Here is a 72,089-nt window from a genome sequence, read left to right as displayed (position 1 = left end):
TAATAAAACTTAAAAGCAGATTGGTTACTATGCACAGCCTCACCAGATTCTGTGTGCACCAATTTTAATATTTCCCCCTAATGACAGGTAAAAAATAAATAAATAAAGCGGGTCATAATAGGATATATGTTGTAGGGCTCATTTGCAGGGGCACTCAGCCCCTTTTCAACAAACAGAGCTGTAATTTTATTTTTTCAACACTGAGCGGTAGGCAGGCAGCTCGTAGAAAGTGAATGGAAGCACATCGCCTGCATGGCCTCACAGATGAGTTTGACAGGCACAAAGGGACAGGTGCAATGAACCCCCACGCAGAGCCTGTGCATCCAGGGCTGTGCACCCATCCTTGGTCAGTGACATAGGCTTGCGCACAAGTCACACCCTAATTACCCAGTGTGGTATAGATACCCCCTATTTAGACCCCTGATTTTTCACATTCGGCCAACAATGAACATTATGCGGTGTTCGTGACAAATTCGAAAACCGTGGAACCCCGTTAAAGGCTATGGGACACTAACATGAAAAACCAAAAGTGTTCATTTTAAAGGCTTATATGCAAGTTATTGTCATAAAAAGTGTTTGGGGACCCAGTTCCTGCCCCAGGGGACATGTATCAATGCAAATTTTTTACTTAAAACTGCCTTTTTTTCGGGAGCAGTGGTTTTATTAATGCTTAAAGTGAAACAATAAAAATTAAATATTCCTTTAAATATCATGCTTGGGGGCTGTCTATAGTATGCCTGTAAAATGGTTCATTTTTCCCATTTTTAGAACAGTACCACCACAAAATTACATTTCTAGGAAAGGAAAAAAAGTAATTTAAAACTGACTGGCGGCTGTAATGAATTGTTGGGTCTCGGCAATCTAGATAAAACTCATTGAAAAAAATGGCATGCCCCCCCCCCCCAGTCCATTACCAGGCCCTTTGGGTCTAGTATGAATATTAAGGGGAACCGCAAAACAAGAATTTAAAAAAAGTGCGGGTCCCCCCAAAATGCACCACATTTAAAAAAAAAATGGCGTAGGGGTCCCCCCAAAATCCATACCAGACCCTTTTCTGAGCATGCAACCTGTCAGGCCGTAGAAAGAGTGGGGGGTATGAGAGAGCGCACCCATCCTGAACTGTACCAGGCCACATCATGAGAGGGTGCTTTGGAGTAGCCCCTCCCAAAGCACCTTGTGCCCATGTTGATGGGGACAAGGGCCTCATCTCCAAAACCCTTGCCCAGTGGTTGTGGGGGTCTTCAGGTGGGGGGTTTATCGGAATCTGGAAGCCCCCTTTAACAAGAGGAACCCCAGATCCCGGCCTCCCCCCCATGTGAATTGGTAACGGGTACAGTACAGTAGGTGCCGCCGATATTGTGTTTCCAGCGTGATCCCGTTGCGCTGGTTCCCGGCGACAGGCTTCCCTAACCAGCGTGATCCTGTCATGCTGGTTCTCACGCTGGCTGCAATAGGAAAATGTCACATTTTCCTATTGTAACGAGCGAGACAGAAAAACGACAATGTCGCCTCTCTAATGAGACCTGCATGGCTTCAGGGGCATTCCAGGCAATTAGGTCTGGTAGGGATTTTAAGGGGAACCCCCTACACCGAAAAAACGGTGTGGGGGTCCCCCCAAAATCCATACCAGACCACTATCCAAACACGCAAGCATGCAGCCCAGCCGGTCAGGAAAGGGGGTGAGGAAGGGCAAGCGTTCCCCCCTCCTGAGCCGTACCAGGCCGCATGCCCTCAACATGTGGGGGTGGGTGCTTTGGGGGAAGGAGGGTGCCCTGCGCCCCCCCCACCCCAAAACACCTTGTCTCCATGTTGATGAGGACAAGGGCCTCTTCCCGACAACCCTGGCCGTTGGTTGTCGGGGTCTGCGGGCGGGGGGCTTATCAGAATCCGGGAGTCACCCTATGTGAATGAGTATGGGGGAAAAAAGTGTACATAAAAAAAAAAACACAGGTTTTTAAAGTACTTTATTAGCCCTTGTACACACGGTCGGACATTCCGACAACCAAATCCATCGGATTTTGTCCGAAACTGTTGCATACACACAGTCGGACAAAGTTGTCAGAAAATCCAATCGTACTTAACGTGATGACGTTATTTCATTAGGACGGGACTACGTTCAGGCTAGTAGCCAATAGCTTTGGTCTAGGAATTTGATCTGAGCATGCGTGGCACTTTGTCCGATTGGAATTCTCTACACATGATCGGACAAAGTCCGATCGGATCATGTTGTCTGAAAATTTTATAGCCCAGCTGGAAACTACGACGGAAACAGTCCGATAGAACCCACACACTGTCGGATTATCCGACATCACGGTCCTATCGGACATTGTCCATCGGAATGTCCGACCGTGTGTACAAGGGCTTAGACAGCTCCGGGGGTCTTGTTCCGTCTTCGGGGGTCTTATCGCCAGGCTCCTCCGCTATCTTCTGCTCTTTTGCTAGCTCTTTTACTAGTGGAGGAGCCCGGCTTTCTTCTTCGTCGTCGCCGTCGTCCGGGGGTCTTTTTCCGAATTCGGGGTCTTGTCCCACTCTTCAGTTCTTCTTGCCGGCCTCCGCTATCTTCTTATAGCTATTTTACTAGCGTTGGCCTGGTCTTGTCGCTGTCGCCTTCTTCTCCTTCCCCAAAGCACCCACCCCCCATGTTGAGGGCACGCGACCTGGTACGGCTCAGTAGGGGGGGCGCTCACTTGTCCCCACCCCCTTTCCTGACCAGCCAGGCTGCGTGCTCAGATAGGGGTCTGGTATGGATTTTAGGGGGACCCCAATGCGTTTTTTTCGGTGTAGGGGGGTTCCCCTTAAAATGCCTACCAGACCTAAGGGCCTGGTATGCCTCCGGAGGGGGAACCCATGCCGGTTTTTTATTTAAAATTTGGCGTGGAGTTCTCCCTTAAGATTCATACCAAATACAGTGCCTGGTATTGGCAGGAATCCAATTTGGATCCCCACACCAGTGTGAACCAGGCCTCAATGTCAGCGATGCTTGTCGCTTATCGGGAAAGGAAAAAAAAACATTTTTCCTTTACCGATGTGAGCCGGCTCAGCACGGGTTCCCGTGAGGGGGTTTGCAGGGTGTCAATCTCGCCGATAAAAGTGCAGAGATTGACACAATATCGCAGGCACCTACTGTACAATGTACTCCTACCATTTCACAAAAAACGTGTCAAAAATAGTAAAAAAGACAGGAGACACTTTGGAACAAGTCCTTTGTTAAAAAAATTACAAAAATCTAAATGTCCCGCAAGGTAGATCCATCTCACACCGCCCGATGAGCCGAAAAAGCCGTAACAGCTCCGCCTCGATGACAGCTGTTATATAGCTGAGGGTGGGGCCACTCAGTGACGTAAACGGATGACCCCGGCTTCCTTTGTCACATGGCACCTGAAGGGTCTGGTATGAATTTTGGGGGGGGGCCCACACTATTTTTTTTTATTCGGGGGTTCCCCTTATTATTCATACCAGACCCAAAGGGCCTGGTAATGGACTGGGGATCTGGGATTTTTTAAATGAGTTTTATCTATATTGCTGAGACCCAACAATTCATTACAGCTGCAAGCACTTTTAAATTACTTTTTTTCCTTTAGAATTGTAATTTTGGTGTGGTACTGTTCTAAACACAGGAAAACTGCACCACTTTACAGGCATATTATAGACACCCCCCAGGCACGATATTTAAAGGAATATTAAACTTTTAATTGTTTCACATTAAGCATTATTAAAGCCACTGCTCCCAAAAAAACATCAGTTTTTAAAACTTTTTTTTGCATTGATACATGTCCCTTGAAACAGGACCCAGGTCCCCAAACACTTTTTATGACAATAACATGCATATAAGCCTTTAAAATTAGCACTTTTGCTTTTTCACGTTCATGTCCCATAGACTTACTAACGGTGTTCGTTTCTTAGTTTCATTCAGTCATTGAATGTGGTGCTGCAATTGTTTTCTTTTTTCAGACTTGTTTCTCTTTATTTCCCCTGATACTTCTGCCATTAACACAGTTCCTACTAAGGGGGCACTGCTTTGTTTACTTTATCAGGACAATAGAAACAGGAAAGGGCTACAGAAACCTTCTCCCTCTTCTCTTCTCTATAACTTAAGTCAGCCATAGAAGGTTCAAATTTCGGGTTGGCAGGAGGGATTCCCCCATCAATACTTTGGCTGCAGAAAGGAAATGTGCTCCATCTATGGCCAACCGTAGAGACATGTAGTCCTCATAGAGAGCTGGGAACTGTAGTAAATAATAAAAGCAACAGCTGTATCGTGGTGTAATATGGATTAAGTACTTAACCCCTAGAGGCACAGCACATCACTTATATTGGCCATACATTATACAATTTTCTTGTTCAATTTCCTTTAGATTTACTTTCAACTGTGTAATGTAATGGCCTGCCTGATTGCATACAAATTGAATGTGTTTAGGCTTGACTTCATGATATATGGTTTTGGTAAAGCTAAAGGAAAATGTCTTCTTGTTTAGGTCAATCAGAGATCTGCCTCCTGAGCACCTGGCTCTCTTCCACATTCAGGCTTATGAGAGGTGTTCAAACAACCATTCCTCATGTAGTGGCTTCACAGTGATCCCTACTGGGGCTCCCAAAGTTCCCAACACAACCAGAGGGTGTTAGGATCATCAGAAGGTTTATATCATTAAGCCATTTTTTAACCCAGGCAGAATTTAGTCTGGCAGAGCCAGATTGCCTGCGCCATTACAGAGTCCTTTTTTTCTTCACCTCACTCCTTCTTCCAGGTTTCAATCAACAAGTGTCCAGGCAAGGTTTCTTTTTTTATAAAAAGGTACATTCTTTACTTGAACATGTTCAACACATAGAAATCAAACTTCGGCAGAGGCAGCTGTTACGTTCATGGTTACTTCCATCATTCAACATTTTATATTTGGTTACGCTAATGTTTCTCCAAATACCAACCTGTTACCAACCAAAGAGTAAAAATTCCGGTTCCCTCCCTGCTCCACTAGGAAGTAGTCCCAAATTTCCTCCAAAGGGAGCACACACCCCAGTGCTAAGAGTAATCACAGGTGTCCTCAATATGAGAAGAGTCTTTATTAACTGCTCTGCTGTTCTAAGAAGACAGCAACTCCACCCACAGCTGCTTATAAACGACTGTGTAAACAAATTAAGCCCTGTTTACATCGGAGTGATTTGACACATCAAATCGCATGCCAAATCGGTGGCAATTTCCGGCAATGGCACCATCCGAATCCCAAAAGTAATTTCTGTACTACTTTTGGTGACTTTGGGGTGTGATCTCCATTGACATCTGTGCAGCAATCCACACAGATGTCTCTGAAATCGGGACCGACATACGGGAATGAAATTGTGTGAGTTCAGCTGAACTTGCACGATTTCATTCCCTCTGTCAGTGTGAACCAGGGCTAAAGAAGCAAATAAGGATTGCCATGCAACATTTCCATGGGACTCCAATTTTAAAGGTTCCTACACTCTGGCTATTCCATAATCCTAACATGTATGTGGACCGTGAGAATTACAGTTTTAAATTCCTAGTCCACCAACTAGGAATGTTTAACTACTTCAGCTCTGGAAGGTTTTCCCCTCTTCACAACCAGGCCATTTTTTGATATTTAGCACTGCACTACTTTAACTGGCAATTGCGTGGTCATGCAATGAGTATATATTGACTGGTTTGCGTGAAAGTTGTAGCATCTACAAAATATGGGATACTGTATATACTGGAATTTGTATTTATTTTGCTTTTTTATACTAGTAATGGTGGCAATCAGCAACTTATAGTGGGACAGTGGGAAATCTGACACTAACTGACACTTTGAGGGAACTTACTGCCAACTGACATCACCAGTGACATTATTACAGTGATCAGTGCTAATAATATGAACTGTCACTGTACTAATGACACTGAGCAGGGAGGGGTTAAAATCTAGGGCAATAATGGGGTTAAATATGTGTTTAACAGGGAATGAAAAAACAACTAGATTCCCTGTCAATGAACACAGCTCGGGGTCAGCAGTCAACCATTGATCGGAACCCAGTGATCGGCATGTGCTGTGATGAATCACAGCACAGTCAGGTGGGTGGGCACACTCAAAATATATATATAGGATTCTGTACAGCCGACCCGCACTGTCCCAGTATATGTTCAGTGTGCTGTCGGCAAGTGGTTAACCTGACAGAAAGTGTATTTCCAGAGGTTTATACTAAGGGTTTGAGGGTGCTTAGAGCTAATTGGATCACTTAGCTATATTAACTTAATAGGTGGATACCTTAAAAAAAAAACTGTAGGGCCCCTTGCACACTCAGCTTTTTAGCCTGTGTGCATCCCATCTCAGGCAATTTAGTGTGCCTTATGCTGCGTACACATGTAGCGGACTATCCGACGGACTTAGTCTGGCGGACTTACCGCCAGACTGTCCGTCCGACTTTCCGAATGGGCTACTTGCCCACACACGGCCCTTTTTCAGCGGACTAATACGGCGTACTAAGTCCGCCGTACTATCCGCCCTTTTGAAATGAATGGACTCGCCCCCAAACACACGCGGAGGAAAGTCCGCTCATTTCGAGCGGGTCTCCAGGTAGGCGGTCCCGCGAAGGAGATGTCGCTGGCCCCGCCACCTGGTATGGACTTAAAGGGGAACCCCAACGCCGAAAAAATTGGCATGGGGGTTCCCCCATGTCCACATCAGACCCTTGTCTGAGCACGCTACCCGGCCGGCCAGGAAAGGGGGGGACGAGCGAGTGCCCCTCCCCCCCTCCTGAGCCGTACCAGGCCCTCAACATGGGGGGTGCCTTGGGGAAGGGGGGCCCCCCACCCCAAAGCACCTTGTCGCCATGTTGATGAGGACAAGGGCCCTTTCCCGACAACCCTGGCCGTTGGTTGTCAGGGTCTGCGGGCGGGGGGGTTATCGGAATCCGGGAGCCCCCTTTAATAAGGGGGCCCCCGGATACCGGCCCCCCACCCTATGTGAATGAGTATGGGGTACAATGTACCCCTACCCATTCACCTGTGAAAAAAAGTACAAAAAAAAACACAACACAGGGTAAAAATAATTTATTGCACAGCTTCCGTCTTCGGGGTCTTCTTGCCGGACTTCTCCGCTATCTTCTGCTAGCTCTTTTGCTAGCGGAGGAGCCCGGCTTTCTTCCTCGCCGTCGACCTCTTCGGGGGTCTTGTCCCCCTCTTCGGGGGTCTTGTCCCCCTCTTCGGTTCTTCTGCCGGGCCACCGCACCTTCTTATAGCTCTTTTACAGGTGGTGGCCCGGTCTTCTGTCGCCGCCGCCGCCGCCGCCTTCTGGCCTTCTGTTCTTCTCTTCTTCTCTTCAGATGTTGACTCATCGCATGCTTCGCTCACAATGGCTCCGACGCGATGCGCGGCGACTTATATAGGGACATCACCGGATGATGTCCCGCCCATTATGGTGTCACAGTCCCAGAGGATGATGGGACTGTGACATCATAATAGGCGGGGACATCATCCGGTGATGTCCCTATATAAGTCGCCGCGCGCCCGGTCCCCATCATTGTGAGGGGAGGGAACGACAAGTCAACATCTGAAGAGAAGAACAGAAGGCAGCGGCGACAGAAGACTGGGCCACCGCCTGTAAAAGAGCTATAAGAAGGCGCGGTGGCCCGGCAGAAGAACCGAAGAGGGGGACAAGACCCCCGAAGTCGGAAGAAGAGGTCGACGGCGAGGAAGAAAGCCAGAAGCTGGAAGAAAGCAAAAGAGCTAGCAGAAGATAGCGGAGGAGTCCGGCGAGAAGACCCCCGAAGACCCTCTCCTTCGCTGGCCCCGCCTACCTGGAGACCTGGAAAAGTCCGTTCATTTCAAAAGTACGGCGGACTGGCATACCCACGGCCGGATTGTCCGCAGAAATGCGAGTCCGGCGGGAAGATTGGAGTGCAAAACTACTTTCTAAGTTCGCTGTACTTTCGGGTCAAAAAAGTATGCCGGAGGCTACACACGGGGGGATTGTCCGGCGGACTTGAGTTTTCCGGACTTTTCCACCCGATTGTTTGATCGTGTGTACGCGGCATTGGAGGTACAGATATAGTTCTACCCTCTGTGCCTGCAGCATGTCCAAGTCTTTGGCAAGCTAAAATACACCACGGCTTGACGAGGTTCAATGCTGCATCAAGAGGTACATGAATTTAGGACCTTTGGGACATATTCCCTTAACGCAGATATTCTGAATGCATAGGGCCTCACAGCATTCAGCCCCATCCAGCCATAGACTTTGACATGCTGCAGGCTGGATGCTGCACCTGTGCCTCCAGGGTGCATGGAAATGCCATGGTTGAACACACATGGGCTTCACTTATTACCCTTCCCTCCCTTCTGCAGATATTTACCTTCCTTTGCTCTCTTGCCACCCTTTTGAATTTTCAGGTATGGGGGAATATGTGACTCTCTGAAATGTATTCCACCATGCCGAGCTCCTCATCTGAGCAGCCAGTCAAAAAGTCTACACAACTTTTTCTCAGGTCTTGAGCAAGCAAAATGGGCAAGGAGGGAGAACAGGAATAGATATCAGTAGCAGAGGGACCTGTTGGACCTGTTATATTTTTCTCTGAATGTGAAAAGTATCCCGAAGAGACAATCGTAGTCAGAGAGTGTGCTCCATTATGTTTTGCACTAAACTTGGAGTATGCCAATGCTCAATCCATACCCTATCCAAGTTCTTCAAACAATAAATCTAAAAAGGCATGTCCTGTCTGGTTCATATGTAGAAAGGTTGGGAAGCTACTCTATGCCTGGCTGCTCACACCCACTCGAGAATAGATGTAAAAATTCTAAAATGTTAAAGAATCCATTTATTAATAATTGTATAATTAACATAAATCAGTTTTGTTTAGGGGATTTTTTTTTAAATAAACTACTCAATACCTATTCAGCTTGTATGTGCAATTATTACACTGCTTCTCTGTTATTATAGGAAATTTGGAATAAATAAGTAAACACTCATAGTCAGAGACTAGAAGACAGAAAGCTAAACAGCATTATTATCAAAAGCAGACTTTCATACAAGAGTTAATATGATGCATACAATAGCAAGTGTAGCTATGAGAGAAAACAATGTGCACATTCAAAGGATGAGTTTTTGGCAAAAACGACAGAAGCCATCAACAGATGGCATTAGAGAATGACTTCAGTAACCAGAACAGAATTGTTGTAAGGCTAGGCACCTGTATTGTTATTAGAGGCATACATTGTCTGCTTCTTGTCACAGTACATAGCTGCAGCTGCTGCTAGAGTGTATCCTGGCTTTTCTTCTGAAGCTATTTCTGGTCATTTTGATGAGAACTGCCTAACAAATATGCCATGAATTCAGCATACCAAACAAATGCTTGCAGTGAGTGCCCAGGATTCCTTTAGCTTCCGTTGCCTTCGGGGATTAAAAAAATGACAAGTATACATATGCAATATCTGCTTGTGTGCATCATCTGTTTCTTTTGGTTATTGTGAGTAGTAATGAGCTCTGATGTGTTCAGGTCCTTGTCTGAATGCACCTGAGCGATCCTGCCAGGAAGCTGTCTCCTGTACTGGGCCTGGCCAGGGCATTCTCCACTTCACAGTTTACAGGTATACAAGAGCTGCTTATGATTGGCCAAGTGCAGTCACTCATCTAGATCACTTAGGTGGGCTTGGACTAGGAAACAAACATGTCCACGCTCACCCCTAATTGTGAGCTATTGAGTATCTGAAGGGTACACAAATTACTTACTAGCAGGTGACAAATTCTATGTGGATGGGAGAATTGGCTGATGTGTGTAGTTGTTATAAAGTACAAGCATTGGTTGAAACTATAAAGAGGAACTTCACTCTGGTTTAAAAAAAAATGAAAGTCCACTGCTACAGTATTTGTAGTATGTGTAACAGATACTTACTGGCCCATGGAGTGAGTCTAGCACTGTCTTCCCCATAGCCGGTTCTTCTTAGGGCTACATATATCCAGAAACGGGTGTGGCTTCCTGATAGTTGGTAACCGACTCTCCATTGTGCTTGCAATGCAGACAGAGTTGTCCTACAGCCTTCTAGGATGTGTGAAGTTATCTCTGGAGGTTGCGAGTGGATGGGGCTGCAACTGGAGGTAGCATCATCTTTGCTTCGTAAAAAGACAACCCTTCGTAGACATGTGCAAAAGGAAAAAATTTGTTTAGTTTTGTTTCGTTTTAATTTGTTAATTCATTAATTTCGTTTAGTTATATTCGTTAACTTCCTTAAATTCGTTTTCGGATTTCGTTTCGTTTTCTACCGAATTCGAAAAATCGGCCACATTCGAAAATATTTCAACCAAATGCGAAAATATTTCTACCGGATTCTAAATGATTTCAACATGATTCGACATTATTTCAACCACATTCGAAAATATTTTGTGACCCGAATTTAGGGCCATGTATCTCAGGGTCACTTGGTGCTAGACACTCCAAATTTGGATATGTTGTAGTGCTAGTACTATTGTGTTTGCATACTAAATTTGGGGGTTCTAGCTATAAGTGACCCCGAGATATGTGGCCCCAAAATCGGGTCGCAAAATGTCATTCTCTGCTCTAATAACTAATAACATTTTGCGACCCGATTTTGGGGCCACAAATCTTGGGGTCACTTATAGCTAGAAACCTCAAATTTGGTATGCAAACACAATAATACTAGCACTACAACATATCCAAATTTGAAGTGTCTAGCACCAAGTGACACTGAGATACATGGCCCTAAAGTCGGGTCACAAAATATTTTCGAATGCGGTTGAAATAATGTCGAATCATGTTGAAATCATTTCGAATGCAGTTGAAATAATGTCGAATCATGTTGAAATAATTTCGAATGCGGTTGAAATTATTTCGAATCATGTCGAATTCATTCGAATTCATTCGTTATATTTCTTTCGTATTCGTTGTAATTTGTTATTTTTTTATTCGGACATTCGGATGCATCCGAATGTCCGAAAGATGCAAAATTCGGCCAAATTTCAATTCGTTAAGAAACGAATTGCACAAGCCTAACCCTTCGTAAAAAGACCCCATGGAGGATCGGGGATACTAGTGTGTGGTACTTTCTCTTTTGAGCGAAGATCTTCTTCAACTGCTGCCACACCACTTTTCACATATAGTAACTGAGGCTGCTTGTTCTCATAGTAATTACTGCTAGGAACGTATGTACTATTGAACCTGTTTGGGATTTTGCTTGCTAGTAGGGGGTTTGGAGGTCCAGTAACTATATAGGACGTCAATGCTAAGCTAGAATGATCATAGAGGGTAGTAGATAAACTAGTAGGAATTATAACCATGTGTTTTTCTTAGCTTTGAATTGGGTACAGGTTCTCTGGCCTTTTTGTATTTGGGCTAATTTGAATCATACAAGTAATTGTGGTACCCTATTTAGTAAGAAACTAAAAGCAAGTACTGAATTAACTTGTTTCACCCTTCCCCTCCCTCTGGAGTAGAAGACCCATTGCAAATATATTGTTTGATGACTACACGACAATGCTTCTGTGTTATACCCCTGGGCAATTATTATTTTTTATTTGCTTTGGATGTGCTATTTTCCTTGGACTGTCCATGGCTGTAATGCTGCGCTATTATTTAGGTAGGTATGTTTGTATTCTGTTGGAAAATTTTCAACAAAAACATTGAGGCTGGGTTCACATATCCTTGCAGAGTGGCTCACAGCAGGGGTCTGGTGCATCCCTAATTACCATTTCAGGTCCAATTTCGGTCCAAATTCTGGGCTGAATTAGAACCTGAAGTGGACCAGAAGACACACAGGACTCCTGTGCAATCGGCTCTGCAGCTGTCCATTGAGAGCTGGTCACAGTCTCTTGTCATGCAAATTGAATGCGGAGAGCCCAGGTTCTTCTTAAAATAAGTCTGTTGCCGGAAAAGTATTTACTAATTCTGCTAAAGTTTGGCTTGAGTTCCACTTGAAGTAATTCAAGTACTTTTCTTAGCAACATGGCTCACCCTGCTACCCCTTCCCAGAACCCCTGTTTTGTATCAGAGATTAGGAGACTGAATGGCTGCTGAATCACTACTGGGAGGGTAGGAGGGTAGGAGAAGAGTGAGCTGAACTGCTAAAATATATAAAGAAGGACTCCACTTTATATAGTATATACAATTGCTACACAGGGCACTTTTCAATTTAATGTTATTTAAAAATTACCTTTCCACTTTTATTTGAAGTTTCTGTAATTTTCTAAAAACGCTAAAAAAAATTCAATGCAATATGAGAGCATGCCACTGTTGTAGGGAACGCCCTAGACATGTAATTTCCTGCTTATGTGACTTGCTGACTAATTTTCCCAGACTGCTGCACTTTGTGTCCCAATGAAAATGTTGACATAAATAAGAAAAAGTCTCCAACAGTAATACACACAACAATAATAAAGATAGTTAAATAGCTAGAGCTGCGGTAAGGGTTTTTTTTTTGCTGCCTCACTGCAGATTTTCCCTCACTTCTGTTATACTTTATTGAGGTGACTATCCCCATCAAAGCTTCAGACAGTAATATAAACATAACAGAGGTTCTATCTTATTTATAAATAAAAGTGTGGGCTGTGTTTAAACTTTAATCCCATCCATGTGGCAACTTAATCATTAAAAACAAAGTGGTTAAAGGCTAAGTTCACCTTTTATATATTTTTTCTAAATTCCATTTGTACCAATATAGCATTATTGCACTTCTGCCTTACTTCCTGGACAGACTTTAGCTCATGACACAGGAAGGAGTTGACCAGCTGATCTAATTAGCACACACCCTGCATCATCTACCTTCAGCTTGTCAACTCATTTCTGTTGCATGACCTAAAGTCTGACCAGGTAGTAAGGCAGAAGTAATCGAGCAGTGTTTTTAAACAGCTATGAAGAGAGTGAGGCAAACTAAATGTGTTTAAGTTTTGTTGAAATCCTGCTGAAATACTGAATTTTAAGGGACAAAAGTGTTTAGTTAAATATATTGAATCTATATAATAAAAACTCTTGCTGAGAAAATGTTTTACATTTCTGCATGCTTTACTTATGTTTGAGCAATACTCTTTAATACCTCCAATGGTTAAGGCCTGAATTGATCAGGTAGATTCTGTGATTATTCATGTTGGAGGAGGAGTATCCGCCCCAGCCAGCCAGCCCACCCCATTCATATCGTACACCTCATTCATACTCTGCCCTATACCCTATCTGGGTGAAGAGATGACTACGGCTTTTACATGGAAATCTTTGTTGTTCATCTTTGTTGTTCAAATACCATGGGAGGTGCCGAGATGAGTAAAGGCAGCCTCCTTCTGGAAAATGTTCCTGGGAATGACACCTTGTGGGTTAGCCAATGACGTACACCCAAGGTCTGCGGAATTCCAGTGAGCCTCACAAGGGAGAGATCCAGATACGCCAGCCCAAAGACCCAAGTCTAGCCCAATGCATCAGTTCCAGTCTGTCTGTGGATATTGCATTCTATCCTTACAAAGAGAAGCAGGGTTTTTGAGGTAAAGGATCTCTGTAAAATATGGGTAAGCACAGAATCGAGCCAATGAGAATTAGGATGTGGACATTTCCTTTCCCTTCCTTTTTATGACTTTAATGGACATTCAGAAGCCAAACAAGTGACTTTTTTTGTGCCTTTCTTTGGGACTATTTTTATTTGGCCTATAGGGCTGTCATGCCCCCCTCACTTCCTTTTATGGACTGTCACGCCTCTTCCCCCTTTATATTTCATGTACAATTGCTATGCAGCTGAGATTATGTGTTTATTGTTTTCTATTTTTACATGCTTAGTGTGGTGGTAAATTTGGGGGAAAGTAGTCCAGGTGAATGTCGGGGGCATTTTGGGTCTGTGATTGTCACATTCTTGACAAAAGACAAAAGAGAAAATTGGAGTAATATGCCTAAAACATGCTCGGCCATTTCAGTATAACAGATGGCTTAAATCTGTAACTATCAAATAATGTTTGTAAAGATGTTGGCATAATCACTGTACTATATATATCATTGTGGGTTTGTTTGTCTGGGACAACATGATAATTCATAACCAGATGGCCTGTTGACCCATGTTAACTCATGATGATGTATCTTAGAGAGGCACTGACTTGCATAAACCATATATCGCTGACTTGTTTCATTATATTCATGATATTAATGATATTACTGTATCCTTTTACTAACCACGCCCCCCTCCTCTATTGTGATTGGTAAAGCTGAACCAAATATAAGCTGTGTACATGCCCAATAAAGTAGGCATTTTCTTTGAACTTATTCCGTGTATCTTCTGTTCATTGAAGTGCCTCACGGGGCGGGGGTCCTTCTGTAGTCTGCAGTATTAACCCTTGGCTGGTCTGTCATGTACCTTTAAGCCCTTCAGCCAGTGTAGAATTAATGGAAAGCTGTTTTATTTTTGCAAAATAAGTACATTAATGCTATATTGGAACATAGGGGAGCTGGAAATTTGAAAAAAAAAAAGTGAACAACGGTGATCTTAAACTTTAAGCATGTGTATTATAATGAAATAGAGAGTAATCACTCAATGGAATTGAAAGCAGTATTAAACCCTCATAAAATAAACATTCACCAGTAAACTGTTAAAATTCTTATACCTGCACGTGCAGTTTACAACGTTCAATGCTGCTAGTACCTGCTTTCTCAGTGCTGCTTATCTGAATTTCTAGTCTTCGCAGGAAAAAGTTAACAGTGGACAGTGCCGTCTCCAGTCAGTCTGTTAGCTCGCAGAATGGAGAGAAGAGAAGGAGGGAAGAGTAGGGAAGTGCTTTGCCATCCTAGGCAACAGGTCTGTGTGTTTCTATAGATGCACACACTGTAGTGAGACACAACTCTAGGCCCTGCATGCAAGGGTGGCTCCACAGGATGCTGCAAGAGAAAGGCACCACCCTGAGGCAGCAGTCATGGCACCAGCTTAAACTGGAACAAGGATTAAAAGATGAAGAAGCTAAATACTTTTAATACTATTTTAAAGCTGATCTTCGCTGCATCTGAACACCAAAAACACTAATTCATTTTTAATATTCAAAGCAAACTCCCCCATCCAACCATGCCTCTATGCTTTAGTTTGTTGAGATATCACTTTGAAAAACACCTCCTAGCATTTATGGCCTTGGCCATCTTGAGTAAGGGTAAGTAATTCATGTAGCATTTACTCCCTGGAATCCATCTGTACTTAATTAAAGCATGATTGCAGGAGAATGCGCTTGGCTACGAAAACCCCTCCTCCTCTCCTCCCCTCTGACGACTCCTGGGATGTATGACATAATTTGCCTAGTCCTGGAAACTAGGAAGTAACTGAAGAAATGTAGAGAATTTTTTTTTTAAAAGTAAATATAATATACATTTATATCTATTTACTAATGCTAGCAGCATGAGTATTAAAAATATGCAATGTTGATTGGGAGAGTGAAGTTCCACTTGAAGGTTATTTCTAAATAAATTTGCATTATATGTGATATATCAATATTTGTAATTATATTTTTTAAGCTAAGCTCCAAGGAAGAAATAAAAGGACTAACTGCAGCCTGGAGTTCAGCTTTAAATAAAATATAACCTTGCACTTATGTAAAGGACATCAGCAATTCTACAAAAAAATTGAAAATTACAAGTTAGCCAAGACGACGGCATCCTTGGTACACAAACATATTTTCAAGTGAAGAGCACTGTGAGAATGGGAAATACGAGTTTTCAAAATCTTCTATTTAGTCCACTGGTTGGTCAATGTAGAATTTCTTTCAAAAAGCAATGCAATTCACTCAAGCTTGAAATACCTTAAGAGGCCAACATAGAATGTCAAGTGTTTGTTCATTATGTTCATAGAAAGACATCTATGACCCAATGCATTCCTTTTTCTTTACACATTCCTCACAAAATGCCATAATCTCATAAGCCTTCTGCACAATAGCCTTGCTTTACCCAAATACAATCTTCTCGATTATTTAAAGTACTATCACTTTAATAAAGGTAAGAATGCCTTCTTCCCAAGCCAAGCCTAGTTTGAAGTTTGAGAAATTTCAGCATAAAACGTATGTTTTTCTTTGTAGTTACATTTAACACATCTTTCAATCTGTGTGCATGATCTGTTTAATCATCACCACTGAGATCATTTTCCCAGCATACTGTTCATCTCACAAATGGTACAGTGCCGCGTAAAAGGTATAGACCCACTCAAAAGCAAAACTGGATACTTACAAATAGTATCAGTCTATAATACACTGGGACAATTCAAATTATATAAAATGTCTCACAATCCAAACAATTTATTTTACAAAATATTTTCAACTATAGATATGCAAAGATTTCATTTTTTTATTATATTGAAGTCCAATTTCAGGCACCTTAATTTTTACTCTTTTCCACCGCTTCATAATTTTTACAGCTGAGTCACTGTGGCGGGGAGGATTATGCACTTAAGCAAGCACTTTGTCAATCAGCAGCAGATGGTAAAAATGTGAAGGGGTTTAATATTAAGGTGCCCAGAGTTGGCCCTTAAAATAACAAAATGCACAAACAGTTTTGAAGTTTTGATGTCTTTAACTTACCATATTACAGGCCAGCAATTACGGTCAAAGCCCAGATGGATCTTGGGTAGGTCTATTAGGCAAGCGGACATGGCTTCAACAGGTACTCAATTACATTCTTAATGTAATTAACACATTTCCACAAAGAAATAGTTTATATGGTAAATACATCCAGTGAAGACAAGCTCTGTCTTAAAGTAGTACTAAAGGCTCAGTTTTTTTTAACTTTAAAGTGATTGTAAAGACTTATTTTTAAAATAATAAATATGCTATACTTACACGCTCTGTGCAATAGTATTGCACAGAGCAGCCATACCTCCTATTCTGGGGTCCCCTGTCAGTGTTCTTGGAGCCTCCGATTCTTTGTGTGCCCCCATAGCAAGGCGTTTGCTATAGGGACACACTTGTGGGCGCACTCTCAAGCTGGGTTGTGTGTCCGTAGGCACACATAACATTATATGGCCCCACCCCCTGCTCTCTGTTTAACCACTTGCTTACTGGGCACTTAAACCCCCCTCAGTCCCAGACCAATTTTCAGCTTTCAGCGCTGATGCACTTTGAATGACAATTGCGCGGGCATACAACACTGTACCCAAATGACATTTTTATCATTTTTTTCCCACAAATAGAGCTTTCTTTTGGTGGTATTTAATCACAGCTGGGAGTTTTATTTTTTGCTAAACAAACAAAAAAAGATGCAAAAAAAAAAAAATCATGTTTAATAGTTTGTTATAAAATTTTGCAAACAGGTCATTTTTCTCCTTCATTGAAGTGCGCTGATGAGGCGGCACTGATAGGCTGCACTGGAGGGCACTGATAGGCTGCACTGGTGGGCACTGAGAGGATGCATTGGTGGGCACTGATAGGCTGCACTGGTGGGCACTGATAGGCATAGTTAAGGCGGCACTAATAGGCACAGATAAGGCGGCACCGATGGGCACAGATAAGGCGGCACTGATGGGCAAAGACGGGCACAGATAAGATGGCACGGATGGGTGGCACAGATGGGTGGCATGGATGGGTGGCACTAAGGGGCACTGATAGGTACCACTGATAGATAGGAATGCTGGGCACTGATAGGTGGCACTGATAGGTGGCTCTGATAGGTGGCACTGCTGGGCACTGATGGGCGGCACTGCTGGGCACTGATGGGCGGCACTGCTGGGCACGGATATGTGGCACTGGGGTGCAGCACCTTTGTTTAGGCAGACTGTGGGCACTGCTGGGTGGCACTGTGGGCACTGCTGGGTGACACTGCTGGGTGGCACTGTGGGCACTGTTGGGTGGCACTATGGGCACTGCTGGGTGGCACTGACAGGGGGGACACATTGTTTATTTAGGCAGGTAAAGCAGGGGGCAGGTGGGCACTGGCAGGGGGCAGGTGGGCACTGGCAGGGCTGGCCGTGATCGGGACTGATGTCCCGATCACGGCCGCCGGTGATCAGCTTTTTTTTTTTCTCCTCGCGCTGTCAGCGCGAGGAGGAATAATAGCCGATTACCGGCTCCGTTATATCACATGATCAGCTGTCATTGGCTGACAGCTGATCACGTGATAAGGGGTCGGGATCGACCCCTTGCACGGATCGGTGATCAGGCGAGTCTCGTAGACTCGCCGATCACAGATCGCGCCGCGCGCGCCCCTCAGGGGGCGCGCAGGGCGCTCGTGCACGGGACTACGTCTATTGACGTCGTCCCGGAAAAGGAGATCCGCGCTGTAGCCGTCATTTGGCTATAGCGCGGATCTCAAGTGGTTAAAGGATTTGATTGACAATAGCAGAAGCCAATGGCTTCCACTGCTGTCACTGTGTCCTGTGAAGAGAGGAACACAGACCAGCGCCACTGGAAACGGGCACAGCGCTGGACTGAGCTAGTGCTCAGATAAGTATAAGGGAGGTAAAGGGTGATGCAACTACTGAGATATTTTAGAGAATGCATTAAAGTTATAATGTCTTGCCTTTAGAACCACTTTAATGCATTCACAGAATTAGGGTAAAAACACTCAAGTACAACCATGTCACTGCTGCTGGGTCTTCCACAATCTGCGCTGTTCCGCCAAACATTCTGATTGTAGGGGAGTGGTGATCACTAGGGGTGAGCCAGCGGTTTGAGTTGAATGTAAGTTCATTTGTTCTAAAACGAACTGAACATATGAGGCGTTCACAGGAAATTTGAGTGCCGTGAAATGCTCCATAATCCACTGCAAGATCGCAGTGCATTGCTGTTAGATGATTGGCCAAAGCATGCACCTGACCTGCATGCTTTAGCCAATCACAGCGCACTTTTCTGAGAGAGACATAATTAGCCAAAGGCAGGGTGCCTTTGCCCAATCATTGCTCAGGGGGACTAAGTCTACGCCCCACACTATATAAGGCTGCTTACTTAGCGGCCATCTGTAGTGTTGTTGGAGTGGACAGAGAGATAGCTTGAGTTAGTTTAAGCAGGCAGGTAATTTAGTTAGTGGCAGTGTATTTGATATATACTCTGCATTTAGCATAGACTTTATATTCAGTGTTTGCTCTATAGTCAGTGCAGGCAGTATATATATATATATATATATATATATATATATATATATATATATATATATACTCTGCATTAAGTGTAGTCTATATATACAGTGCATTCAGTGGTGTACATAGTATATAATACAGTGCAGTGAGGTATTGCAAAACAAAAAATACATCATGTCCAGAAGGCCCCCAAGGAGAGGCAGAGGGTCACAGATCACTAAAAGAGGGCAAGCAGCCTCTGTGTCTACAGTCAACAGTGGTGGTCATGGACATGGTGCATCCTCTGCAGGTGGCCGTAGGGCACGCTTTTTTTTTCTGCTGCTGGCTGTGTTATTGAGCCACAACATGCAGAAGATTTCGTGGAGTGGATAACGAAGCCGTTCTCATCCTCCTCATCCTCTGTCACCGAGGCTCAGAGTAGTTTGCCTTCCAACGTAGCTGCCAAAGAATCCTATTCCACCGATTCCTTGTCCACATTCACTCCTTCTGTAGTCCCACACAATCATTCATGGAAGAGTCCCCCAAACTATTTGACCACAGTGTCAGGTACATGCTGCTGGAGGATGTGCAGCGATTTGAAGGCTCCGATGTTGTTTCACAGGTTGAGGAAAGGAGTAATGTGAGCCTAGAGAGAGAGGATGCCACAGAAGGACAAGAAACTGGCAGTTATGTTCCCCTAGCTGCAGCATACTGCCAAGTTTGCTCCAGTGACTAGGAGGGGGGGGGGATGAGGTCACTGACTGTACTTGGGTGCCTGAGAGAGGAGAGGAGGAGGCACAACTCCAATGAGGCAGGATGTCCTTTAGGGGGCAGTTTAAGGGCAGCCACCCTATTGCATCAAACTGCAGAGCTCTGCAGGTGCAGGGTGCTGCTGACTCCCCGCTGACTTTTAAAAGTTCCTTGGTGTGGGCCTTTGTCGAAATGTGTGCAGCAGATTGCCCAAATTGCCAGCATTGCAACTGCTGCCTTTTCAGCTGGTAGACTCTGCCTCCTTTTGGGCAGTTTAAGGGTAGCCACCCTATTGCATCAAACTGCAGAGCTCTGCAGGTGCAGGGTGCTGCTGACTACCCGCTGACTTTTAAAAGTTCCTTGGTGTGGCCCTTTTTCGACATGTGTGCAGCAGATTACACTGTTGTTATTTGCAACCTATGTCTGAAGCGGATCAAGTGTGGCCAGAACATCAGCTGCTTGGGCACCACATGCTTGACCAGACATATGACGACCTGCCATGCAGTTCGTTGGCAACAGCACTTGAAAAACCCACATCATAGAAAAAAGGCAGACTTCTCCTTTCTCCTCATCTAGGATCTCCAACCCTACTATACCTCCAGTCCTCTCAAAAACCTGCACTGGGAGGAATGAAGGTATAGCAATAGGTGCCCCAAGTATCTCCAGCCAATCTGCTAGCAGTACACCACCAATTGATTTTAGCATGCAAATTTCCCTACCCCAGTTGCTGAACCGTAAAAAGAAATTTGGTCCCAGCCATCCACATGCTCAGTGTCTAAATGCTAGCTTGGCCAAATTGCCAGCACTTCAACTGCTGCCTTTTCAGCTGATAGACTCTGCCTCCTTTTGTGAATTTGTGAACTGTGCTGTACCTCAGTGGCAGGTTCCAAAACGCCATTTCTTTTCACAGAAGTCCATTCCGGCTCTCTACTAGCATTTAGAAGACAATGTTTTGGCTATGTTGGACAGGGAGGTCAGCAGCAAGGTTCATATTACTGCTGACTCACGGTCCAGCCGGCATGGTCAGGGACGTTACCTTTCCTTCACGGCACACTGGGTAACTATACTGGCAGCTGGGAAGGATGCAGGACAGGGTAGAAATGCTAGTAGTGGTGATTCTGACACACCTCTCTCCTCCACCCCTTCTCTTCTTCCTCCTCTATGGCCTCTACTGCAGATTTGTCCTCTGAACCAGCAGTGCTCCGTAATCATTCAAGGGGCTACGCAAGCAGTCAGGCTATAAGATGCCATGCGGTGCTTGAGTTGCTCTGCCTAAGGGACAGGAGCCATACTTGGGCAGGAATTGCGGTCAGCTATGCAGGGGCAGGCTCAGAAGTGGTTGACGCCATGCCAGCTTCAGCCAGGAATGGTTGTAGGTGACAATGGCACCAATCTTCTCTCCGCCCTCTGACAGGGACACTTGACCCATGTTCCATGGTTGGCACACATCCTGAATTTGGTGGTGCAGTGGTTCTTGACCGGAAGATCTCCTGAGGCAGGCCAGGAAAGTCTGTGGTCATTTCCACAATGCCAGTGCTCGACTGGCTGACATTCAAAGGGAAAGCAACCTGCCCACCAACCGCCTCATTTGTGACCCACCAGGTGGGACTCAACGTTGGCAATGCTGCAGTGGCTGAACACACAGCAGAAGGCCATCAATGAGTACCTGTGTGAGTATGGCACCAGGAAAGGGTCAGGGGAACTTTGCTTCTTTTCGGCACGCCAGTGGCTACTGATCAAGGATGCATGCACTGTCCTGTCACCATTTGAGGAGACCACAAGGATGGTGAGCAGTGACAATGCATGCATCAGTGACACTGTCCCTCTAGTTTTCCTGCTGGAGCACATGCTTCATGGAATCATGGACAGGGCACTTGAGGCAGAACAATGGGAGGAAGAGAAGGACTTCCTTACCTCTCAAGGCCCCCTTTATACAGATAGCATTCCCGCAGGCCCGCCAAACACACAGGAAGAAGAGGAGGAAGAGGAGGAGAATTGTGTCAGCATGGATGTAGAGGATAATACTCAGCAGCAGTCTTCAAGGGATGGTTTCTAGTCCCCAGAAACTCAAGGAAACTCAAGGAGTTGTAAGTGTTTGGGAGGAGGTAGTTATGGATCATGTGAGCCTTAGTTACCCAGAGGACTCAGAATCGAATGCCTCTGCAAACTTACACTGCATGGCCTCCCTGATTCTGTAAAGCCTGCGAAAGGACCCTAGGATTCGTGGTAACAGGGAGAGGGATCATTACTGGCTGGCAACCCTTCTTGTTCCAAGTTACATGGGTAAGGTTGCAGGACTCATTCTGCCTTCTCAGAGGGAGCAAAGGATAAAACATCTTCAGGAAGCCTTGAAGAAAGGTTTGTGCAACATATTTCCAGACCCTGGGAGGTTGCAATTTCCTGGTGCTGGACGACGTGTTGCCGAGGTTTTGTTCAGTCAGAGGAAGAGCGGTGGAGAAGATGGCTGGCTGACCAATGCCTTTAAACAATTTTTCTGTCCTCAGCACCAAGGTCTGATCAGTTCAAGCAACCATCACCAGCTTCTGAATTATATGGTGCAAGAATATCTAGGGGCAAGAGCAGATTTAGAGGCCTTTCCAACAGAGCATCCACTGGGTTACTGGGTCCTGAGAATGGCCCACTGGCCAGAACTTGATCAATATGCAATCAAGCTACTGGCCTGTCCTGTATCCACCATGCTTTCTAAATGCACAATCAGTGCTGCTGGAGGGTTTGTAACAGATTAAAGAGTGTGCATGTCCATAGACTCTGTTGATTGGCTCAAATTCATAAAAATTAATCAGTCTTGGATCAGCAGCTATCAAGCACCTGATGCTTATGTAACTGACTGAATTTGCTCTGGATCTGGGATCCCTTGAAGGCTGCCTATGCTGACTATCCTATTGCTCCTCAATCTTGATGATGCTAGCTTCCAACAATATTTTTGGTTTAGGGCACCACCACCCAAGGCCCAATTTTTCTGCCCCTGTTTAACAGGACCATATAATTACAATTTTTGATACAATATTTCACAGCAGGGCCTGATTCTGCGCCCAACAAGAGTACCTGTAGGGGGGTTACAGTGTTCTGGCACCATCAACACCTAAGGCCCAATTTTTCTGCAGACTATATAGGGCAGAGTATAGTATATATACTGCTGCTCAGAGTATATAGTGCCTGGGGGCCTGGGGGACCCCTATGCCTTTTTTTAAAATTTTGGTGCAGGGTTCCCCTTAATATCCATACCAGACCTGAAGGGCCTGGTATGGATTTGGGGGGGCATCTACACCATTTTTTTGGTATTTTTGGCACAGGGTACTCCTTAATATTCATACCAGACCCAAAGGGCCTGTAATGGACTGGGGGGGTGGGAACCCACGCCGTTTTTTTTCAATTATTTGTATCTATATTGCTGGAATCCGACAATACATTACAGTCGCGAGTAGTTTTAAATTACATTTTTTCCTTTAGAAATGTCATTTTGCTGTGGTACTGTTCTAAACATGGGAAAGATGCTCTACTTTACAGGCAGACTAAAAGACCCCCAGGCACGATATTTAAAGGAATATTTAATGTTATTGTTTCAGTGTAAGCATTATTAAAATCACTGCTCCCGAAAAAACAGCACTTTTTAAAACTTTTTTTTTTCATTGATACATGTCCCCTGGGGCAGTACCTGGGTCCCCAGGCACTTTTTATGGCAATAACTTGCATATAAGCCTCTAAAATGTTTTTTCACATTCGCATCCCATAGACAGTGTTCACACACATTTTTTTGCCTGTTTGCATGTTTTGCTGCGAACCGAACTGGGGGTGTTCAGCTCATCTCTAGTGATCACCACTAGTGAAAACTATGGGTACCAGGCTTTTATGGTATACTTCCCAATGCCCAGGGCCCTCTTTAATATTGATTGGACCCTGGGCAATTTTTTTCTTGGGCCCCCCCCATGCAATTTCAATCTCCAGACATACATTAAACAGATTTTAAGTCTAACTGCTAATTATTGTATCAGATCAAGCAGCGATTGTGATTGTTTGCCAGCGGTTACAGCATATCATTACTGTTTACTGATTAGTTGCTAGAGGTTACAGCAAATTATTTCTGCTTGTTAATTGGTTGCTAGAGATTACTGTGCAGTAATACTGCTCACTGGTCGGTTGCTAGAGGTTACAGCACATCATCTCCTCACTGCAGGGGGGCATGATATAGATATGAATGCCGCCTTTATTTACATATCAATGCTGCTGGCCTCAGCTATTTACTTATGAATGATGGTTATTTACATGTAAACACAGGGTCTGCAGGTAAGTCACCTGTACACAACAAGAGGGCAGAGCTGGCCAGCATTAGTACCAGCACTTCACACTGAGATATCGGGACACAGCACAGGACTAAAAATTCAAGGGACAAGGGAATTTAAACTGGGGGAGTTGGCAAGTATGAGGCAGCTGCTTTGGGCCCCACTACAATGACAGGGCCCAGGGCAGCTGCCCCTTTTGCCCTGCCTTAAAGACGGCCCTGCCAATGCCTTATGCTGCAAGTTAGAAAAAAAAGAAGTACAGTATGCATCAAGTGCAGTACAGGCAGCCCCCTTGGACTTTTGAGGCAGAAAAAAATGGAGTAGAGAAGTAGATAAAAGGCAACGTAGTGCCACTTTTATTAAGTACACAGCAGGTAAAACTGTGGTCAGTCCATGAAGATTAAAGCATTAAAGCATGTATTCCAACATGTTTCGGAATTTATCGGTGTATACAGTTGTGCTCATAAGTTTATATACCCTGGCAGAATTTATGATTTCTTGGCCATTTTTCACAGAATGTAAATGATAACACAAAAACTTTTCTTTCACTCATGATTAGTGTTTACTCTTTGTAAATTATGGCTACAGAAACTACCCAAATTACATTGATCAAAAGTTTACATACCCCAGTTCTTAATACAGTGTATTGCCCCCTTTATCATCAATGACAGCTTGAAGTCTTTTGTGGTATTTGTGGATGAGGATATTTATCTTCTCAGATAGTAAAGCTGCCCTTTTCTCTTGGCAAAAAGCCTCCAGTTCCTGTAAATTCTTGGGCGTTTTGCATGAACTGCACGTTTGAGATCTCCCCAGAATGGCTCAATGATATTGAGGTCAGAAGACTGAAATGGCCACTCCAGAACCTTCCCTTTATAGTGCTGTAGCCAATGACAGGTCGACTTGGCCAGGGTGTTTTGGATCATTGTCATGTTGGAATGTCCAAGTACATCCCATGCAAGCTTCTTAGCTGATGAATGCAAATGTTCCCCCAGTGTTTTTTGATAACATACTGCATTCATTATGCCAACAATTTTGACCAAATTTCCTGTACCTCTGTAGCTCACACATCCCCAAAACATCAGCGATCCACCTCCGTACCTTTCATCATAGACCTTGTTGACTCCTCTCCAAATGAATGTTTATGGTTGTGGCCAAAAAGCTACATTTTGGTCTCAACAGTCTAATTGACTTTGTGCCAGAAGGCTTGAGGCTTGTCTCTGTGCTTTTTGACATATTGTAAGTGAGATAATTTGTGGCATTTGCGTAGTAATGGCTTTCTTCTGGCGACTCGACCATGCAGCCCATTTTATTCAAGTGTCTCCTTATTGTATCTTGAAACAGCCACACCACATGTTTTCAGAGAATCCTGAATTTCACCTGAATTTATTTGTTGGTTTGTCTTTGCATCCCGAACAATTTTCCTGGCAGTTGTGGCTGAAATTTTAGTTGGTCTACCTGACTGCGGTTTCTCATTTTCCAATTTGAACACAGCTGATTGCCATTTTCGGTTCCTTGGATATCTTTTTATATCCCTTTCCTGTTTTATACAGTTCAACTACCTTTTCCTGCAGATCCTTTGACAATTATTTTGCTTTTCCCATGATTCCAGAATCCAGAAACATCAGTACAAAACTGGATGAAAGATGCAAGGGTCTGCCAGGAGTCCATAAACTCAGTGACATTTTATACACACATACACACCCACACACTAATTATTGGCAAACAGATCACAGGTGAGAATGGTTACCTTTAATAGCCATTCAAACCCCTTTGTGTCAACTTGTGTGTATGTTATCAGGCGAAAATCACCAGGGTATGTAAACTTAATAGTAACTTTTTTAGAGAAAGTCTGCTGTGCCTGCAAGTATGTTTATAACTACGTGAGATCAATGTAAGCAGTGCGCATGTGCAAGCGGCTCTTCACATGAGTTTGTTCACTGCACGGCCAAAATCTTAGTAAATGTTAAGCAACGTACATGCAACTGCATGCGTTGAACGGACGCACCTCTAAACTTGACAATTTATTTATTTTTATGCTGGTTCACCTTTATGTATTTTTTTATGGAGAATTGCACACAGGTCATGTTAAAAGATTATTGCTCCCCAGCTCCTCCTAAAAGGGCATTTAACCTTCCCCCTCGAATGCTTATGATTTCCTTGGGCTAGCTTTTGCTTTTAAAGGGGAACTCCACACTTCATTCTCCAATGCTCTTGCCTTCCCCCTCTAAACCCTTGGATTTCCATGGACTAACCTTTGCTTTTAAAGGGGGAACTCCACACTCCATTCTCCAATGCTCTTGTTTCCCCCCTCTAACCTCTTGGATTTCCATGGGCTAATTTATATATGCTACATATATACATACATGCTACAGATGCACCACTTTATTGGCAGAGTAAGCCCCCCCCCCCCCCCAAGTTACAAGCATTGTGACATTGATATATGTCCCTCGGGGTGGGACCTGGGCCCCCATACCCATTTAAGGCCAATAACTAGAATATAAGCCAACAAAGTGGGGACTAGCAAAATTAACTGGGGTACATTTTCTGGAATTTATGCAGCTTTTAGTTTATGACTGTTGTAGGGGATCAGGGAGTGAAGAGCTGGCTCAGGGGCAGTCCAGTAAAATAAAAGTGGCTTTATTCAGCAAAATGGCAAAAAAATCAACATAACACCAGACAGACTTGTCTTGTCACACGGTTGTGCACACAGGTACAGCTCGCAGTTCAGCAGCACAGAGGCTTACAGGTGGAAGTTCATGTCTCCAATCAGAGCAACAGTCTTTATGTCTTTATGTGGTTAAGCTCACCCAGCAGGTACACCATCCAGGAATGGACCTTTTGAAACAGCGTCCTGTTGTGTCTCTCTCTTTCTCCTACTCAAACAGTTCCACACTGACACTTCCAGCACACCTGATAAATATCAGGTCTGAAGGGGAAATATCTGCCCTCTTCGATTAACCCCTTCTTACCCTGCTCCAGGCTGACCCTCTACACTTCCTATCTCATTTCTTAAGGTGCTAAAATGGCAGGGCAGTACAACCCCCCCCCCCCCAATTACCCCATTTTGGAAAGTAGACACCCAAGTAAATTGCTAAGAGGCATTTTGCGCCCATTGAATAATTTATTTGTATGTCACAAGTGATTGAAAAATGACAAAATAATAAATAAAAATATTTGCTCACCCATGCCATGGTTATTTCACGCCTCACTACCTATCACAGTTTCAAAGGCCAAAGATAGCACAAAGCTCCCTCCATGACCCCATTTTGGAAAGTAGATACCCCAAGCTATTTGCTGAGAGGCATGTTGAGTCCATTGAATATTTTATATTTTGCCACAAGTTGCGGGAAAATTAAAATTAATTTTTTTTGTCACTAAAGGATGTATTGCTCAAACATTCCATGGGCATATGTGAAATTACACCCCAAAATACATTCTGCTGCTTCTCGTGAGTACGGGGATACCACTTGTGTGAGACTTTTTGGGAGCCTAGCCATGTACAGGACCCCAAAAACCAATCACGGCCTTCAGGCTTTTTTAAGGGTGTAAAATTATTTCATTTCCTCACTACCTATCACAGTTTTGGGGGCCATGAAATGTCAAGATAGCACAAAATCCCCCCAAATGCCACAATTTTGTAAAGAAGACACTTCAAGCTATTTGCTGAGAGGCATGTTAGGTTCATGCAATAGTTAATATTTTGTCACAAGTTTCGGGAAAATTTATTATAATTGTTTTTTTTGTTTTTTTTTGCACAAGTTGTCACTAAATTATATATTTTTCAAACATGGTATGGTTATATGAGGAATCACACCCCAAAATACATTATGCTGCTTCTCCTGAGTTTGGAGATACCACTTTTTTGGCAGTCTGACTGCGTACAGGACCCCGAAATCCAATCACCGCCTTCAGGCTTTCTAAGGGCGTACATTTTTGATTTCACTCCTTACTGCCTATCACAGTTTCGAAGGCCATGAAATGCCCAGATAGCACAAACCATTCCTCCCCCAAATGACCCAATTTTGGAAAGTAGACACCACAAGCTATTTGCTGAGAGGCATGTTGAGTATTTTGCAGATCTCACCCACAAAGTTTTGAAAATTGAAAAAAGAAAAAAAAATTGATCTTTATTTTCTTTGTTCTTTTTCAAAAACAAATTAAAGCTACGTCGGACAAGTTTGATACATTTTTGGACCATTGTCAATTTTTACAGCGATCAGTGCTATACAACTGAACTGATTACTGTAAAAATGACACTGGCAGTGAAGGGGTTAACCACTAGCTGGCTAGGAAGGGGTTAAGTGTGTCCTAGGAAGTGATTCTAACTCTTAGGGGGCGTGGCTACGAGTGACACATCACTGATCATCGCTCCCGTTCACAGGTGATCAGTGACAGTGTCACTAGGCAGAACGCTTGCTTGTTTACATTAGCATCTCCCCGTTTCTTCCGCTCCATGAGATGATCGCGGGTATCCCCTACTCACAGGGCTCACGAAGCGCACTTAATGGCTCGGCCGCAAATTCAAAGGGATGTACAGGTACGCCCATTTGCACAGCCATGCCATTCTGTCAACGTAAATGTACAGGCGGCGGTCGGCAAGCGGTTAATTGCCTTTTTTTTTTTATTTGTCAGTTTCACAGCCAAGTTAAGGGCAGTTCCCAGATGTGTTATTTAAAAGATTTTAGCATTTTTGATGTTGCCCTTTAAGGATTATTAAAATGTTTTCTCTCTGTCAAAGGAAAGTTAACATTTTTTTTAGGGGTCTTTGGTTCCACAAGACAGCTCCCCCTGCCATTTGTTTGACAGTTCATTGTCTATTAGCCTAGAAATTGCCATTACTGCTTTTTAACAGTCATCTTCTATTGATTTTAATAAAGTTTGAATTTTGCATCCAAATTTTAGTTCAAAAACTTTTCCAGGAATATGAACCCCAACCATGTGTTAAGGAGACAACATTTTGCAGGGTTGTTTCTAAGGACAGAATAAAATGGGGTCCGGGGATCTCTGTCACCATCCAAAAGGGAGCACAAAGTGCCAAACTCTGGGGTAGCATGGCAAAGGACCGCTTTGCCACATCTCCTGGTGGTGGCTGGATCCACCATCTTGTAGGCATAGGTGAAGACATGGGAAAAGGCTGTCTGTCCTCCACAGCCCTGGTTTGCAGACTTGTTGCTTTAACAGGCAAAGCTGCCCTTTCTGTGCAATAGATGTTGACTCCAAACTGACCCTTATTTTGACTGTTTGCCATATCTGCCAACATACTGTATTTTATCTGGTGGCATCATTTCACCACACTATAGCAATAGCTGCAGGGGGTATCTAAGAATGGCAACCCTCACACAAAATTGCTTTGGTTTTTCCATTTGTTCCTGACACAGGCAAGGCTAACCTTAGCATGCTGCCCTTTTTAAATATTCCATAGAAAGGGCAGAAACATACCTTTGATATGTTATGCATTTGGACAATATTTCAAGATTAGCATTTCTTTATTGTTCAAAATTGTTGGGGTTATTTTTTTCTTCGCAAGGGTCAGTCAAGCAAAGATGGCAGTCAGGGATGGCAAGGCTGTAGATAAAATGCTTACAAGCAATCATAATCTTGAACAATTGGCTGGGCCACAGTCTGGAGGCCCAGTATGTGTTTCAGGTACTAGCCTACCCTGCTACACATATGTCATAGTGGTCTTCAATGCAGTAGATGAATTTGTGACTGAAAAGCTGACTGTTCAGCCAGTTGCACCCGGAGGTAAAAAATTATCTGAAATTAGATGCATTGTAAGCAGTAAAGGAGTAAAGATCAATAGTACAGCGTTGAATACAGAGCAGTAAAACAAAGTATAAATGAGTATATTACAATACTAGCAATGAAGAAGAGTTTTACTCATCTATATGCTTATGCTTTACTCATTTATACTTAACATTACTCAGGCCTTTACACACCGTTTTTGAGACCCTTGCGCACGGGCGTCAAATGATGATGCCGGTGTGCTAGGGTCGATAAGGGCCAACTTTTTTTTTTTTTTTACATCCTGCAACAGCTTTGAATGATAGCGTTAATAGGTATGCTGTGTGTGAGGTGCTGCTGTTTACCGGTAACAGTAAAATCTTACCTCATTAAAAGCTGACTCCATTGGGTGTTGTGGGCATGGGAGTAGGGTGTAATGGCAGCTCCTCACTCCAGGTCCATTCACAAAAAAAAAACTTGTATTTTATTTTCCACAGAATACAAAGAATTCTGTAATTCATATGAATTTTCTAATGAGCTATTGAGATATAACTTTGAGACGCAGTACTTTTTTTACTATGTTCTCTTTGATTTTAAAAGACATTTCAATGGAATGTTCACCTGTGACACCACCATAATATACGTGAATCTTCCAGATATTGGATGCTGTATATACTATAATAATTATATAGAAAAAACTCTGTTACTGGATACTTATCTTTTTTATAATTATGTTATAGCCGTACAATCTGTCTCTTAAAAAACACCCCTGAGGAAAGAAAAAAATTTGAAACACGACGGTTGAAGGATAATACTGTTCGCCATGTTCTGATTATGGTGTTTCTGGACACAGATTTATATACATTCAATGTTTTTGCTTATGTGCAAGTGTTTTTAATATATTTTGTAAAACAAATATGATTTTTTTCTACAAACACACATTTACTCACACTTTTCACAATATATAAGTGCCTAAAAAGTCCACCTAGGGTTATTTAGTTTTTTGGGATGTGGCACTACTGAGGATACACTCACCGATCTCATTTCTATAGTAAGGATAACTGAACCACTTCCTGGCCATCATTCTGCAAATGGCAGATGGGAAGTGGGTAAAGGAAAAGTACAGCTAAAGCTTTTTTGGCTATATTTCTCCTATGGATCACAGGAGTGCAGTTCATTCTGCACTCCTGTGACTTGCTGTTGCCTGACATCACAGTGCCAGTCCAGGTTCTAAAAAGATCCTGAGCATATGATCGGGATCCACCCAGAACCCTGTACCGGCATCTGGCTCAGGCTCGTATCAATCTGCTGAGAGCCTGAGCCAGCCCCTCCCGCCCCCTCTACAGCCCAGTGCTCCAGTGAGTACTGGAGGGGCAAAACAGAGAGCCTGAGGCTGACAGTATTTTTAGCAGGATGCATTTTGAACAGGACCCACACGACCAGGATTTATTACCCACTTGACAGCCTGCCAGCCGTCATATCATAGCTCTCGTTCTGGGCGGGTCCATCCATTTAAACAGGGAATGCGCGCGATCATTTGCACGCATCCCTGTACCTTTGGTTGTGGCGTGTCACGGAGACACCACTCACCACCGAGGAGGTGACCAGTCATTGGGCATGGCTGTTTACCACGTGAATAGCCGTGATGAAGTCATGGCCAATCACAGATGGTACTGCCCCATTTTGCATCGTGTATGCTCGCGATCACGTGCACACTGTGCGTGCACGTTGGTGGCATCATGTTTACAGGAACACTGCTCGTCCCCGATGCTGGTAAACAGCCATTGGCCGGCGGCTGTTTACCATGTGATCGGCTGTGATCCTTTCACAGCTGATCACTAAATATAAACATAGAGTGGTAACGAGATGTTACTGGGTTCTCCTCCTCACACACCAATCGTGTGTGAGAAGGAGATTGCGGTAATATCTTGTTAGCTTACAGTGTACACCAATCACACTGATTGCCCCCCAATAAAGAGGACCTGTCACCACCCATCAAAGTATCTGTCACAGGTCATCTAAGTACCTGTCACAGTCCACATGAGTACCTGTCACAGTTCATCTGATTACCTGCGTACCTGTTACAGTCCATCTGAGTACCTGAGTACCTGTCATAGTCCATCAGAGTACCTGAGTACCTGTCACATGCCATTAGAGTACCTGAGTACCTTTCACAGTCCATCAGAGTACCCGAGTACCTGTCACAATCCATATGAGTACCTGAGTACTTGTCACAGTCCATATGAGTACCTGAGTACCTGTCATAGTCCATATGAGTACCCGAGTACCTATAACCAGGCCATAAGAGTACCCAAGTACCTGTCACCAGGCCATCAGAGTACCTGAGTACCTGTCACCAGCCCATCAGAGTACCCGAGTACCTGTCACCAGCCCATCAGAGTACCCGAGTACCTATCTGCAGCCCAGAGTACCCGAGTACCTATTTGCAGCCCATGCCTCATAGAATATACGCCGGGGTGTTTTCTTTCCAAAATTGGGTCATTTTGTGGGTAATTCCACTGTCCTGGTGCTCAAGGACCTTCAAAAGTGTGATAGGTAGGAATGAAATGAGATGTGTAATTTATGCTCGTAGAACGCCTGAAGGTGCTACTTCAATGTTGGTCCTCTGTATGTGGCCAGGCTGTGTAAAAGTCTCAAACATGTGGTATCGCCATACTCGGGAAGAGGAACAGAATGTATTTTGGAATGTAATTTGTTGTATGAATATGCTGTGTGTGAGAAATAACCTGATAATATGACAATTTTGTAAAAAAAATATATATATATATTAATTTTACAAAGAATTGTGGGAAAAAATTACAACTTAAAAAAACTCACCATGCTACTTACTTAATACCTTAGAATTTCTACTTTCTAAAAAGGGGTTATTTGGGAGGTATTTGTACTTTCCTGACTTGTTAGTGTCTCAAGAAATTAGATTCACCTGATGTACGGAAGGCCTGCTCAGATGTGATTGATTTTCAGTGATTGGCACCATAGTTTGTAGACTCTATAACTTTCACAAAGACCAAATAATATACACTAATTTGGGTTATTTTTACCAAAGATATGTAGCAGTATACATTTTGGCCAAAATGTATGAAGAAAAATTACTAATTAGAAAAATCAAAGGCACAGGGGCACACTGAACACCCAGCATAAGGCACAATGGCAGCAAAGGCATCCAGTGTGTCCCCTCAGCAGTATTCCAACAGTACAAACAAATGGCCACTGCCCCCACCTATAAGTGGAAGACAGCAATTATCGCTAGTGGCTATAGCAGCCACTTGCAATAATTGCAAGTGAATCCAGCAGGCTGGTTGTACCAAAGTTAATCGATCGATCAGCTTGGTACATTCAGCCTGCCCATTAAAGATTCAAATCTTGGCCGAGATTTGAACCGTGTATGGCCAGCTTAGTTTATTATCTCCTATAAAAACAAAGATAATATGCACTCACAGTATGTGATCAAAACAGAAACATGTAATGCAATTCCACTTGATGGCGGCCTTTTCCCATCCCAGGCATTTTCTCATTCAGAGAGCCTCTTCTTGACAGGGTCCAAAAGGGCCACCTTGGACATGGAGGTTGTCATGGCAGAAGCAAGGCACCAGAATGGCATGATGAGGTCAGAGATGGCGTGACAACATGTTTCGGCGCGTTGCTGCCCCTTTTGCAAGCCTGCTGAGCACACTAAAATACGTGGAAGTGCATTGCTATTTTTCAGGATGCAGTTACAATTAATATTTCAAGTTCTCCACTGCATAATAAATCTTCACTTTTGGAGAAACGTTAAAACACTGCATGGTTTGGTAAAATAACACAAGAATTACCGCATGTGATATTTGAAATAACATGAGGTAATTCCTTTAGTAAATTTTTATACAGATGATAAATGTAATGCCCATAAAGCACATGCAGTAAAGCAGAACATTGCTTGATAAAGCTTATCTTTTTATTTAACTGCTAAAGTAGATCTCTGGCTTACTCTGGTTACCTCCAAAGCAAAGCTGGAGCTGCTTAGCATTTACTTAAAAGTAACTATTTAAAAATGAATTTATTTAATTGCTTCCACCGATATACAAGCATACATGGCATTATTACATTTGGGGAACATTTCAAAATGTACTTTCATTTTAGAAGTTGGAAAACCTTGGATTTGTTAGCTTCATGCTAGGAAAGCAATAGAAGACGTGCAAAATATGTTTCTCTGTTATATAGGAAATCTTTGTGATATAGAGAAGCTGTCTGTTCACATTACAGAGAAGTGAGTACAGTGAGACAACTGGTGAATTGCACATTGCAGTAATGTGCTTGAATCCAAACATCTGTTCACTTGTCATTATCACAGTAGAAAGAGGTCATTACAAAGCAAGCATGTTTCCTTTCTTTAAGAGCCACTGGCTATATCAAATAACCTGCATGATAATATATTGGCTTAATCAATTAACACTGTGAAATTCCATTTAAGACAAGACAAAGGAATCCTACTGGATTTGTTTCCGTTCCAAAACATCAGCATCTGTAAAGGTGAAGTAAAAGCACTTAACATATAATATATGTTATATCCTACTGACTGCAAAAGTCTATGTTAATTGAGGAGTGAAACTCCAGGATTAAAAAAGGACTATTATGGCTAGATTGAATTCTAGGTAGTTCAGAATCTTATCACACTATCTAAAGGGTTTGTTTACTGGGCAATGGACTGCATTCCCCTCATTATTTGGATTTGTGGGTGTTTTAAGAGGGGTTCTCCAAAAAAAATGACTTCCCCTTTCACTGAAAACTGGTGCCCAATGTTTACTGGCATTAGGCTCTTTGGTACCCCTGGTGCCCAAAAGGGGTACCAGCAAGGGGAGGATTGTGAACCACCTACCTGCCCCTTATTGGGAGTTAGCTTTAATAGTTCAGTTTGGATTTAGTGCCTAGGCTTCTTCATTTAAAGTGTATGTACAATGTAAACGTTACATTTTTAGTTTTGGAGAGAGAAAAGTATTAGAACCCCTGTAAATTTTATGTTACTGTCCTCACTATGTAAATTCACCTTCTTTATTTGTCCTGGGGACCAATATCACGGATATAGAAAGTGATGAGAAATCCTAAATTTTTGTACCATCACCAGAAGAAGTATGTACAATTTATTGCTGCTCTAAATGCCTTGTACACATGGTCGGACAGTCCGACCACAAAATCCGTCAGATTTTTTCAGACGGATTTTGTCCGAAACTGGTGTTGCATACACACGGTCGGACAAAGTTGTCAGAAAATCTGATCGTTCAGAAAGTGATGACATTCATTCGTTACGATGGGACTACGTTGAGGCTAGTAGCCAATAACTTTGGTCTCGTAATTTGATCTGAGCATGGGTGGCACTTTGTCCGATCGGAATTCTCTACAAACGATCAGAAAAAGTCAGATCGGATTTTTTTGGCGGAAAATTCGAGATCCTGCTCTCAAAAAGTCCGATAGAGCTCACACACAATCGGATTCTCAGATAATATAATCCGATAGGACCTTTTCCGTCGGAATTTCCAACTGTGTGTACAGGGCATAAGAGGGAAATTCCCTGTTATATCACTAGGACAGAAAGTGAAGAGAAATGGAATTAATGGGACACCAAAGGCAACAAATAAACAGATGGGTTTTATCTAATCCAAATAAAAAAACAAAACAAAAAAAAAAAAAGTTTTCCCTATACAGTACTACCTTGGTTCACAAACTTAATTCGTGAAATGACTATAAATGTATGTACAGTACAAAAAAAGGATTTTAAACATATATTACATTAAGCTGACTTCTTTCATGTGTACATCTAAAAATAAAGAAAAAAATAATACCTCCTCTTTATTTCTCATTTGAAACAATCCCAAACCCCAATTTAAATGACTACCATATATACTCAAGTATAAGTCGATCCAAATATAAGTTGAGGCCGCTAATTTACCACAAAAAACTGGGAAAAACTTATTGACTCAAGTATAAGCCAAGGGTGAGAAATGCAGCAGCTACTGTAAGTCAAAATGCATACCTCACTGTGTCTATTGCATACCTACCTGTACAGATCTGCCTACCTCACTGTGTCCTGTGTACCTCCCTGTGTCCATTGCAGCCTACCTGTGTCAGTCTGCATCCTCTCTGTGTCCTGTTGTACATGGCTCTGTGTGCCGATCTGCAGCCTCCATGTGCCGATCTGCAGGCACCATGTGCCGTTCTGCAGCCTCTGTGTGCCGCACTACATCCACCAATCAGCGTGTGATAAAAACATAGGGTGGCCATTCCAGTGTTCAAAAGCCACGCCTCCTCCTCGTTTGTGATAGGCGGAACACTCAATTTCCGGCAGTCAGTGTTACATCTATCACGGACATCCGCTCATCCTCATACCATGGACAAGGATGAGAGGATGTCCGTGATAGGCTGAACACTGACTGCTGGGAAATTGAGTGTTCCGCCCATCACAGACAAGGAGGAGGTGTGGCTTTTGAACACTGGAATGGCCACCGTCTGTCTGCATGATGCGCTGATCAGGTAGGCAGATGGCGGTGACTCAAGTATAAGCCGAAGGGGCACTTTCAGCCTAAAAAAGGGGCCCTCTAGCAAAATGTGAATATTTTAAAGGGGTTGATTCTTTTCTATACACACTGTAAATAACTTGGACTATCTACTTTCCAAAAAGAGGTCAGTTGGGAGGTATTTGTACTGTCCTGCCATTTTAAGGGCCTAAATAAATGATAGGCCACCAGTACTGATCAATTTTTAAATACATAAATAAATAAATATATACATATAAATATATATAAATATATATATATTAGCTTGTAGACGCTATAACTTTAACTTTCACAGAAACCAATTCACATACACTTATTGGGATTTTGTTATGAAACACACATAGTAGAATACATTTGAGCCTACATTTGTTAAGAAATGTGATTTTATTGCATGTGTTTTACATCAGAAAGTAAAAATCTTTTTTTTTTTTCTTTCAAAATTTCCAGTTTTTTTTTGCTTATATAACAAAAAAAAAAAAACTGTGGAAATCATTCACCACCAAAATAAAGCTCTATTTATGTGAACAAATTATATAAATGTGTGCACAGTGTTGCATGACCACATCATTGACAGTGAAAGTAGCACAGTGCTGAAAAGCAAAAAATGGCCTAGTCATGAAAGGGTAAAACCTTCTGGAGGTCAAGTGGTTAATCTGTGTATTTAGCTTTTTGTCCAAAGTTCAGCTTTAAATAAATATTTTATTATTATTCATTCAATTTATATATGTTATTAATATGAGTTCTGATGCAAATGAAATACATTTTCTTTGGATATGTTACGTTTTTGTCAAAAGACTACAGAATATTTGTCTAAGACATTTAAGATGAGTTCACCCGTAACATCACATCATTGTGAGCAGTGACAGGATTGCAATGTAGTATCAGTACACTCTATCATTAAGTCAAATGAGATGACAGTCTGTTTGGAATCAATCACATTGGTAGTGAAAGGGTAGACTTTTGGTGGAGGGAAAAGTTCTGCAATGCTAATAGAGTGCTTTGTCTTTGCTCTACCATCACCTTTGACACATGATTTGGGGACATCAAAGTGGAATGTAAAGTAATGAATTGCAGCTGGTGCCTTGCTGTCAACAACTTACCAGAAGAAGACAACGGTTCTGATATTTAACAAGTTCTCATGCAGTTTAGAAGCAATTCCTCTAATTACCTTTAGATGCTTCTCTAGTGCCAAAACATCAATGTCAACTCTCGAAGAACATTACAAACAACATATGGAGAGGTCTGTAAAGGTTCTTATTTATCCAGTTAAATGTGCCTACTGCTAGCTAAACATGTGGACAAGATTTATGTATAACAAGTGGATGCTTTTTAGCTAAAGGACAGTTTATATTTAACTTGAATATTTTAACAAAAATACAGACTTTAACAATAAAAAAGTATTTGAAAACATACTGGAAGATTAAACCTTATTTAAAAAAATACTCATGATATTATAAAAATAAAAAAGTGTCAACAACAAAATGTATGCCAAAAAAATAATGATGATTTGTTGCACATTATTTGGATTGACCCCATTTAACTCAGTTGTGGCCCAACACTCTGGGTTTTCCAAAACTTCAAACCAGCAAACTCAATTAGACTAGTAGTTGTCGGTCAACTTACAAGACAAATTCAGCCCCTGATTTATCCAAAGGGCTGCATAAAATTTTCAAATTAATGTCACACTAGACTGTCACAGACTGAAGACTTATTAATATTATTATTATTATTATACAGGATTTATATAGCACTGACAGATTACGCAGTGCTATACAACATTAGGGCAGACAGTACAATTACAATACAATACAATACAGGGAGAAATCAGAGGGCCCAGCTTGAGTCGCTAGAGCTTACTTATTAGAGGAAATGGTCAGAGACTGTTCTACAGAAGTGGTTGAAGGCTGAAGTCATACTCTATGAGAAAGTCATAGAATATGAATACTATATAGAATTTTAGAAATTACTGTTATTAGTAGAACTAAAATGTTAATTGTGAACAGGCTGTATCTTTATTGCAGAAGAGATTTGCTGAGTCTTCCAACCTACCTATTTGCTTTCTTCTTTAGAAAGTATACCATGCTGTGCACGTGCAGCTCAGGGTACATTCTAGGCGCAGTACCTTGGTATCTATATGACTGAACTCTTGCACATGTGCAGGAATTAGAGTTCAGTCACACAGGGGCAACATTGGATCCGACTTGAAGTCGTCCCAAGTTTCCTCAAGTCGCGCAACATGATAAAATCAATGTAAGTGAATGAGAGCCGTCTTAATGTACAGTACTGAAGTCGCTCCGACTTCAGAAAAGGTTCCTGTACTACTGCAATCCGTCTTCTAGGCAACTTGTACCCATTGATTTCAATGGAAGTTGCCTCCAAGTCTGATCCCCTGTCTTAACTGAAGCAACTTTCCAGGAAGTAAAAAAAGTTTTCTAGGCAAACCCCTCCCTCCCACAGAGCTGATTATTATGTGATTGGCCACTGGCAAAGTCCCCTGTCCTGGAGGCAACTTCAAGTTGCCTTGTAAGTTGCCTCAAGTCCTGCTGTGATTCATACTTAAGTCGTGTCCACGTTGCCTCCCAAAGTCTCGCTGGAAGTCGTGTTACCCCTGTGTGAATGGACTCTTAAGCAATTGCACACCAGCAAATCAAGACTGCCAAAGACTTGACATCTACAACAAGCTGTAAGAAGATGTTGGTCAAGGACCTTGCGGATGTCTAATTGTAGTATTGCAGAGTTTAGTTTCACTTTAAAGGTCCAGGTTACCAATGCTTGGGTCACAAGTTGGACGTGAGGACATTAGGTTCTGTTTCAGTCATTTTTATTAATGTTATCTTGTTCAAATGAGAAAAAGGAGGAACAGTACAAAAGCAGAGCATCAAATAATTCTGATATAGCTCAGTATACACAGTAAAGTAAGTACACATTACAGGAAATAAAAGGGAGCAGTATAACAGGGATGAACCATTCAGGAGGTCCAGTATAGTTGCATACAAATAGAAAGACCAAACATGTAGAAACATTGAGGAAAACTATACATTATCGCCCAATAACATGATAATGAATGGAAGAGGACCATCCAGAAAGATGACTCAACAGGTCAGGACATTAGGTTCCAAAAGTTACTTACTAAGTGTACTTGTTACCACTACAACTGAATATTTTTAACAGAGGAAAACCATAAAATAGATAGTGTCAAATCCTTCATCAACTGATACCTGAATTTAAATTGTAAATACTTATAATAACAAACAAATTAATTATACACCAAAAAAGGTTTTGTCCTAAAAAAATTTAATAAAACCTGGGGACAATGCTGGTCAAACAATAGTACCATTTAGAATACCGTCACCTAATTGCTGCTTGAACTAAAACCCTAACTGGATAAAAACACAAACATGGGTCTGTTTAGGATTGTATAATTATATGTATTGGAGCTCCATAGGGATCATTTACATTGTATGTCATAGGCGGACATGCAGTCACTATTTATTTGTTTAATGAGGTTCATTGATTGCTGTACCATGGATAATGGTTAATAAAAAAAGAAGCTTTGATAGCTTTATTTAAAGTGCATTTGTACTTGTGATGCTATATAAAGTATCATCTTGTAACAGTATTTCTGTCATAACTACAATACTTTCAAATGAATATTTATACAAACAAATTGGACTTTAAATGTGCACAACATCCAACATCTTGTAAAATCAATAGTTTATTATTATTTTTATTATGATACAGGATTTCTATAGCGCCGTGGAGTTTGTAATTTCTCTTCCATAAAAGTTAGGCCGCGTACACACACGGGGACTGTTCGCTCAACTTTGTCCGTCAAACAGTTTCAGCGGACAGTCCGCTCAAAATTAGCATGGACGGACTTGCCCACACACGACGAACGAACAGTTCGCTGAAACCGTGCGCGATGACGTGAACGGCACGTACGACGGGACTAGAAAACGACGTCCTATACACTGCAATGCAACCTTCGGCGTGTAAATTCTTTCTGAGCATGCGCGAGACTTAGTTTGACGAACAAGCCTACACACGGGCGGACTGTCCGCTCAAACCAAGTTTCAGCGGACAGTTTTTCGGAATTTCCGAAAAACTTTGTTCATCAGACTGTCCTCTGAATCTGTCCGCCGAAAGCCCACACACGAGCGGACTGTCCGCCGAAACACTGTTCAGCGGACAAAGTTGAGCAAACAGTCCCCGCGTGTGTACGCGGCCTTATACTCCATTAAACATCTTTGCATTGTAAGGCCTTTAATGTTGTTAACACACACACACAGACATATCTTACATAAATCTTGTTACATCTTTACTTCTGATATATTTGAAGAAGTGAACGTTGTTCATTAACCACTTTCAGACCGGACCAATTTGCTGGTCAAAGACCAGACCACTTTTTGCGATTCGGCACTGTGTCGCTTTAACTGACAATTGCGCGGTCGTGCGACGTGGCTCCCAAACAAAATTTACATCCTTTTTTTCCCACAAATAGAGCTTTCTTTTGGTGGTATTTGATCACCCCTGCGGTTTTTATTTTTTGCGCTATAAACAAAAATAGAGCGACAATTTTGAAAAAAACGCATTATTTTTTACTTTTTGTTATAATAAATATCCCCCAAAAATATATAAAAAAACATTTTTTTCCCTCAATTTAGGCCGATACGTATTCTTCTACATATTTTTGGTAAAAAAAATCGCAATAAGCGATTATTGATTGGTTTGCGCAAAAGTTATAGCGTTTACAAAATAGGGATAGTTTTATAGCATTTTTATTAATAATTTTTTTATTATTTTTTTTTTTACTAGTAATGGCGGCGATCTGCGATTTTTATTGTGACTGCGACATTGTCGGGGACCCATCGGACATTTTTGACACATTTTTGGGGCCATTGTCATTTATACAGTAATCACTGCTATATAAATGCAGTGATTCCTGTGTAAATGACACTGGCAGTGAAAGGGTTAACCTGTGGGTGGCAGTGTAGGGGTTAAGTGTTCCTAGGGGTGTGTTACTAACTGTGGGGGGGTTGGGCTTTCATTTAGTGTACACTGATCACTGCTCCAATCACATGGAGCAGAGATCAGCGTCACTAGTTGCTAGGCAGAATGGGAAAATGTTGTTTATACAGCATTTCCTCCATTCGGCCGCTCCGTGAGACCATCGCGGGGATGCCTGCGGCGATCGAGTCCGCGGGTCCCGCGACCGGACTCACGGGGGTCCCGACCAGCGCGGGAGCGCGCCGCCGGCGGCGCGCTCCCGATGGCACGGCGGCAAAGAATATTGGACGTACATGTACGCCAATATGCCTGCCCATGCCATTCTGTCGACGTACATCGTCGTGCGCTGGTCGGGAAGTGGTTAAACATGTAGAAAGCTGTTATACTCCCAGTAAAGAATGTTTTTATAAAGTATAACTTTCATAAAAGAGTAATAATAAATATTATTAGTATTATTACTAATGGTTTTATTAGTAAGTAATAAAATTGATTTTACAAGCTTGGAAGTTGTGCACCTTTAAATCCCCAGTTGTATCAATATTTGTTGAAAGTAGCAGGGATGGTGATACAAGGATGGAATTTTCTTAGGCAGAATCATATACAGTACTTGTTTACTTGCATACTACTATTCTGAGGCTGCATGCACACTCGAAAGCTAAAAACTGCTTTAGAAAAGCTGGACAGAAATCGCTAATGTTTTAGCGCTTTCTGTCCAGCTTTTCTAAAGCACTTTTTAGTGTGTAAGCTACGTTTAGTAGCGTTAAGAAGCAGGGCCATCTTATTAACAAGGGATAAGTCATCAGCTGTCAGCAGGATTCCCCACTGACAGCTGAATGTAAAAACAACATTGCCAGCAACAGAAAATTGTAAAAAAAAAAATGGCATGGGAGTCCCCCCATAATCCATAGCATGTCCTTTGAGCCTGATATGGATTTTAAAATGGAACACCACTCCAATAAAAAAAAAGAAGAGGTGTGGGTCCCCCAAATCCATACCAGACCCTTAACTCAGCATGCAACTTGGTAGAGCCAGAAAAGGGGGGGGGGGGGGCGAGAGAGTGCCCCTCCGAACTATACCAAGCCACATGCCCTCAATATGGGCTCTCCCCAAAGCACCTTGTTCTCATGTGACAGGGACAAGGGTCTCTTCCCCACAACCCTTGCTGATGTTTGAGGGGATCTGTGGGCAGGAGGCATATCAGAATCTTGTAGCCCCCTTTAACAAGGCAGCCCCCAGATCCCACCCCCCATGTGAATGAATAGGGCAACATACAGTGGTGTGAAAAAGTGTTTGCCCCCTTCCTCATTTCCTGTTCCTTTGCATGTTTGTCACACTTAAGTGTTTCGGAACATCAAACCAATTTAAACAATAGTCAAGGACAACACAAGTAAACACAAAATGCAATTTGTAAATGAAGGTGTTTATTATTAAAGGTGAAAAAAAATCCAAACCATCATGGCCCTGTGTGAAAAAGTGATTGCCCCCCTTGTTAAAACATACTATAACTGTGGTTGTCCACACCTGAGTTCAATTTCTCTTGCCACACCAAGGCCTGATTATTGCCACACCTGTTCACAATCAAGGCATCACTTAAATAGGAGCTGCTTGACACAGTAAGGTCCACCAGAAGATCCTTAAAAGCTACACATCATGCCGAGACCCAAAGAAATTCAGGAACAATTGAGAAAGAAAGTAATTGAGATCTATCAGTCTGGAAAGGGTTATAAAGCCATTTCCAAAGCTTTGGGAATCCAGCGAACCACAGTGAGAGCCATTATCCACAAATGGCGAAGACATGGAACAGTGGTGAACCTTCCCAGGAGTGGCCGGCCGCCCAAAATTACCCCAGGAGCGCAGCGACGACTCATCCAAGAGGTCACAAAAGACCCCACAACAACGTCCAAGGAACTGCAGGCCTCACTTGCCTCAGTTAAGGTCAGCGTTCATGCCTCCACCATCAGGAAAAGACTGGGAAAAAATGGCCTGCATGGCAGAGTTCCAAGGAGAAAACCACTGCTGAGCAAAAAGAACATCAAAGCTCGTCTCAATTTCTCCACAACACATCTTGATGATCCCCAAGACTTTTGGGACAACATTCTGTGGACCGATGAGACAAAAGTGGAACTCTTTGGAAGGTGTGTGTCCAAGTATATCTGGCGTAGAAGGAACACTGCATTTCATAAAAAGAACATTATACCAACAGTAAAATATGGTGGTGGTAGTGTGATGGTCTGGGGCTGTTTTGCTGCTTCAGGACCTGGAAGACTTGCCGTGATAAAAGGAACTATGAATTCTGCTGTCTACCAAGAGATCCTGAAGGAGAATGTCCGACCATCTGTTCGTGTACTCAAGCTGAAACGAACTTGGGTTCTGCAGCAGGACAATGATCCTAAACACACCAGCAAGTCCACCACCGAATGGCTGAAGAAAAACAAAATGAAGACTTTGGAGTGGCCTAGCCAAAGTCCTGACCTGAATCCTATTGAGATGTTGTGGTATGACCTTAAAAAGGCCGTTCATGCTCGAAAACCCTCTAATGTAACTGAATTAGGACAATTCTGCAAAGATGAGTGGGCCAAAATTCCTCCAGGACGCTGTAAAAGCCTCATTGCACGTTATCACAAACGCTTGGTTGCAGTTGTTGCTGCTAAGGGTGGCCCAACCAGTTATTAGGTTTAGGGGGCAATCACTTTTTCACACAGGGCCATGATGGTTTGGATTTTTTTTCACCTTTAATAATAAACACCTTCATTTACAAATTGCATTTTGTGTTTACTTGTGTTGTCCTTGACTATTGCTTAAATTGGTTTGATGTTCCGAAACACTTAAGTGTGACAAACATGCAAAGGAACAGGAAATGAGGAAGGGGGCAAACACTTTTTCACACCACTGTAGTTCCCCTACTCATTCACCAAAACAAAGTGTAAAAAATGACAGCAGGCAGTTTTCAACAAGTCCTAATAAAACAAAAAAACTATTATACCCCGGGGTAGATTCATCGTCAATCACAATGCTTGCTGCCACCTCCAACCCGAACAAAGAAAAACAAAAAAGTCCGCTCCCGCCATCTGACAGCTTCATCGTCTGACAGTTCTTAAATAACTAAGGATGATGTTCAACGAGTGACCCCACCCCATTGAGATGTTATCAACCCAGCATGCCCCTGGTTGATGACGCCACAAAGGGCCTATTCACTGGTTTTTAAGGACACCAGGAGGAGAGTTTAGTAGAGTTTAGGAGCTGTCAGTTTTTTTCTGACAAAATGCTGCTGCTCCAGAACACACTGGCATGGGGTTTTTTTTCTGCCACTAAACTCTTCTGCAAAAAAATACTGCTAAAAGCCTATGTGTGCATGAACACATAGGATAACATGCAGGGGAGTTAAAAAAAAAAGTCTGATGCCCAAAACAGCAGCTGTAAAAACACCCAGTGTGCACAAGGTCTGAGGGTTAATAAAAGTTTAAAAAAATAATCAAAACAGCATATTTTTTACCACAATGCTTACCATATCTCTAAAGCTTTCTTCTGCAACTATATCTTTCTCTGATTCAACAGCCAGCATAGTTAAATCCACTTCCTGTGAGCCCAGGGCACCAAGGACCAACCCCCCTGGGGTGAGCAAATTAGGAGAGGAAAGAAGCTGAATTTGGACTTTAATCAGCTTGCACCCAAATTGTCACTAGTATGTTTATGCTTGTGGTCCATACAGGTCTACATCCGGGACCTATGCTAAAACTAGAACATTTCATCAATTTACTTTAGTCCATCTCCATACTAATATATTTTTAGCCCTAATAGTGTTGGGAAGGGCTTAAAACAAGTAAATCACCCCAACTGTGGCACAGACCACAATCAAAACTGACTAACGTTTTCAAATCTATTAGAGTGTAGCGCCCTCCTAGGTAGGTGCTAGAAGAGAGAACATTTTTGAGTCTTTCTGCTTACCAGGAAGGCTTTCAGGTAAATTTGGATGCTCTCTGCCTACCAGGGAGCAGAGATCCATTGATAGGGTCTGCTCATGGTGTCTGAATGTTTCACACTGGTCCAATAGGGGGGCAAATTGGACAGTAGGAAGAAACCTGACAAATGAGAGCACTGGCATGATAACAGTACTGGCCATTGGCAGAGCAAAGTGCCTCAGTGCACGCTGGATGACTGTATATATGCCAAGGGTACATGTGCTTGGGGTCTTCTGCTGAAAAAGGGGGTCCTGAAGGGAGGGGGAGGCTACCCCTCCTCTGTAGAAGCTGCTATGCGGCCTCAGGTGGCTGACCTGAGGACCTGAAGTTTAGAATATCTGCAACCCAGATGTCTTGCAGAACTGACTGGAAGAGAGACACGCCAGATAGGATCTGTTGCCTACCATTAGTACAGATCAGTGTCATGGGGCCTGTCCTGTGAGGGCCACCCCTTCAGCTTCAGGGGATGGGTGTTAGTCAAAGGGGATGCTAGTGAGTGTCCTGAAGATGAACAGTTTCATCAAGTCTGCAGCCAGAGCAAGCAAAGGACTTATTATTTCCATACAAGTGTTGTATGATATAACAGCAAGTCTGTTACCACATCTAACCCGTGAGGCAGAGTGAGAGCCATCCTTAATTGTAATTAGTTTGAGTTGGAGTATCCCACTATTCCCTTCTCCTATCCAAGTTCCAACAATAAATAGCAAAAAAGACACAAACCCCTGGATTGATTATTGGAAACGAGCGGATGAGGATTATGGACAGTTGTGTGAAAACCCTAAGTAACTGGCTGCAAGATAAGAAGGGGAAAAGACCAGGGACATCTGCACACAAAAGAACTCGCTGCTCCAGGTGAGACAGGAAGCCTAATGATATCATGGGTGCCCACCTCGGTTCACCTCCGGATACGAACAACACTGAAGAAATGGCCACACTCCAAGATCTATCAAAATTCTTATTTAATGAACGTGTAGCGCCCTGCTCCTAATGAGCAGACGCTATTGTTTTTCAAAATTAAGTTGTCTGAAGCTGCAGTTGGGCTGCGACTAATTATTCCTAAAAGTTTTGGTTTCTGTATCAGTTCAGCTGGGTTGCACTAATTTCCACTTGGCCATGGGTGTCGCTGTCACCGCCGGTAGGTGTAGAAATGCAACAAGTTGGATGTATTGAATACCACCTCTTGCTCGGAAATAGCTCAATGGGAGTGGTTTCTCTACTGTGCATTCTGGGAGAGGGTATTTAAGATACCGATACCATTTTGTGAGATTTTTTTTCCGGGGTTCACTATCCCGACCTCATGGCCCTCCTGGCCTAGGGTGTGTCGCATGATCCTGCGCCTCAGAGCAGGCTGGCCCGAGGCTTTGCAACTGAGAAAGTAGGCCCAGGAGTCTTGGGGCCTACTGATCCAGGGGTGGTCCTGTGCTGTCTCGCCTGCGGGGAGAGGCCAAGATAACTGGAGGATCCAGGGGAAGACTTTTCTAGGAGAGGACCGAGCACAAGGCTGGTATCTCTGGAGGAGCCTGGAAACCCAGTTGGAGGACCCAACCCGGATCAACATCCATACAGTATCGCCGGGTTGGCTGAAAGAAAACTGGTACTGTATGGCAGTTCTTTAAATTTGTTCGGAATCTCTCAAGAATATTTTAGTTCAATTGACAAGTCTGTGGCAGAGACTTTGTTTGAGCTTCTCACCGGCTGCTAGGTCAAGTGAGAGGGGCCTATCCAGTGGTTGCTGGATCCAGTCTGTGGAGCTGTTTGTCCTCTGGATCTGACCAATACCTCTATCCCGCAATTATAAGGTGCCTGAACTCCCCTTAACCCTTTGTCCCTCTATTGAAGAAATCGGTGAAAAGGGACTAATGACGCGTACACACGATCTAATTGTCCGGCGGACTTGGTCCGCCGGACCACAGTACGCCAGACAGTTCGATCGTGTGTGGGCTCCAGCTGACTTTTTCATCGTAAAAGTCCGGCGGACTTACAAAGTAGTTTTGACTCAAAATTTGTCCTCCCGACTTGGATTTCAGCGGACAATCCGTTCGTCAGTGTGCTAGTCCGGCAGACTAAGAATGACGCATGATCTTAAGCAATTACGAGAAGGAAACTATTGGCTACTGGCTATTGAACTTCCTTTTTCTAGTCCCGTCGTACATGCTGTACGTCATTGCGTTAGAAATCACCGGACTTCCGTGTGTCGCCAAGTCCGTTCGTTATAAATTCCAGCGGATTGTTTGGTGGACCAAGTCCGCCGGACAATTTGATCATGTGTGCATGGCATAAGTGTCAGATTTAACATTCTTTGGGCTATTTTCCAACGGGACCCCAGGGACGGAGAAGCGAGCAGGTGAGGTAACGGTAAGCCCAAATAAAACCAGCAGCTCCTTCGGGGGTCAGTGCTACAAACGAACATCCCAAGTGTTACAAACAGTTCAAATGGTAGACGCGTTTCACATACTAACAGGTGAGCTTATTCATTAGGGTAATGAATAGGTGCACCTGTTAGTGTGTGAAACGTGTCTACCATTTGAAATGTTTGTAACACTTGGGATGTTCGTTCATTAAATAAGAATTTTCTTATTCTTCAGTGTTGACATCTACACACTACGGGGCCAGTGCTACAAGAGAAAAAAAATTCTAACACTTTCCTACTTTATCGAAAATTATTAAGAAAATTACCAAAATTGTACTGTAATCTGTGTTTTCTGTTAGCCACTACAGCAGCCAGGATTAAAAGGAGCACCTCACAAGATCACTGAGAGTATACTTCTTGAACCCGGTACAACGTCACCTCTCTTTGCTGCTTCCTATCTCACCTGTTATTTTACAATTTCCAAGGCTTGTTTGAATCTAATTAGTGGTAGAAAGAAATATTTTAGTACTAACATTTTCCAATACTTGCAAAGAACCTGCACTAAATGGAGCTTAAGTCCGCAAATACTCACCCTTCACTTCAGCAATGCGATATGCACAAGCTTTCTCATTGGCATCCTTGACCATCTTGATTGATCAAGACAATGCAACTGCTATGGATGCGTTGTCAATACAGCCTCTGCTGCCACTGGATAGAGAACTTAGCCCTTGTACACACGGTCTGAGATTCCGACAACCAAATCCGTCGGATTTTGTCAAACGGATTTTGTCAAACGGATTTTGTCCGAAACTGTTGCATACACACGGTCGGACAAAGTTGTCCGAAAATCCGACGTGATTACGTTATTTCATTACGACGGGACTACGTTCACGCTAGTAGCCAATAGCTTTGGTGTAGGAATTTGATCTGAGCATGCGTGGCACTTTGTCCGATCGGAATTCTCTACACATGATCGGAGTATGTCCGATCGGAGCATCTTGTCGGAGAATTTTACCAACAAGTTGGAAAACTTGGTCTGTCGGATACTCCAACGGAAACAGTCCGATGGAGACCACACACAGTCGGAATATCCGACAAAACGGTCCGATTGGACACATTCCGTCGGAATCTCCGACCGTATGTACAAGGGCTTAGTCCTTCAGGATATGATACGGGTCTGACAGCCAATCACTAGGCCAGAGAATTGTCATGTAATGGAGGGGGTGGCATCATGGGGACACAGATGGCCCACTAAATTCTGAGACAGGAGTAGTGGGCCTGTTAGGAACACACTGTCATTGCCCTGAATATGTACAGTTGACAGTGTCTCTTTAAACATTGTGAGAATATTTTTATTTATTTACTTCCTTTTTTTGTAAATGTCTGCTGGTAAGGATATACAGTATGTTATAGTGTGTGTGTGTGTTTCCAGGATTATTTATTTCCTTGTACATATATAGTGCTAAAAAGTTATGCAGTGCTTTACAGTACATTACAGTACACACCATTAACATTAATATGAATATTCATAGTTCAAAATCATTACCCTTTTACTCAGAAATATAAATTAACTTGCATTAAAAAAAAGTACTGAGATCTTTCTTGTTTTGTTCAGTAGGAGATCTGCCCATGTATGGAAGGACTAACCTGCTGATGATTAAAGAAGGAATTCTTGAAGGTGGATGAGAATATGCAGTCGATATAGCATGTGGTCCTCTGTACAAATGTGATTTTGTCACTTGTAAGTACTATCAGATAAATATATTTCCAGCCAATAAATATTTGACAAATCTGCGTTAACTACAGCTTTGGCAGACAGCTGATAAAAAGTCATTAACTTTGTGCTGCACTGGCTCCGGACTGTGGAGACAGGAGAAATAGCAGACTGCCATGAAACACAATGTAAGTGTTTTATTGTGCTTAAGACTTTTTAAAGTAAGCTGTAAACATACTAGAGAGGCTAGTGGGGATACTACGATAGCAGGGATACTTAATTGTACAACAGAAGAAGTATTATTAGAATGGCACTCATCTTGTGTCTTTAAAATATGGAAACAATTGATAGGTGTAAATGGTTAACTCTATGAAAGCCACCATCTGGGAAGCACTGGAGACTGTATGGATCATGACAACATACAACATAAATAAAACTGTTAAGATGTCAAATATAGGGTCAGCCCAATATTAAAAAAAAAAAAGTATATATACCAATATATACAGTATCTCACAAAAGTGAGTACAACCCTCACATTTTTGTAAATATTTTATTCTATCTTTTCATGTGACTCAACACTAGGGATGAGCTTCGTGTTCGAGTCGAACATACGTTCGGCTCGAACATCGGCTGTTCGCCCGTTCGGCGAATTCCGAACATTATGGGCCGTTAGCGCCAAATTCGTGTGGCGCTCACGGCCCACAATGCACTGCGTCATCGCAGTGCATTCATTGCTGGCTCATGGCTCATAGCCTGAGCTATGATTGGCCACAGGCATCCTGCCTGTGGCCAATCATGGCTCTCCTCGCTGCTGGCACTGTTATTGGCCAAGCATGCGTGCTTGGCCAATCACAGTGCCAGCAGCGAGGAGAGCCATGATTGGCCACAGGCAGGATGCCTGTGGCCAATCATAGCTCAGGCTGTGTAGTACACGCCCCACACTATATAAGGCTGCCAGCGCGGCGGCCTTGTGTAGTGTGTTGGCGTCTGAAGCAGTTAGTGGGTGTTCTGTGTACCTTCAACACAGTATACACCGATCGTTATCGGCCGATTTTTCGATCTTGCTCTTCTGTAGTGGTTGTTGTCTGCATGCCCTGACCGCAGTATACACCGCTATATTCACCTCACCTATATAGCTAGCGATATATCTATCTTTTATAATAGAGCTTGCAGTCAGTAGTGTTAGGAGCTTGTGCGTGCTGTCTGCGTGCTCTGTACCCAGTACACACCACTATATCCACCTACATAGCTCTTCTCTATTTGAGCCATCTGCCATCTGCAGGAGTTATTGGAAGTTGTGTGCGCCTCCAGCACAGCACAGAATACATCTGTATATACCCCTTTATCTCTGGTGTTCTATAATAAAGGCATCTGCAGGAGTTAGTGGGTGTTTTGTGCCTCCAGAACAATATACACCTGTATCTACCCTTTATTGCTGTTCTCTAATAGAGCCATCTGCAGGGCTTAGTGGGTGTTGTGTGCCTCCAGTACAGTATACCCCTTTATCTCTGGTGTTCTATAATAAAGGCATCTGCAGGAGTTAGTGGGTGTTGTGTGCCTCCAGCACAATATACACTACCCAACTGCTGTTTTACCCAACTCCCTTCAGGCCATTACCATGTCTGGAAGGCCAGCAAGGAGAGGCAGACAGGTGCGAGCCGATAAAGGAGGGCAAGCAGGCTCTGTGTCTAGAGACAACAGTGCTGGTCGTGGACGCGGTGCATTGTCATCAGCACGTGGCCATGGGACACGCTTGTCCTTCTTTTCGGCAGCTGGACATGTTGAACCGCAACATGCCAACGACTTGGTAGAGTGGATGACCAAGCCCTCTTCATCCTCCTCATCCTCTCTCACCCAGTCTCAGGGTCCTAGCAAAGCAGCTGCCAACACATCGTCTTCCCTCGTCTCAATGTCATCATCAGTGACTCCTTCCCTAGACCCACCACGTCCTCCTGAGGAGTCTCCTGAACTCTTTGAGCACAGTGTTGGGTACATGCTCCAGGAGGATGCCCAGTGTTTTGTAGGCTCTGATGATGACACTTAGCTAGAGGAAGGCAGTAGCGTGAATGCAGAGAGAGGGGATGCTCAAGAAGGACAGCAATCTGGCAGTCATGTTCCACAAGCTGCAGCATACTGCCAGGTTTGCTACAGCGATGAAGAGGGAGGGGATGATGAGGGCACTGACTCCACGTGGGTACCTGGTAGGAGAGAGGAGGAGGAGGAGGAGGAGGAGGAGGCACATGTCCAACGAGGCAGGATGCCCTCCGGGGGCCAGCTTAGGGGCAGCACACTGACTGAATCACACCGCAGAGCTCCGCCTGTGCAGAGCGCTGCCTCTGCGTGTTATTCTAAAAGTTCTTTGGTGTGGGCCTTTTTTGAGACGAGTGCATCAGATCGCACCGCTGCTATTTGCAACATATGTCTCAAGCGTATCTCGCATGGCCAAAACATCAGCCGCTTGGGCACCACATGCTTGACCAGACATATGTTGACCTGCCATGCAGCTCGTTGGCAAGCGTACCTCAAAGACCCACACCAAAGAACAAAGCGGACCGCTCCTTGCTCCTCATCAGCTGGCATCTCCAACCCCACTAGACCTTCAGTCCTCTCTGAAACCTGCTCTGAGAGGAATGAAGGTGTAGAATTAGGTGTGTCACGGCCAAGTGCTTCCGGGCACTCTGCTAGCAGTACACCCACGTCCGATTATAGCAGGCAAATGTCCCTGCCCCAGCTGCTGGACCGGCGAAAGAAGTTCACTCCCAGCCATCCACATGCCCAGCGGTTGAATGCTAGCTTGGCTAAATTGCTAGCACTTCAACTGCTGCCTTTTCAGTTGGTAGACTCGGCCCCCTTCCGTGAGATTGTACAATGTGCGGTTCCTCAGTGGCAGGTCCCCAAACGCCACTTTTTCTAACGGAAAGGCGATTCCGGCTCTCTACCGGCATGTGGAAGGCAATGTCCTTGCCTCGCTGGACAGGGCAGTCAGCGGTAAGGTGCATATTACCGCTGACTCATGGTCCAGCAGGCATGGACAGGGACGTTACCTGTCTTTCGCGGCCCATTGGGTCACTCTTCTGGCAGCTAGGAAGGATGCAGGACAAGGTGCAGTAGTGTTGGAGGTTGTTTCGCCACCATGCCTCCAAAATGCTACTATTGGTTGTGACACACCTCTGTCCTCCACCCCCTCCTCTTCTTCTTCCTCCATGGCCTCTTCCAGTGCTCTGTCCTCAGAACCAGCGGTGCTCCGTAGGCATTCCAGGGGCTACGCAAGTACGCAGGCAAAACGATGCCATGCCGTGCTTGTGCTGGTTTGTTTGGGGGACAGGAGCCATACTGGGGCGAATGTTTTGTCAGCTCTGCAGGGGCAGACCAAGAGGTGGTTGACGCCACGCCAGCTTAAGCCAGGAATGGTGGTTTGCAACAATGGCACCAACCTCCTCTCCGCCCTCCGACAGGGACAACTGACCCATGTGCCCTGTGTAGCTCACGTCCTTAACCTGGTGGTGCAGCGGTTCTTGGGCAGGTACCCGGGCTTACAGGATTCCCTGAAGCAGGCCAGGAAAGTCTGTGTGCATTTCCGCCGATCATTTAATGCCTGTGCTCAGCTGGCTGAGCTCCAAAAGGAGTTGAACCTGCCCAAGAACCGCCTTATATGTGACATGCCCATCAGGTGGAACTCAACGTTGGCCATGCTGCAGCGGCTGCACACGCAGCAGAGGGCCATCAATGAGTACCTGTGCGACTACGGCACCAGGACAGGGTCAGGGGAGCTTGGTTTTTTCTCACCACGCCAGTGGGGCATGATCAGGGATGTATGCACTGTCATGTCACCGTTTGAGGAGGCCACAAGGATGGTGAGCAGTGACAGTGCATGCATCAGTGACACTGTACCTCTTGTCCACCTCTTGGAGCATACGCTGCGTGGAATAATGGACAGGGCACTTGAGGCAGAACAGAGGCAGGAAGAGGAGGACTTCCTTGCCTCTCAAGGCCCCCTTTATCCAGACAGTGTTCCTGTTGTGCCACCCATCACACAGGAAGAGGATGAGGAGGAGAAAGAGGAGGAGGAGGATGATTGTGTCAGCATGGAGGTGGAGGCTGGCACTCAGCATCAGCAGCAGCAGCAGTCTTGTAGGGATGATTTACAGTCCCAAGAAACACGTGGACTTGTACGTGGCTGGGAGGAGGTAGCTGCGGATCATGTTGTCCTTAGTGACCCAGAGGACCGAATGCCTCAGCTAACCTACGCTGCATGGCCTCCCTGATCCTGCAAAGCCTGCGGAAGGATCCTCGTATTCTTCGGATCAAGGAGAGGGACCATTACTGGCTGGCCACTCTCCTTGATCCACGGTACAAGGGTAAGGTTGCCAACCTTATCTTGCCATCGCAGAGGGAGCAGAGGATGAGACATCTCCGGGAGGCCTTGCAGAAAGGTCTGTGCAACGCGTTCCCAGAGACTGGGAGGTTACAAACTCCTAGTCCTGGACAACGTGTTGCTGAGGCATCGGTCAGAAGGAGCGGTGGAGAAGGTGGCCGTCTGACTGATGCTTTCAGACAATTTTTTAGTCCGCAGCCCCAAGGTATGATCGGTTCCAGCAACCATCGCCAGCGTCTGATTTACATGGTGCAGGAATACCTAGGGGCAAGGTCAGACTTGGACACCTTTCCCACCGAAAATCTTCTGGCTTACTGGGTCTTGAGGATGGATCACTGGCCAGAGCTTGCACAGTATGCAATTGAGCTACTGGCCTGTCCTGCATCCAGCGTTCTTTCGGAACGCACCTTCAGTGCTGCTGGTGGCTTTGTTACTGATCACAGGGTGCACCTGTCCACCGAATCAGTTGATCGACTGACCTTCATCAAGATGAATCAGTCTTGGATCACCCACAGCTACCAAGCACCTGAAGCTGATGTAACCGAATAATTTTTTTTTAAATATCACATCCCTTCAAGACTGCCTATGCTGATGCTGAGTGACTGTCCTGTTATGTTGATTGTCTATCCTCTTCCTCCTCATTTCTTGTTATGGGTGATGCCATCAGCCCAATTTTTCTGCCCCTGTTTAACAGGGGCGTTTAATTACAATTTTTTAATGCAATGCTTTGCAGCAGGGCTAATTCCTGCAATAAAACTAGAGTATATGGGAGAGGTTGCAGTGTGGTGACACCAGCACCAGTGCCTAAGGCCTAATTTTTCTGCCCCTGTTTAACAGGGGCGTTTAATTACAATTTTTGATGCAATGCTTTGCAGCAGGGCTAATTCCTGCAATAAAACTAGAGTATATGGGAGAGGTTGCAGTGTCGTGGCACCAGCACCAGTGCCTAAGGCCCAATTTTTCTGCCCCTGTTTAACAGGGACATGTAATTACAATTCTTGATATAATATTTCACAGGAGGGCCCGTTCCTGTGCCCACCCAGAGTAACTGTGAGGACTTATAGTGTTGTGGCACCAGCACCACAACCACCAAAGGTAAATTTTTCTACCACTGTTCAACAATGGCATGTAATTACAATTATTGATATAATCCTTCACAGCAGGGCGCTCCAGCGCCCACCAAGAGTCACTTTCAGGTCTTACAATGTTGTGGCAAAACCAACACCAACACAAATTATACAGGGGTGATAACCCTTCCCTATGTTTTCCAAAAAGCTTAAAAATAGTTTTTTTGACTGGAGCTACACTTTAAAAATGTATCAGTTGAAAATTACAAACGGATTCAACTTAACACAACAAACCTACACAGTCCCTGTCTTGTTTGCACCGCCTGTATACTGCTGTTCTGAGTATATAGGGCCTGGGGGCCACACGCATTTCCTTTTTTTAATATGGGTACTGGGTTCCCCTTAATATGCGTACAAGACCCAAAGGGGCTGGTAATGGGCAGGGAGGGCTACCCATGCCATTTTTCTCAATGATTTTCAACCATATTGGAGGAACCAGATATAACATTAAAACCGCAAGCAGTTTTAAATGATGTTATTTCCGTTTAATGTCATTTTGTGCAGGGACTGTTCTAAAGACGGGAAACATGTGGCACTTCACAGGCATACTACAGACACCCCCCCCAGGCACCATATTTAAAGGAATATTTCACTTTTTTTTTTTACTTTAATCGTCATTAAAATCAGTGCTCCCGCCAAAACGGCCATTTTTAAAAACATTTTAGGCATTGACCCATGTCCCCTGGGGCAGGAGCCAGGTCCCCAAACCCTTTTTAGGACAGTATCTTGCATATTAGCCGTTAAAATTAGCACTTTTAATTTCGAACGTTCGAGTCCCATAGACTTCAATGGGGTTCTAAAGTTCGTACGAATTTGGGGTCCGTTCGAAAGTTCTGGTGCGAACCGAACCGGGGGGTGTTCGGCTCATCCATACTCAACACTGAAGAAATGGTGTCATGTGACTCGTTAGTGTTACAAGGTCTCAGGTGTGAATGGGGAGCAGGTGTGTTGAATGTGGTGTTATCACTCTCACTCTCTCATACTGGTCACTGGAAGTTCAACATGGCACCTTATGACAAAGAACTCTCTTAGGATCTGAAAAAAAGAGATGTTGCTCTATATAAAAATGGCCTAGGCTATAATAAGATTGCCAAGTCTCTGAAACTGAGCTGCAGCATGGTGACCAAGACCATACAGCGGTTTAAAAGAACAGGTTCCACTCAGAGCAGACCTCGTCATGGTCGACCAAAGAAGTTGCGCGCACGTGCTCAGCGTCATATGAGGAGGTTGTCTTTGGGAAATAGATGTATGAGTCCTGCCAGTATTGCTGCAGAGGTTGAAGGGGTGGGGGGTCATCCTGTCAGTGCTCAGACCATGCACACTGCATCAAATTGGTCTGCATGGCTGTCATCCCAGAAGAAAGCCTCTTCTAAATATAAAGCTCAAAATTGCCTGCAAACAGTTTGCTGAAGACAAGCAGACTAAGGACATTGGAACCATATACTGTGGTCTGATGAGACCAAGATAAACTTATTTGGTACGGATGGTGTTCTAAATCCAAAGTCCATCTGATTTTTCGACAGCAAAGGTCTGATGAAGCCCACACACGGTCTAATTGTGCGATGGATTTGTTCCGTTGGACCTTTGCTGTCGAAAAGTCTGGCCGTGTATACATGGCATTACATTTTTTTGTTGCATTCTTTATAAAGTCTGAATGCTGATGATGATCCCTCAACCTAGTATTTTTTGAAGGCCTTCTCCTTTGCTTTTATATGCATTTTTACATTGGAGTTAAGCCATCCAGGACTTTTGTTCGTTTTTTTAAATTTATTACCCAATGGGATGCATCTCTTCTCCGTGTTCTTTGTTCCTAAGATTTTATCCCAATTTATGCCTTCTAGTAAGGTTTGTAGTTTAGGGAAGTTGGCTCTTTTGAAATTCAGTGTCTTTGTATTCCCCTTATGTTTCCTATTTGTGTGATTTATACTGAAGCCAACTGACCTGTGATCGCTGTTACCTAAATTGCCCCATATTTCCACATCCGTGATCAGGTCTGTATTGTTGGTAATCTGTGGATCCAGTAACGCTTTATTTCTAGTTGGTACATCTACCATCTGACCCATGAAATTGTCCTGCAAGACATTTATGAACTGGCGAGCCTTAGATGAATGCATGGTTCCCTCCACCCAGTCTATGTCTGGATAGTTAAAATCCCCCATTATGATAACACTTACCATCCTTGCTGCTAAACCAAATTGTGATAGGAGATCTGTCTCCCCTTCCTCCCTCAGGTTAGGGGGCCTATAGCATACTCCCAGTATTATTTTGCCCTTAGCTTCATCTCTTTGGAGCTCTACTCATAAGGATTCCACCTCCTCCCTAGCTCCCTTAGTGATCTCATCCCTCACATTCACAATCCCCATTCTGCCAGATGACATGACAGATCTACTGTTCACATTGATCGGGAACAGTGATCTCTGTCATGTCCCTGGCAGCCCACCCCCCTTACAGTTAGAACACTACTGGGGAACACACTTAACCCCTTGATTGCCCCCTAGTGTTAACCCCTTCCCTGGCAGTGTCAGTTTTACATTGATCAGTGCATTTTTATAGCACTGATCACTGTAATAATGTCACTGGTCCCCAAAAAGCATAATTTGGGGTCAGATTTATCCACTGCAATGTCACAGTCCCGCAGATCACCACCATTACTAGTAAAAACAATAAAAAAATATAAAAGTCCCTAAACCTATCCGATAGTTTTTAAATACAATAACTTTTGCGCAAACCCAATTTTTTTTTTTTTACCAAAAATATGTAGAATTTATTTTGCCCTAAACTGATGAATAAATGTGTTGTTTTTTAGGATTTTTTTAATAGCAAAAAGTAAAAAAAATGGGTTTTCAAAATTGTTGCTCTTTTTTTGTTTATAGCACAAATAAATAAAAACCGCAGAGGTGATCAAATACCACCAACAGAAATCTCTATTTGTGGGGAAAAAAAGGGACATCAATTTTGTTTGGGTACAATGTTGCACGACCACGCGGTTGTCAGTTAAAGAGAGGCAGTGCTATATTGCAAAAAAATGGCCTGGTCATTAAGGTTCTGAAGTGATCAAACCTCATTTGCCACACAGTTGCCAAATTAAACATTGCATTGTGGTCAACTTGTAAGTTGGAGACATCCTGTAAGGACATTATTTTGCTGCATAGCTTGGCATCATATGCAAACTTTTAATCCCAGACACTATAAAATTTATAAAGATATTAAAAAGTAAGGGTCCCAACACTGAACCTTGGGGTACACCACTGATAATCTTAGACCATTCAGAGTAAGAATCATTAACCACTACTCTCTGAATTTGGTCTTTTAGCCAGTGGTCTTTTATTAAACTCTCCAGTATCTTCCTCTAGACTATAGACGTTAAACTAACAGGTCTATAGTTACTTGGTAAAGACTTTGGTCCCTTTTTAAATATAGGCACCATGTCAATCCAGTCATTAACGAGACCCTAAAAATTAGAAACAAAGGATTTGAAATAACAGAGCTCAATTCTTTTAGGATACATGGGTGGATGCCATTTGGTCTGGGTGCTTTATTCATCTTTATTCTGTCATATACATATATATTACAATGGGAAGATGCATATTCTACTAGAGCAAAGTATGAATAGGCCTTGGTCTTACTAAACGTGACACTCATTTTTCACAGTGACTACTTTGCCTGTCACAGTGATCATACATCCAATGGATAAGGAGTTTGCTGTCATATCTGCATACCTATGTCAATTATTAGAACAGAATATTAGACTTGGTCTCCCAGCCTGTGTATGTTTAAAAAATAACATTCAAACTGCTTAAATTCATTGTGGTAACTAATGGACAGGATGCAAAATGTGAACTGCATGATGACTGAACCTGTATGCATGCACCATATGTGGTCATCATCCAACATTTCTCATGTTCTTAAGTGATCGGAGAGATTGGTTCTCCACTGTCCATATTTGTCATAAGAGTGGACTACTGTTAATAAAGTGTACTCATTCCCAGACAATGGGCATTAAAATATTTATACCTTTTTAACAAGCAGTAAAAAACCTTGAAAACAAGCCATCACTTACATATCTAGGTGTTATTAAATCTCAAAGATCACATTAGAGAACAAGCAGGCTGCCAAGATTCTGATGCAAAAGAAAGCAATAGGTAAAGGGCTAAGATTTTAATAACTGTGTTTTGAACTTTGAACATTAACCACTTACCCACCACTGGCCGTCATATGAGGTCCTTGACTTTGCGGGTTTTTTCAAATGGCAATTCCCTACACCATAAGAATGATCATAGCAGCTGTTCCACAATTTGATCGTTCTTACGGGTGGTGAGAGGGGACATCCCCCCCTCCCACCGACCTCCAGTGCTTCTACTAACTCACCACTTCCATCATTGCGTTGGAGACAGGATCTGCTGGCCTCAGATGGTGACTATAGAGATTTCCATAGAGTCTCTATGATCGTTCGGAGACCGGGCACGATGTTATGATGACATGCCCGGCCTCTGCATTCAAACAAATGGAGCCACTTCGGCTGGGAAGCCGAGAGCGTTTTATTTATTTTTTTGATTTCAGGCTTCCCAGCCTCGAGGTGAGATGTGGGGTCTTATTGACCCCACATGTCACTGTAAAGAGGACCGATCATACAATATTCCTATTACAAGGGATGCTTACATTCCTTGTAATAGGAATAAAAGTGATCAATTTTTTTTCTTTAAAAAGTGTCAAAAATAAAAAAAAAGTAAAATGAACAAAAAAATTGTTTAAATCGCCCCTGTCTCTGTGTACTCACACGCAGAAGTGAACGCATAAGCAAGTCCGCCCACATATGAAAACGGTGTTCAAATCACACATGTGAGGTATCGCCACGAACGTTAGAGCGATAACAAGAATTCCAACCCTAGACCTTCTATGCAACACAAAAAATTTAAAGCGTCACCTATGGGGATTTTTAAGTACCAAAGTTTGGTGCCACTCCACAAGCGTGTGCAATTTTGAAGGGAGACATGTTAGGTATCTATTTACTCAGCATAACTTCATCTTTCACATTATGCAAAAAAATTGGCCTAACTTTACTATTCGTTTTTTTTTTTTTTTAAACACAAAACAGTTTTTTTTTCCAAAAAAAGCATTCAAAAATTGCTGCGCAAATACTGTACGAGACAAAAAGTTGCAACGACCGCCATTGTATTCTCTAGGGTCTTTGTTAAAAAAAACACACACACACACACACACACACACACACACACATATACCGTATATATATATATATATATATATATATATATATATATATATATATATATATATATATATAAAAATGTTTTGGGGTTCTATGCAATTTTCTAGCAAAAAAATTATGATTTTTACATGTAGGTGAGAAATGTCAGAATTGGCATGGTTGGCAAGTGGTTAAAGCAGATCTCCAGCCATTTTTTTTTTTTTTATTAACGTTTGCTGTGTAATAAATAGTTATTTGTTATTTCTCATGAGTTGCATGCCACCTTCAGGATGGCTTTATTATTTCCAGTTTTACTGTATTGATGGCAGATATGATAGCTGTGAATGGACAAGGGAAGCAGGTGTGGAAAAAGACAAACAACAGCAAGGCTTCTATTTATGAAAGCTACAGCTCTCATGGGGATCAGAGTTTGTATGCGGACCTTCATTCGCTCCCTATATGCCAGTCCCAGGGCCAGGGTGAATGTCAATGGCCACTTGTCGGATGCCTTCTCCTTACATAATGGGAGAAGGCAAGGCTCCCTCTTTCTCCCTTGCTCTATATTCTCACGTTAGAGCCTCTGCTGCAATGTATTTGAGCTAACTTGATTATAAAGGGAATTGAAGTCCACAACAAGGAATATTAGATTGCTGCTTTCTCAGATGATGTTCTTCTCTTTCTGTCAGCACCACTGACATATTTGCCTAATCTTATGTCATTCTTGGCACACTTCAAACTCCTCTCAAATTTAAAAATTAACTACTCAAAATCTTTTGCTCTGAATGTTTCCTTGCCAAACGAAATAGTGCAGCAATGCCAGGCCAATTTTCCCTTCAAGTGGAAGACAGATGCTCTTACCTACTTGGGTATACAATTTCCAGGAAACCTGACAGAGCTGTATGATATAAACTTTCTATTGGAACTGAAGAATATACAACAAGATCTTAGAAGATGGGATATGCCTACTGTTTCCTGGTTTGGACAAGCTTCTATACTAAAGATGATGGTGCTGCCGCGCTTGTTGTATAAAATGCAGACTCTCCCAATTCGCTTGCCGCCTTCTCTCTTTACATCCTACAAGAAAATGTGTAGGGCTTTCTTATGGGGGTGGAAGTCAACTCACATTAGATGGACAAAGTTAGTCTTACCCAAGTTGAATAGTGGAATTGGTCTCCCACTATCCAACGCTATTACTGGGTGGTCCACTTGTCTCAGGTAGTAGACTGGAAGATACATGCTCGATATAAGGGATGGGTAAATCTTTAACGTTTAATCTCCAGTTCGGACTTGGGCTCTGTCCCTTGGTTCCCTAAGGAACACATACCACCTTCCCTGGACTCGCATCCTTTTATTGAAGCTACCTTGTACGCCTTTGACAGAGTGTGCAAAGAACACTCACTCTCGACTCAAGCAAGCCCGATCACCCCTGTTAGAGGTAATCCAGACTTCCCTGCAGGAATGGCTAAAGCCTATTTGGCAGCAGAATGGCCTTACGAGGGAATGCAGGCAAAACATTTCTTTCTTAGAGGCAGATTCCTAAACCAGAGAATCTAACATTGATTCCTTTCCTTTTTGGTCTTATATCCAACTGAAACATTACTTGGATAACCCAGAAAACAAAAGAGGATATATTAGGGCACCTACAGTCTTCAAATCTCTATGTTCTGGTTCGGCCCCCCAGGGACATGTTATTTCAGCACTGTATGCCTTGATGTTTGAGAAACAAGCTGATTCTTTGCCTTCTGAGCGTGTATTCTGGGAGTCTGCACTAGGCGAGACGATAGAGACGATAGAAGAAGTACATTGGGACCGCATCCACTTATACATACAAAATTAAAACACGATGGTACAGGACATCTCACCTGCTCCATAAGTTTCTCCCCACAGTCTCAGATTGCTGCTGGAGATGTGCAAAAGAAAAGGGAACCTTTCTCCACATATTGTGGACATGCTCACTAATCTAGCCATATTGGCGTAAGGTACATGACACAACAGTGCAAATATCCTCACTCCCATTGGAGTTCCTAACAGCCCAATATCTCCCTCATCATTCTGAGATACCCAAAAAAATATATCAATATATCTTATATATAAGATTCAAATCAGTGGCATGCATATGATTAACGCTGCTAAACTTTGTTTACCTGTCCATTGGAGACCCATATCCCCCCTTCATTGAAGGAATGGGCCTTGCAGATTAATCACATAAATAAATATCCACCTTCTCAACTATCTGAGAACCCTGGTCCCATTTATACCATGATCTAATACAGGAAAGCATCTGAAATATGCTTCTGGTAATGACAATCTGGCACGTGTTCTATCCAGAGAACATTGTGGGCCCCAACGTACTTTGCATAACTGCCAGTACTAAACTGAGAGGTTTTCTCTCTTTCTTGCACCTCTTTCCTTTCTTCCCCTCTTTTTTCTTACCCACCTGCCTTTTTTTTTTGTTTTGTGTCTCCCCTTCTCTCTTCTTTATGTTCTATCCTCCCACCCACTGACCAAACCTGCTATAAGCAGCTGATATGGGATTGAGAGTTATCCAGCGTGACAGGTTTCTAAATCCCACCTCTACCAACATGACGTGGGAGACTTGACTATGAATAATCTACAGACCCTTTCCTATCAGATAAGCTCCCAAATAATTACCCTGAGAATAACTTTAGAGGTACAAGGTAACACTTATGAATATAGTTCAGCTACCCAGACCACATTATAGAATCATGATTAACCCCATTATACGTATGGTAAAGGGCTATTCTGTCTGAAGATACACAGTTGAAATGTTAATTTTCTTGTTCCTAATCTGGAACATTTTGTCAATGGAAGCTTCTTTGTTATCACATTCTGTAATGCCTATATAAAGTTTCAATAAAAAATATTTATGGTAAAAAAAATAATAATATATGCCTAAACTGATGAATAAATTAGTTTTTTTTACATATTTCTTTTGTATATGTATTATAACAAAAAATCAAAATTAACCGCAGAGGTGATAAAATACCACCAAAAGAAAGCTCTACTTGTGGGTAAAAAAGGACATCAATTTTGTTTGGGTACAGCGTCGCATGTCCGAGGAATTGTCAGTTAAAGCAAAACAGTGCCATATTGCAAAAAATAGTCTGGTCATTAAGGGGGCAAATCCTTCCGGTCCTTAAGTGGTTAAAAGGTGACATTTCTACTGCCAACTCTTGTAAAGGTGGCATATTCACCAGCCACTGATGTAAAAGAGACCTTGTTACTGAACATCAATGTAAATGGAACATTTATTAACTGACTACCAATGTAAAAGATAGTTGGCCATTTACTAACAATGTAAACAGTGCATTTTTACTGACCATCAATGTATAGAAGAAAATGGAAGATTATTTACTGATCATCAATATAACAGCACATTTTTACTATCAATATGAAGGGTGAATTTCTACTGACCATCTTAAAGTAAGGAAGGCACTTCCGCTGGCCACCAACTACAATAAAATAGTGAAAATACCCAACAACTAATTTATATGTACCGACCAACAATTTACACTGAATCTTTCAATTAACAATCAATAAAAGGGGGATATTAAATTTTTGCTATGAACCCTTGTGATTTCTGTTTACACCCCAACTTGAAATATTAAATTCTTAAATTTCTCCTCTTGTAAGGTCTTGCATGTCTGCTAAACCTTTCTATCCATGCAGCTTTAGCTTTTCATCTGTTGATTAATGACAGCATTTAGCCCCAGGACACTAGACCTTTAAACTTAAAGTTCATGGTTGAACACATCATTTCCTTATCTGCCCTTTAAATGTCCATTGGCCGATGACACAAAAAGAGCTGCAGCCATTCTCAGGGTCACCACAAGGTCATAGTTTAAGAATATCTTTGTATTGGCATTAACCAAATGTGCGTGGAAAATGACAGAACTACTTATTGACTTGTTTGTCACAATCTGTGTCAACCAAGCCTTGTCACGGGTCCTTGTCACTCTTCACCATTGACCTGGAATCTTTATTGCTCACATTCAGATTAGTTCAGAATATTTTTGCAGCATTAATAGAACCTTTTATTGAAGATGTGAAGCATAATTATATCTTTAACCCTGTGGAAATGCTACACCATTGTGAAAAGCACTCAAAGAGATAGTCAAACAAAGGTAGCGAGTCAGGTAATGATACCTATAAGTTGAAAGATGGTTAGCTGATGGTTCATGATGGCTGAAAACATTTTCAATATGAGCCAAACTTCCAGATCAATTAAATAATCCACACACTAATGCAGTCCATAAATGATTCATATTCTTTCATTCAAAAGAAGATAGAGCAGATGGATTCCAGGAAGGAAATGCTACAGAAATCATTTGCCCTTACTCAAGATGACCACGGCCAGAAATTCAATGTGATTTCTCAACAAAATAAAGTATGGAGACATGGATGGATGGGGAAGTTTGCTTTAAATAATAAAAATGAATTAAATAGCATTTTGGTCTGTGGTGCTCAGATGCAGCGTAGTTCCCCTCTAAGGACCCCTTGACACTAGAATGCAATGAAGATTGTGTGCATTTTGCAGTGGTTTGCATAGCACTTTTGTATGCCTTGTAATGCTCCTTTGCACAAGTCATATAATACAGTGTAAATTCATACATAATACATTCATAGCAGTCAAATTTAAAGCGGAACTTTACCCAAAAGGGGAAGTTCAGCTTTGCCCCCCCCCCCCAATGCCCCCCCATCGGGGGGGTGGGTACTTGACTTTGACAGTTACCTGCTCCAACTTCCGGTCAGATCACAGCCTCTTGGGACATGTCCCCGGAGACTGCGGGACCATTCACGGGGTTCAGGACAGCTCATGCAAGCATAGTGGGCAGCCAGCTGTAAAACTGCAAGGAGTCACAGTCCAGCTGCTGAGCATTTATACCAGTTGAGTTGCTCAAAAAAATACAGCCTGCTCTACTTTTTTTAATGCACCTCACTGCAAGGCAATGGAACTACACTCACTGCAATCCATTCATTTTTATTGTCTACACATTTGGAACGTGTTTACGAATGCTTCCAAATGCATCCGCTATAAAATGTGTATGACTGAGCCGACCATAAACAGGTACTTTTTTTGCTGGAGACAATATTTTTGCATATATACCAGCATAGGTAGATAGTATTAGATGAATAAAATGCGCTGAATCTGTAGTATTTATATCCCAGCATCCTGAAAAAAAAACTACGCTGGTAAATAAATTAGTTTTCAAAGCTATCAGCCTCTTTGCAGTGACTATTAAAAAAAAAAAAAGTCAAAATGTTTTGAATGTGCAAAAAATAAATTTGAATCTGCTGCTATTTCACATTTTTCAAAGGTCACAAGAATGAAATAAGTGTTCCTAATTTCTCAATAATTTCAAAGTGACTAGTGGTCTAACAAAGCAAAGATATTGTTGTTGGCAAGGATTTTCTCTAGGGCAGAGAATGAAAAGTCTGTGATTTCTGTTCCTTTTTAAAGCAAGAAAAGGTCATACATAATGTGCACTTTACCTACAGGTTCTCGGTAAATTCTATCTTCAGTAATGTTTGCTTACTCATTTAATGTAACCTCACAGTTCAGATAATTTGAAAGTTCACACAGATGCAACAACCCGCTACCTTTGTTTAAAGGGATCTGTACTCTTTTAAACTAATAGCCTTACTAGGATGAATAAATATGAATTAAGCTAGCCATATACTTGTGTAGCAAGGCCCCAGGCCTCCTTCGGTCTACTGAGAACATCCAGGGCCAGGGATAGCCGACATCTTTCTGTATATGGTGGATTGTGAGGCATAGTAGGTGCAAAGTAACTAAAGTCATTGGGCGCCAGACAAAAAAAATAGATTTTTTTTTCTCTTATTAGAACTTTGTGAGAAAGGGTTAGGGTCAGGTCACCCTTGGGTAGTTGCAAGATTAATTAGCAGACTCCGAGACTTTAACAGGAGGACAGCCATGCAGGGAAAGGCATCCAGCAAGATACCACTTCTGCATGTGTAGGAATGCTGTCTCTTATGGCAACAGTCTTTAAGAGTTTCTAACACAAGTTGTAACAGTTCCTTCATTTCCACTACAATCACTTCTTGTAGTTCTATAGATCACTGAGCTCCCAGTCTCTCTCACTAGACCAGATGGTTCTCTTTCAAACTTCACTGTAGTATCTTCCTCAAGTGTCACCCCTGCTTCTCTGCTGGGTCCCTAGCTTGGAACTCAAGATACTCCTCAAGCTTCACCCCACTGGCCCGTTCGGTCCCTAGCTTGACACACAAGGCTGCTCTGCAAGCGTTACCTCCACTGGCTGGGTCCCTGGCTTGATACCCACTGAAGTTTCCAGATTCTTCACCGTCCCCGGTTGGTGAGAATACTGCTCCGATACTTGCTTCAGTTACTCACTGTGGTCCCTGGTAATGAGGCAGTTGGACCTTTAGTGGTGACAGCTTCCCCTCTACCTCTGACCACGACAGGTTCTCTGGCCAGGAGAACCATCACTTCTAATTGGACTGCAAGCCCCAATCCCAACCCTACACTGCTCTCTTGCTTCTGGATAGGCCCTCAGACAGCCTAGTAGCCAGATGTGCCTGGGATAGACCCAATCTCCAGCCTAGCAGCCGGGCAATATAACACACGTCCACCCAAACAGCCGTCCAGGTGGCACAGAACAGTAATCACCTGACTCCACCCAAATATATATAGATTCTCCCAGCAGGCCAAGGAATTTAGAAAAAACCCTGCCCCATTGGCTGGGATGCTCATTATACACATAATCTGACCATGCAGTGCCCTTTTCATATCTAATGCACCAGTTACCCCGCCACCTAGCGGCCTACCTGTGCTCCTACTCCTAATTTCCTGTTAGCAGAAGTTTGGTGATTGTTTGATTCGCGCTTTTCTTTTCTCACTTTTCATTTCACATTTTTCAGTTAGTTTCTGAATGTCCGTTCGTCAACCAGTCATGTTGTGAAATCGGAGGACATAACGTGCTATTTATTATTGGCCTCAGAGTTATTGCATTGACCCAAGCCCAATCCAGGAACAGAAGGAGGAGGATTTCCTGGACCAAAAATTGGTTGCTTTATTAATCGTGATCAATTATGTCATATGCCTTTGCTGTGGGAGCTCCAGGAAAATAATCCAGATGATTCTCCTGGTCGGGCCCCTGCTTTCACCAACTCTTGGCATTGTTGACCCCCCTATATTAAGAAGCAGGCATGAGGCTTTTCTTTTATTTTTTGGTTGAATAATGATTTGATTTGGTATATTTTCTATATTTTTGGATGCATAGAATGCACTTTTTGGTTAAGTTCTATTGGCAGATAGCATGTCTAATTGTATTTGTTTTCTTTTTTTTTAATGCACAATAAAAAAACTGTGGAGAATAATACTTGGCTATGTGTTTTACTTCAAATGACAGTTTATATTTTTTTTAAATGTAACTGCCTACTTACAATGTAAAATTAAACAGGTGGACCAACATAGTTATATCACCAGCAAAGCAGCTTCATTATTATGCAATTAGACCCCTTTCACACCACACCGCCCATAGCATGGGCGGTAAAATGCCGCTATTGCGGATTTGCGGTGCATTTCAGCTGCTAGCGGGGCACTTTTACCCCCCACTAGCGGCCGAGAAAGGGTTAAAACCGCCAGCAATATGCTGCAATGGCGGCGTTTTGCTGGCGGTATTACAGCACTGCCCCATTGATTTCAATTGGGAGCAGCGGTGGAGGAGAGGTAAACACACCGCTCCTTCACCGCTCCAAAGAAGCTGCTGGCAGGACTTTTCCCTGACGTCCTGCCAGCGTACCACTGTAGTGTGAAAGCCCTCGAGCTTTCACACTACAAACAATGGTGCAGCTTTTTTAGGGCGGATTGCAGGCGCTATTTCTAACGCTATAGCGCCTGCAAAATGCCCTGGTGTGAAAGGGGTCTTAAAGAAGAAGAGATTGTGAGCTGCACAGGCAAGACTGCATTTGGGGGACACAGGCAAGGCTGCATTTGGGGGACACATGCAAGGCTGCATTTGGTGGGACACAGGCTGCATTTTATGAGACACAGGCTGCATGTAAGGACTGACTCCGCTGGGGACACCTCATGGCATCTGGTGGCAGGCAATGTGGCTAATGATACGCTCAGGGCTCCCACTGATTCTGCACTATGGCGAGTTGAATGATTTAATTTTATATTATAATGTAATAATAGAAATAATGCGCTTCAATCATCCTGACACCATACAAACCATGGTGCCGGGATGATTGAAGTGCTAACACCAGGTGTTTGGAATATATTTATCTGCTGATTGTTAAACTTTCTAGAATACACATATTTCTATTGTTGTGTAGGTTCTGGGCCTGTTGTCCCTCCATCCCTCTCTCCCTCTCCCTCCATCCCTCGTTCATCTCAGACGCTAACCACACCACCTTAGAGCCTCGCCCACTATTTCATTGAAAACATGCCCATTTTTACCAAGTGGGAGGGGTCAAAAAGGAAGGGCGGGGGCTGTTGCCCCCCATCCTAAAACTTCACCAGCCACCACTGCCTCTAGTGCTGGTCACATAAAAAAGACTAAGCAGTTGGTCATGTGATTTCTGTGGAGGTGAAGAGGCAGGTGGTGACATCACAATCTCCACCTCGTTCAATCATAAATTGCTTTGCATTCGAAAAAATGAAAGGAGTTCTCTGAATGGTGCCCATTGGTTACTATGCAGCAGGGCAGCTACTCAGCCCAGGACCCAGAGGACAGCAAGAATCACTGTAGTAGTCATTGACCTAGAGCAGTGGTTCTCAACTCCTGTCCTCAGGACCCACTAACAGGCCAGGTTTGCAAGATAACTGAAATACATAACAGGTGATATAATTTTCTTCTCAGTGATTCTAGTCTGTATCTCCCCAATGTAATATTTACAATTCTGGCCTGTTAGTGGGTCCTGAGGACAGGAGTTGAGAACCACTGACCTAGAGAAAGCATTTGCTTTCAGGCCATTGTCAGGCCATATGATATGCACATGCTTGTTCTGAGTCAGTGACTTACTGAATAGTATTCCAAAGACAGAGCTAAAGCCCACTCTTGATGCGAGGTACATTTATTGTAAAAGTGTTCCTATGCCTCTAAATGAGTAATAGAAATATAAAAATAGAAATAAATAATTGCAATGAACAGGTTCATGGCAAATCCTTCTATTTTTTAAATGTTCAGATCAAAGGATATTAGCTGATAAGACAATTCAGCTAATATAAACATTTTAAGCTATAGACGGATATAAAAAAAAATAGAAACATTGCTAAAAAAATGCAAATAATTGCGATTTTAAAATCAGCTGTTCTTCCCGAGTAAGCTAGCATCCAGGTTGATAATATCTGCCATTAATTCTTTAAAGCGTTTGTTAACCCCAAAAAAATAAAAAATGAATACTGTTCCCTTAAATCATGAATAACAGCATAGTGCTTGTGCTGTGTCATTTGACACTCTATATCACCTGAAATATCTGGCTGATCCTGCCAGTTTCTACCCCCCCCCCCGTAAACTAACCACAAATATATCAGGCCTGCTAAGCCCTGACACTGTGTCCAGTGTACGTGCATCTGCTGCTATCTGCAGCTCTCTTGTGTCTTCCTCTCCCCTCCTCCCCCCTCTCCTCCCTGCCTGTCAGCTCTCACTAGAGCCGCTTTGCTCCTCTCCCCACTGCTTCAAAACTAATTGATCATTATATCTTCCCCTATGTCACATAAAAAGCTGTATCCTGGTGCCTGTGCTTTATTTAAAAAAAAAAAACGAAACTGATTTCTACCTGTTTTAACAGTGTCTTCCAGCGATCACATTACTCCAGGCTCTCTGCTCCTCTCCTCCCCGCCTCCCTTGCTAACGTCAACAGGGGAATCTCGGCCCCGCCCGCTGGAGCGATGAGACTGGGAGAGCTTAGAGCCTGGAGTCACGTATTCGCTGGAAGACACTGTTAAAAATAGAAATCTGCTTTTTTCAAATAAAGCACAGGCACTAGGATACAGGTTTTTATGTGACAGAGGGGATGAAATAATGATAAGTTAGTGGCTTAACAACCACTTTAAGTTGGATAATCAATTTGTTGAATATTTAAACAGTTTTTGGACATAAGTTTGCGGACTCAAAGCAATTACCTTCTGATCTATGGAGCCTATTATCAATGGAACAACCCACATGACTATTCGCCGCCTGATCTTGAAATGTTGTGCAATCATGCAAAAATTCCAAAAAAAAAAGGTATATGGTAATTAGGAGATCTGCACCAACAATTTATGTAGTGCTTTGCATCTATATTGTATATTCACATCAGTCCCTGCTCTCAAGGAGCTTACAATCTAAGGTCCCTAACTCACATTTATACATTATATACAAGAGCCAATTTAGACAGGAGACAATTAACCTACTAGCATGTCTTACTTTAAATGTTATCTAATGAAATCTCATTAATTTTAGACAATATTATATGTCCTAAGATCACCACCTACAACACTGGCACAAACTGCAGACTAAGCAGCAGTGTAAACGATGTAGGCTAATGAAAGCCATCAGAAGGTGTACAATTAACCTACCTGCATGTCTTTGGAATGTGGGAGGAAAGCGGAGTACCCGGAGGAAACCGACGCAGGCACAGGGAGAACATGCAAACTCTAGGCAGGTAGTGTCGTGATTGTGATTCGAACCAGTGACCCTTTTGCTGCTAGGTGAAAGTGCTATCCCCTACACCACTGTGCTGATATCATTAGAATAACCTGGTGCAAACTTAGGAGGGGGGGTTTACTAAAACTGGAACATACAGACTCTGGAACAGCTGTGCATACTACCCAATTTGCTTCTTGCTTTAACTTGTTCAGTTAAGCTTTGAAAATGAAAGGTAGAAACTAATTGGATGCCATGCACAGCTGATCCATATTCTGTCTTCCCGGCCTTACTAAATTCCCCTCCGTGTGATGTAATTGGAAAAACTGAAGTGTCCCTTTAGAAGAGGATCAGCAGAACATCTCACCGAAATTGAAACTCCTACTGACAGGGGTATTTAAACTTTAAAGCCCTACTCCAGTTTCTTTTTTATGTTTTCCCCCTGCCTGTTAAAACAAAGTAAGCACTACTTACCCTCATTACTCTCCAGTGCTACACTCTGCAACCTCCTCAACCACTCGTTGCCTGTCCACTTTTGGGTTGAATCATGCACTGTGCGCTTATGCTGTCACGGACGCAACCCTGCATAGATCAGTGATTGCAGGTCACAACGTGTGCACATGTGTACTGTGCTAAAAAAAAAAAAATTTCTTTGACAGCTTAATGTACCCATAAAAAGGAGTCCCCTGACCTAGCTGCTTTCAACTATCCATATGTATATGGTGGGCACCTAAGGAGAGCAGCAGGCACTGCTAGGTCAATCAATCTGAGAAGATCTAGTAATTGAGTTTTTTGTTTTCATCCAAATGCTTTTGGATTTTCCATTATAGGGCTTGGAATTTTTGGATCAATTGGAATGTTTGTAATAATTTTTTGGTGTTCAGATTGTGTTCACTAATCAGAGTGCCATCTAATTAATGTCCATGGCCAACTTTAGTGATATTGTAGTAATATGCCAACATAATGGAGTAGGCCTTGAAGTGTTTGTTAACCTAAAAAAACTAAACAGATCCTGTTCCCTTAAAGCATGTTATGCAGCACAGTGCTTGTGCGGTGTAATTTGGCCCCTGTAACACCTAAAAAACCTCGCTGATCCTGCCTGGCCATGCCTTTCCCCCTGTAAACTGACCACGGTTTATCATGGCTGCTGAACCCTGACACTGTGGTCAGTTTACATGCTTCCTTCATCTGCAGCTCTCCTGTGTCCTCTGCTCTGTCCTCTCCTGTGTCTTCTCCTTGCCTGCCTGTCTGCTCATGTCAGTGCGCACCCCCTCCCCTCCTGCTGCTGGAATAACTACTATAAAACCGTTCCATCCCCTCTGTACCATAGCAATATGTGTCCCTGTGCTATATAAAAAATATGCCGATCTGTACCTATATTAAAGAGGCGATTACGTGACTCCTTGGCTCTCTCC

Source organism: Lithobates pipiens, unplaced genomic scaffold (genome assembly GCF_037356315.1).
Source record: "Lithobates pipiens isolate NorthernLeopardFrog02 unplaced genomic scaffold, aLitPip1_a1.2 Scaffold_13, whole genome shotgun sequence".
In the NCBI taxonomy this organism is placed as follows: Eukaryota; Metazoa; Chordata; class Amphibia; order Anura; family Ranidae; genus Lithobates; species Lithobates pipiens.
This window is presented reverse-complemented; position numbering follows the sequence as displayed.